The following is a 68,824-nucleotide window of genomic DNA, read 5'->3' on the forward strand; positions in this document are numbered from 1 at the left end:
TTTCCTGTCTCCCCCAGAGCTTGGCGAGGCCGTGTCCTGACACCTTCACTGTTCAACCCTGGCATGGGCTGGTTGATGGATGCACTTGAGGAGGCAGTTGTCAGTGGCCTTGAGCTGTTCGGCTTCCAGATCTCAAATACGGCGGTGACGTTGTCTTGTTGGCTCAGTTTGGGGAGCTGCAGCAGCTGACGGGCGATCTGGTCAGGCAAGAGGCCATGTGCATGGATTTGGCTATAATCCAGATAAAACTATGTCCCTGGCCATCCCGTCCAGCAGCCTCCAGCTCCAGATTACAACCAGATCAGTATTCACCTGTCCGCTGGGACACTGAGCAGGTGGCCACTGTCAATCCCTGGGCAGTGTCACAGACAAACCTGGAGGATGCCGAAAGATGAGGATGTGTGCGTAGCTGCAGCTGATGCTGTGTGTCGGGACCGTCCGTGGCCTCCGTGGGGATGTTGTCACATCAAGCCTGCCACGGAGCTGTGGCTCTACAGAACCACGATTATACCAACTCTTTTGTACGGAAGTGAGGCCTGGGTGCCAAGCGAGGCTGAAGAACACTCCTGGATTGATGTTTTTGAGTCTTGTCTTCATCAGCTGCTCCATATCAAGTGGCAGGACAAGATCAGAAATGAGGATATTCCAAGCCCAACCCAGCTCCTGCTGTGATCAGCGCTGGTTTGGATTTGATGGGTTTCGTGGTATTGTTAGAATGGAAGACCAACGAGTTCCAAAGCATGGCTACCAAGGAATGCTGCTACATGGTGGCAACCACATGGGCATCAAAAGCTTTGGGGAGCAACAAGATTGCCAATGACGGCTATAAACTGAAAATGGAACCAGACTACCTTCAGCACCTTGCTAGAAATCTGTCCAGGAGGTCTTCTGTTTCCCAGGAGGCCGTGTCCCCTGGGATTTGCCATCATCATGATGATGGTTTAAGTTCTTAGATGTGGGGGGTTGGATGACTCAGGAGAGTGATAATGGGATATAGTTTTTCACCTCCACTTCTATTGGAGCCAGGGACCTAAAGTCATGATCATCTGATAGCTTTTGGGAGATAAATGTCTTAGTCCAGCTTCTGCTGGGACAGGAGGTCACACAACTAAAGCCACCATGGCAGGTGTCACTAATTGGCCTTGGTTAGTGGCTTTGGGAAAGGACAAGGCTTGAAGGGGCTGCAGAGAGCAAATTCCCCTCTCATTTACCCTCTGTGCGATGCCCAAAGATGGGCAGGGTCATAGATTCCAAGGCCAGAATGGACCACTGTGATCGTCCAGTCTCACCTCTTGTAGAACACAGGCCAGAGACCTGCCCACAATAATTCCTAGAGCAGAGCTATTAGAAAAACATCCAATCTCAATTTAAAAATGGACAGCGATGGAGGATCCACCATGATCCTATGTAAGGTGCTCCAGCGGTTAATTACCCTCTTGGTTAAAAATTTACACTTTATTTCCAGTTTGAATTTCTCTAGCTTCAACTTCTAGTCGTTGGATCGTGTTAGACCTTCCTCTGCTAGATGGAAGAGCTCGTTATTAAATGTTTGTTCTTTGGGTAGATACTCGTAGACTGTGCTCAAGTCACCCTTTCCCTTGCTCTTTGTTCAGCTAAAGAGTTGGAGCTCCTGGAGTCTCTCACTCTAAGGCAGGTTTTCTAATCCTGTAATCATTCCTGTGGCTCTTTGTGGGACCCTCTTCAATTTATCACCATCCTTCTTGAACTGTGGGCACCAGAACTGGGCCCAGGATCCCGGCAGCGCTCGCACCAGGGCCACATATGAAGGTGACATAACCTCTCTGCTCCATCTTGCGAGTCCCTTGTTCACACATCCGAGGACTGAAATGGCTCTTCCCTGGAACAGAGATAAAATCCCTGCCCTGAAGATCGTCCGGGCTGGAGTGCAGCCAGGATTCAGCAAATGAGGATGAGACTAAGTAAGAGAGGATGGAGTGGATGGCCTGGTGGCTAAGCCATTAGACTAGGGCTTATAGAGACCTTGGTTCAAATTCCTGCTCTACCCAAGACTCCTTGGGTCACTGGCTTAATCTTAAAGCCCTCTGTTTCCCACCTGTCAAATGGAAATAACATTCCTTCCTTGGTCTGCCTGTATCAAAACGGGCAGCTTTCCAGTGCCTCCATCTGTCTGTACGCTGGGGCCCTGATCCAGGCTGTGTGGAGGCACTGCTAGACTATAACCACAATGGGGTGGAGTTGGATAGGGGCTGGCTGCCTGCAAGTGACTTTGTAAATGTATTATAATGTTGCCTCAGCTTGTTTGCAGGAAGCCTCTAGACCAAAGCTGAGGATCGTGATTGGCTGGGTATAGTCCCCCTGCTGCCGGGTATGCGGTGCTAGGGCGCTGGTGGGGTGACACACATGTGGTACCATATAAATAACACACCTGACCCCCAGCAGGGCAAGGGCACAAAACCTGCAGATGCATTTGTGGCCCAGAGAGGCTCAGTATGGCCAATGCCAGACATTACAGAATCCTGTCTCCCAAATCAGGGGATTAGCTTAAAAACCATGAGATCTTAAATATAAACTTTTTTTCTCTGCCTGCCGGGCATGAGCCCTTAGGGGTCATGGTTCCAAGTTTTTCTCCACAACGAGCAGGGCTAGAAACTGTTCTTTTTTAAAAATGAAAGCTGGGAGTCTCATGTAATCACATGACTCCAGGAGCTGGGGCTGCTGGAAAACACACTGAATCGTTTGAGCCTTGTGCTAACAGGATGAGAGTGGGCAGTACTTCAGGCACTGGGCCAGAATTGTTCAGATGTGCAGACGCCACAGAGGAACGTAGCAATGGCCAGATTAGAGCACGCCTGAGGTCCAGCTAGCCCAGTTTGCTGTCTCTGACAGGGCAGGGGCCAGCGCCCAACGCTGCGGCAGAAGGTGTAAGAAGCCTGCAGGAGCAGATGTGGACTGATCTGCCCCCTACATAACTCTCATCCTGGTCTCTGCTACCCAGAGACTGGTTTAAACCCTGAAGCAGGAGGTTGAAGAACTGCATGTTATGGATTTCTATAATTATAGGGGCCCTAAATCATTAAACCCAAACGTCAACCATAGGGAGCACCCCGAACAGACCCCCTCACCCATGAACCTGCCCCCTTCTTCTGCTCACTCACCCATGCCCCCACCCCATCTGTGCACCCTCTTCACCCCAGACCTTTTCACCACTCCACACACCTTCACCCCTGCAGACCCCCTCATGCCTGCAGACCACCTCACCTATGTACCCCCCACCCATGCATCCCCTCCCCTCATCCCCACACACGACCCCTCACCCCATGCCCCTCACCCCCACAGACCCCATCATCTGCACCATCACCCACGCAGGCCCCACCCTTAGCCTCGCAGACCCCCTCACCCATGCACCCCCCACCCTCATCCCCAGACACCCCACCCCTCCAGACCACCTTACACATGCACCTCCCACCCCTGCATCCCCCCCACCCCACACACCCTCCTCCCTGCACCCTCACCCTTGCATCCCCACCCTCACCCATGCAGACCCCCCCATGCCCATGCCCCCCACCCTTCTTTGACACAACCCAAGGCCCTCAGCTCCCCGTGAACTACATTTCCCAGCGCGCCTTGCGCCCCGCCTCCTCCCCCCACCCACTCCTGCGCCTGGAAATTGAGCGACGGCGATTCTGTCCAATGAGCAGCGGAGGCAGCGCCAATGGGGAGGTGGAAGCGGCGGGGGGGCGGGCTCTGTCGCCCGGCTGGGGGGGGCTGTGAGTTGGCTCCGCGGCGATGAGTGGCGGCGGCCCGAGGCAGCGGGGGGGCGGCTCGGCCGAGCGGCCCCCCCCGGGCCTGCGGCGGGGAGGTGAGCGGGGGGCCCCCGTGCTCGGGGCGGGGGGAGGTGCTGGGGGGCGCTGACCCCTGGGGGGCCCCCGTGATCTGGGGTGGGGGGAGGTGCTGGGGGGCACTGACCCCTGGGGGGCCCCCGTGCTCTGGGGCGGGGGGAGGTGCTGGGGGGCACTGACCCCTGGGGGGCCCCCGTGCTCTGGGGCGGGGGGAGGTGCTGGGGGGCACTGACCCCTGGGGGGCCCCCGTGCTCTGGGGCGGGTGGAGGTGCTGAGGGGCGCTGACCCCTGGGGGGCCCCGTGCTGTGGGGTGGGGGGAGGTGCTGGGGGGCACTGACCCCTGGGGGGCCCCGTGCTGTGGGGTGGGGGGAGGTGCTGGGGGGCACTGACCCCTGGGGGGCCCCCGTGCTCTGGGGCGGGGGGAGGTGCTGGGGGGCGCTGACCCCTGGGGGGCCCCTTGTGCTCTGGGGCGGGGGGAGGTGCTGGGGGGCGCAGACCCCTGGGGGGCCCCCGTGCTCTGGGGCGGGGGGAGGTGCTGGGGGGTGCAGACCCCTGGGGGGCCCCCGTGCTGTGGGGTGGGGGGAGGTGCTGGGGGGCACTGACCCCTGGGGGGCCCCCGTGCTCTGGGGCGGGGGGAGGTGCTGGGGGGCGCTGACCCCTGGGGGGCCCCTTGTGCTCTGGGGTGGGGGGAGGTGCTGGGGGGCACTGACCCCTGGGGGGCCCCCGTGCTCTGGGGTGGGGGGAGGTGCTGAGGGGCGCTGACCCCTGGGGGCCCCCGTGCTGTGGGGTGGGGGGAGGTGCTGGGGGGCACTGACCCCTGGGGGGCCCCCGTGCTCTGGGGCGGGGGGAGGTGCTGGGGGGCGCTGACCCCTGGGGGGCCCCTTGTGCTCTGGGGCGGGGGGAGGTGCTGGGGGGCACTGACCCCTGGGGGGCCCCCGTGCTCTGGGGCGGGGGGAGGTGCTGAGGGGCGCTGACCCCTGGGGGGCCCCGTGCTGTGGGGTGGGGGGAGGTGCTGGGGGGCGCTGACCCCTGGGGGGCCCCCGTGCTCTGGGGCGGGGGGAGGTGCTGGGGGGCGCTGACCCCTGGGGGGCCCCTTGTGCTCTGGGGCGGGGGGAGGTGCTGGGGGGCACTGACCCCTGGGGGGCCCCTTGTGCTCTGGGGTGGGGGGAGGTGCTGGGGGGCACAGACCCCTGAGGGCCCCTTGTGCTCAGGGGTGAGGGGAGGTGCTGGGGGGTGCTGACCCCTCAGGGCGCTCTGGGGTGGGGGGGAGTTGCTGGGGGGCACTGACCCTTGGGGACCCCCATGCTCTGGGGGGGGGAGGGCAGAAGGGGATGCTGCTCTTTGACATGCTGCAGTGGATATAAACTGACCATCGGGAAGTTTAGATTTGAAATTAGATGAAAGTTTCCAACCATCAGAGGAGTGAAGTCCTGGAACAGCCTTCCAAGGGGAGCAGTGGCGGGAAAAGACCTATCTGGCTTCAAGACAAAGCTTGATAAGTTTATGGAGGGGATGGTGGGATGGGATAGCTTAATTCTGGTAATTAATTGATCTTTGACTACTAGCGGTAGATTTGCCCAATGGCCTGACGTGGGATATTCGGTGGGGTGGGATCTGAGTTACTACAGAGAATTCTTTCCTGGGTGTCTGGCTGGTGAGTCTTGCCCACATGCTCGGGGTTTAGCTGATCGCCATATTTGGGGTCAGGAAGGAATTTTCCCCCAGGGCAGATTGGCAGAGGCCCTGAGGGTTTTTCGCCTTCCTCTGCAGCGTGGGGCATGGGTCACTTGCTGGAGGAGTCTCTGAACTTTGAAGTCTATAAACCACGATTTGAGGACTTCAGTAGCTCAGACATAGGTGAGGGTTTGTTACAGGAGCGGGTGGGTGAGATTCTGTGGCCTGCGTTGTGCAGGGGGTCAGACTAGATGATCATAATGGTCCCTTCTGACCTTAAAGTCTATGGGTGGGTGTCGTAGGTGCAGCTCCGGCAGTGGGGCTGGGATGGTCCTGGCTGGATGCCCCACCCGTCCCTCTCCAGTGGGTCTGTCAGGGCTGTAGGGAGCTATAGACCCCTTCCCCCACGACAAGGCATGATTCAGTGCTAACTGGTGGGGGCTAGGGAGGCACTTCCCCTGGGACAGGCTATCCCGTGAGTGCCCGCTACTGGCTTCTTGTGTCCTCCTTGAGAGCCACTGCTGGCCTTGCTTGGGGACAGGGGACAGCCCTTGGGCAGGCCCAGGCTGGGGTTTCTAGCTCTGGTGACTGAGTGCTGTGTTTAGAGCGCAGCCCAGTGCTGGGCTGTCTGGTGACTGGCTGCCCTGTGCCGATGGGAAGCAAGGTGGCCTAGTGGGTAGGGCACCGGGCAGGGACTCAGGAGACTGGTTCAGTTCCTGACTCTGCCCCTGGCCTGCTGGGTGACCTGGGACAAGTCACTTCCTTGCTCCGTGCCTCAGTTTCCCCATCTGTGTAAACTGGACCCGGTGAAGCGCTGTGAGATCTGTGGATGATAGCTCTAGGAACTGGCATTCTATTATCTGCGGCTTCCCAAAGCTGCTGCAGAGCTAGCGTGTTGTGTCTGACCCCCCTGCCCTTGGATTGGGAAATGTGCTGCCCCCCGGTTTCGCTTCACCCTTCTGGCCTTGAGGCCTCTTCAGGGCAACTGTGCAGAGTGGCAAAGGGAGTCGCGAGGTCGCATGTGCCCTGCTCCCAGCCTGGCTGGCAGTTCACGATGCAGCTCCCTGGGACGTTCCAGCCAGGCTCTTGGGCAAGGGTGGGTCCGCGCTCTCTGCGTGGAGAGGAGGAGGGTTTGGGTGCTTGGGAGTTTCGGCCTCGTTGCTATGTCTCCTGAGGGAGCAGCCTCGTTCCCTACGTGGCTGCTCTGTGATGGGGTGGAAAGGCTGTGGCCAGGCAGTGCTGGCAGGACCCCGCCTGTCTCCTTGGGGCTCAGGCAGGAGCTGCAGGAAGAAAGGTGGGGGGCCGTGGCTCATCGGGCCGACGTGCCTGAGGCCTGTCCGTTTCACAGCCAGCGGCACACGGAGGCAATTGTGCCAGCATCACGTCCACTGCCTTTGACTGCCCCAGCCCGATGGACCGGGTACCCACTTCGCAGCTGGGTGAGCTGGAGGTGACCTTTCAGTGCGGCATGGAGCCGAACCGGCGACCCTCAGGGTTGCAGTTGGGCGCATTAACCCCTCGGCGCCAGAGGGGCGCTGCCTGGAATACGGGCCAGGGTTGTAATTTCACTGCTGGAAAAGAAACTAAGGGAGGTGCTTTGTGGAACAGCTGGGAGAACCCGTGATGGGAGGGAAGGAGAGCCAGGGTGCACCCAACAGAACGGTGGAGTGTGCTGAATTGCTGGCTTCTCTTTATAGAGCATTTCTGCTTCCTGTCTCTGCATCCCGTCGCGCCAGAGGATGCTCCAGACCTGCGCTTAGCTGGGCAAACATGTTGCTGCATAAACTGGTCCCTGAGCACTCGACCTCTTGGGGCTCCCTGGGAAGTGTCTGATGCGCTGTGAAGCTCAGGGCCTGACCCATGCAGGTGCTGGTGACGTGCGACTGGTGTCATAGCCTTGACGCGCCAGCCCTGAACGTTCTGGTTTCTAGTGGTGATTTATGGGAGGCCGGTAATGGGGAAAACGGTGGGGAATGGCTTCCAAACCCGCTGCGCCTTTCTGCCACGTCTGTGTCTGAGTCTGCTCCCTCCCCTTGTCCCTGGAGCACTCAGTTGGAGGCGTCAGGGCTGAGGTGTGGGGTGACGTTCGCAATGATATCAGTGGTGATGCCATCGTGGGGAGAGGTCTCCAGCCTGGAGCAAGGAGGAGAGAGTCCCTGACGTGGCTTCTGGGGCTTCTGCTCCTGGAATAGTGCGTTCTGCGCTGGCCCCTAGAAAGCCAGCTGCGGGGAATTCGGAGAAGAGCTACAGAAATGCTCAGGGCCTGGAGAGCCAGAGCTGGATGGCCAGATTAAAAGCGCCCCATGCGTCTATCCCCACGAAGGCAGCCAACAAAGGGTGAAGGAGGGAGGGAGTGTGGGGAGGAGCAGGGTGGAGTCAGGAGGAAGGGGATGGAATGTAGGTAGGTGAGATGCATTGAGATGGGAAGTCCTTTCCCTGTGGGAAGGGCTGGGAGCCCCATCGCTGCCCTGCAGTGAGCTGGCTCAGGCTGTAGCGCCCCTCCCCACGCAGGGGAACCCCGTCACTTGGGGTGCCTCAGGCTAGAGGGGCTAAGAGTCTGGAAGGCATCCTCTAGGGAGCGATCCCTGAGCAGGGGATGGCATCCAGCTGCCCTGCTGGAGCCTTCCTGCTTGTGTTCACCCCCGTCCCGGCTTGTGGCCGCTGCCCGAGCGAGGGCTGCGCAGAAGGGCTGCTCCTGGGTCCTGTGGTGGGGTTAGTCGCGGGGCCAGGTGCACGGAGGGGAGGGTGACAGCTGCGGTGGGTGGATGTCCCAACATCTGCTTCTCCACCTCCCCCAGCCAGCCCATCCTGTGAGCTGCTGATGCTGCTGGAGCCTGCCGGGAAGTCAGCATGCTTGTGAAACCCGCCAAGCTGGCTGCATGTGGGTGAGACAGCAGGCTTCACGCCAGCCCTGGGACACTGAAGGGAGCCAACCTGCCCCTCGGTAATACCCGGCACTCCCCTGCACCCTCCCCCACCCCTCTTTCTGCTACATCTCTAACATGGCTGGAGCTGCTCCAGAATCCCAGCGCAGGTTGCCCCATTGATTCACGCAGTGGCAGGGGGGTAGCCTCTGTACGATTCTTCACCCTGACGTTTTGTTTGTCTCTGGATTGCTGCTGCCCGTTGAGCCGGACCTTTGTTTCCTGTCCTGCGTGCTGCCCAGGCCCCTTGCCTGAGCCGCTCTGGTTCTGTTAGAGCGGCCCGAGGAGCTCAGGCTAGTCACTTCAAAGGGGCATCACTGCGCTTTGGTTACAAGTGAATCTGCTGGCCACGGCACTGCTTGGGTCAGTCTCGGAAGCTCCTCAGCCGTCTCCACTCTCAACAAACTAAAATAATTGTGTCTTCTGCAGACTTCCCCTCTCCCTTTCCCACGTCGTTCTGGGCAGGGCTCGGAGCATCCGCCGTTATTATGGATGCCTGACATTTCCCATGATAACACCCTGTTTTCAATTGCTTATAACTTTCCCAGTCTTTAATTGGCTGGGATAAAGCTTTTCAAGCCAGGTGTCTGCCTCAGGCTAATTATTATTATTATTTTATTTTGAAAATTTCAGCTACAGTGGGTCAGCCCATGTTACAGTCCTGGCAACCGTGCCTTTGAGAAGCTCTGGCACCTCTATGCTTTGGAGCAGGGACTCGAAATTGGGCGTGGGCCTGGACTTTGCGTTAGGGTGGTGCCTTTTGCCATCCCTGTGTCAATCTGTCCACAGTTGGCCAAGTAACAAGCCTTTGAGAAATTGTAGTTCACACATGCTCCATAGATTCCATCAGCTCTGAGCATGCTCCAGCCCTGAGGCTGGAGAGACCACAACTGGGAACAGGGGGACTGTCTCCCCTGTGCTCTCAGTGCCCCTACCCCCCGATTCAGTAAACAGGAGGGACCTGCTTTGGGGATGCAGTCAGGGCTGTGTCTTGAAGGCAGCTGCCTCATCTGTTGCAGAAGTTGGAAGGTGTGTAGTGAAGGAGGCAGGGGAATGCAGGCGGAGAGGCTGGTCTCATGGTTAAGGTGGGTGAATGCTGCCTTGGAGAACTGGATTCTATCCCTCCCTCTGCCACAGAGTTCCTGTGTGCTGCTGGGCAAGTCACTTAAACCAGGCTCTTTACAGGTGGGTGCTAACTGTGTGTGCACCATTTTCTGGGTGCCCGACTTGAGACCTGGGGGCTGGTTTGCAGAAGCACTGAGCACTCAACGGGAGCTGTGCTTTGAACATACAAAGTGCTGTTGATGTTAAGTACTCTGAAGAATCAGGTCCTAGGTGTCTCAGATTGGCCACCCCAAAATGAATCCCTTTGTGCCTCAGGGCTCCATCTGTAAAATGGGGTGATAACCGGTTTCCCAGGGGTGTTGCAAAGATAAATTGTTTGTGAAGCACTCGGATGCTATAGTGCTGAGGGCCTTAGAAAAGCCCAAGAGGAAATGAACAATAGTGTTGAAGAGCAGGGTTCAGATGCTGTGGGTGAATAAGGCCTGGGGCTGCACAGTGGTGGATGAGGATAAATGAGCATCATCCATCCTGTGAACTGAATGAGGCAGGAATCCTGGGGAACAAATAGTATCTGATCACATAATTAAGGACTGCATTGTAATGCAGATGCACAAAGGGGGCCGAATTAAGGCTTTTTGTAATTTTTGAGTGCTTGATTTGGCAACCTTAATAATGTTCTTTTTAATGTCGTTTTTTTCCCTGTGTAATGAATAATTAAATGCTGGTCCCAGTACAGAACCCAGAATCACCATTCAGGACCAGAGCCTCATTGGCATGGGGCTGCACAGGTCATAGAATCATAGAAGATCAGGGTTGGAAGAGACCTCAGGAGGTCACCTAGTCCGACCCCCTGCTCAAAGCAGGACCAATCCCCAACTAAATCATCCCAGCCAGGGCTTTGTCAAGCTGGGCCTTAAAAACTTCTAAGGACGGAGATTCCATCACCTCCCTAGGGAACCCATTCCAGTGCTTCCCACTAGTGAACTAGTGTTTCCTAATATCCAACCTAGACCTCCCCCCCTGCAACTTGAGACCATTGCTTCTTTTTCTGTCATCACCCACTACTGAGAACAGCTGAGCTCCATCATCTTGGGTACCCCCCTTCAGGTAGTTCCGCTATCAAATCCCCCCTCACTCTTCTCTTCTGCAAACTAAACAAGCCCAGTTCCCTCAGCCTCTCCTCATAAGCCATGTGCTCCAGCCCCCAATCATTTTCCTCGGAGAGAGTCCAGCGGAGGGCAATATGTCCACATCCCTTCTGTAGTGGGGGACCAAAACTGGACACAGGACTCCAGATGTGACCTCACCGCTGCCGAATAGAGGGGAATACTCACGTCCCTTGATCTGCTGGCAATGCTCCTACTAATGCAGCCCAATATGCCGTTAGCCTTCTTGGCAACAAGAGCACGCTGCTGACTCATGTCCAGCTTTTTGTCCACTGTAATCCCCAGGTCCTTTTCTGCAGAAAAGGTCGTCCCTGCCCCAGAGAGCTCACGCACCCTTTGCCCACATACTCCTCCTCATCCTTGTTTTCAGCCTTGGCTAGTTTCTGATTCACCACAAGATTTTGTGTCTTCCCCTGTCTGCTTTGTTTTCATAACAACCTCCTGCGAGGGGCTTTGCCAAGGGCTCTCTGGTTCTCTGCTGTTGTGGCCATGCCTGGACAGCTCGATCAGAGGAGTGGGGCAGCTTTTCTCTTGCAGACCTGCTGGTGGGAACTTGTCCTGTCAGGATCACACAATGGGGTCACCTGCAATAGCAGGGGCTGGACTTGAGACCCCGGCGGTCCCATCTGGCCCATGTTCAGCTGGCACAGGGAGCAGGGCTGGCGAGCTTTGGGGTGACCCTTTGTCCCTGGGGCGGCCGTTGCATAGTCTGGATGGCCCCTGGGAAATCTCTGCCGCCTGATGGCAGAAAGGTCCCCTGGGGCCAGAGGACCGGCGCTATCCACGATGGACTCCATTCAGACTCCCCACTGCTAGGCTGTGCAGTACCTTGAGCTAGACTCTGTTCTCTGCGAGATCAGCGGAGGACGGGCCTGCTGCACTCGTGGTAGCCAGTGTCGCTGAGGAGACAAGCTGCAGCTTTCTGTGCTAGCTGGAGTGTCCCCTGGCCTTTTGGCCTCGCATCCACATCTCTGCCCCATGGCCCCACAGCTGTCGTTGAGCCAAGCCTTGCTCGTGTCAGACTCTCTCCAGTAAGGAGCCTCCAGTCACCCGTTTCTCTGAGTTCCTTCCAGTTTGTCGCTTTCTTTCTGGGCATGGGGTGGCTGGAACTGGGCGCAGTGCCCCAGGTGGGAGCTTCCCCTCCCTGCTCTGCGACTTGGTCCCTGTGCGTGCAGCGCCCACAGCTACGCTGGGCTGCTTGCTCTTGTGATGGGAGACGAAACCAAACTGGTACCTACTCGCTGCCTCTTCAGGAGCTCTGCCTACCTGCGCCCTTGGACTGTCTCCCCTTGAGCCGCTGGGAGTTCGCTTATTCGTTTGCCTTTATCCTCGTTGAATCTGGGGAAACTGGCTGCGCCGCTTTCTGTCTCTCCTCTCCCTGGGTGCATCCCACAGGTGGAGTCCCAGGCCCCTCCCTGAGGAGTCTGCAGGCCTAGGTAGGTGGCAGAGCTGAGCGTGTGCCCAGTGCCCCAAGCCCTGGGAGGATCACGCTGGGTGCTGCAGGGAGGGATTCGAGTGAAGGCTAAGCCAGGAGAAGGATACAGGTGGCGACGGCCAAGCGTGGGGAGCTGGGCAGGGCATAGACGGTGACCATCTCTCTCCTGTTGGCAGAGCTGCTCGGGTCGAAGAGGAAGCAGAAGCTGCTGTTAATCCACCAGGCCCTAATGAGTGACCCTGTGGCTGTGGAGACCCTCCGGGGGGCAGCTGTGAGCGAGGGGGGGCTGCTCACAGATGAGATCCGCAGGAAGGTCTGGCCGAAGCTGCTCAGCGTCAACGTGTACAACCTGCCTCCCAAGCCAGGTAGGGGGGCTCAGCTCCCTGGCGTACAGGGGCGTGTCTGTGCCCCAGGGCCTCGCTGCTGGGCTGGCCAGCACCTTAACGGGCTTCCGGACACCGGGGGAGAGTTCTGATTGACTGTCACATGAGCGGGAAGTGCTTGGGTCTCACTTGCATGGTTGGTTCTATGCAGGGACACTATAGGCTAGTGGTTAGAGCAGGGAACCTAGGAGCCAGGACTCCTGGGTTCTCTCTCTACCTCTGCTGCTGTCGCATCACTTTGCCCCTCTGTTCATCAGCATCCCCTGTGTAATGGGGATCGTATAGATCTCCGTGGGGTTAATTCATATTCGTAGCGTGCTTACATTTCATCCTGCTTGGATGCTGGGAGAGCAGTGCATGCTGGGGCTTGTAGTCCCCGTGGGTGGCACCTCATGATAGACATGGGAGGTTGTGGGCTGGTGTGTCCAGAAGGTGTTTAAATATGTGTGGCTGCCAAGGCTCCCCTCCCCGCCCCCCGCCCCCTCCCCAAGCAGGCTCCCTCCTGCAGCCTTTGTCCAGTTTCCTGGGCAGAGGTGTTACCTCCCCCTCCCGGCTCAGGTTACAGGCTCTCAGGTCTCCCATCCCCAGTGAAAAGAAAAGGAGCACTTGTGGCACCTTAGAGACTAACCAATTTATTTGAGCATGAGCTTTCGTGAGCTACAGCTCACTTCATCGGATGCATGCCGTGGAAACTGCAGCAGACTTTATTTATACACAGAGAACATGTTCTCTGTGTATAAATAAAGTCTGCTGCAGTTTCCACGGCATGCATCCGATGAAGCGAGCTGTAGCTCACGAAAGCTCATGCTCAAATAAATTGGTTAGTCTCTAAGGTGCCACAAGTACTCCTTTTCTTTTTGCGAATACAGACTGACACGGCTGTTACTCTGAAACCCATCCCCAGTGAAACTCCCCTGCCACATTCCCAGGTCAACACTTCCCCCTCCCTGCTGCCTCACAGTGGTTCATCGTCATTGTAGTGGGGATAGTGGACGAGAAGCTGCTGACTTCAGACACTGAGCCTGACTGGGGTGCTGACTAATTCTTGCCGCCCTAGGAGTGGAGCTGTGACCCCCTTCTGCATGCCCTGAGCCAGGAGATGGACTAATGCCTGAGGAACATGGGGACCGGGCCAGAGACTTGCCCAGGCTCCTGTTAGAGCTGGGGTTAATGTCTGCCTTGTTAGCTCCAGCTGTGTGCTCTGCCCACTAGCTGACTGCTCCTCATCTCCTTGGCATGCCCTGGGGCCAGGGTGATGGGCACAGAGCAGTCATTGCCACTGTGACACTGGAACTGCTGCCAGCTCCCTGCTCGCTAGCCCAGTGCTGTATGGGTACCAGCCCTCCAATGAGCTGTCAATCAGAGCTGTCTGGGGGGGCATTGAGCAGGGGCCATGTGACTGGCTGGACGTGCCTAACCCAGTGATCCTGTCCTAGAGGGCAAAGGCTCAGACGGGGTACCCAAGCTCTCACCTCTCCGATGCCAGGCTGAACCAGTCCTTCCAGCCAAGGAGGGATACAGGGCAGTGGGGAGGAGGGGCTGCCTCTGCTATTGTCCTGTTCTTGCAGCTCTTGGGTCTGAGTTGAGGTCCATGCTGCAGACCCCCATGTCAGCTGGGCAGCTCCTTGAGGAGGTATGTGGGACTGCCAGGATTGCTGCTAGCCCTGAGCATGCCCCTGACCCCACTGGTCTCTCCCCCCAGGCAGGGCTGTCCGCCGGAACCACAAGGACTACACCCAAGTGCAGCTAGACGTGAACCGCTCCACACGCCGCTTCCCCCAAGGTGAGACGTGCCCTGGTGCCGGGCGTGCCTGTGGGCAGCGAGGTTCCCGCAGGCCCTTCCTGGTTTGAAGTGGTGGCAGCTGGGGAGAGCTTTTCTGTCTGCTGGGATTGGGCATCGGTTAGTCCCAGGGGGCAGAGGCCTGATGGCCCCACCTCCCTCCCATGGGAGCTGTGGGGAAGGGTGGCTGGAGTTGCTGGGGGGCAGGAGGATTTGAGGGGAGAAGGGGTGTTTGTTTCCCCTCTCCCCAAAGGCTGCACTGCTGGGATGGAGACCCAAGGCCACCTCCTGCCCAGGGGTGTGTGAGGTGGGGCCAGGTAGCTTTGTAAGGGCGGGGTGGAGCGTTCCCAGAGGTCATGTCCTCATTCCTGCGTTGGGCTGTTGCTCTCAGCTCAGAGTGGCCAGGGAAGGGTTAAGTGCTTCCCCACTTCCCCATTGCAAGAGTCAGCGAGGGCCCAGGGCTCCCGACACCCCCGCAGATTCCTGAGGCTCGTCCCGTGCATCCGCACGCATGGCTAGGCTCCACGGCACGTGCCCCTCCTCACCGGCAGAGCCCAGCCTGGGTCCAGTGCAGCGGGGAACATGCTGCAGGGGGGTCTCCCTGGTAACTGTGTTTTCTTTCTGTCCTGCCTGTTCCTGGCTCTGCCCTGCAGAGCTGGTGCCGGAGGGGAGCCACCTGCCTCGGAAGGTACCTGTGCCCCTCGCTGGATCCTGTGGTCCTGCCTTAGAACATCCGCTAACCCAGCCCCGCACCCGAGCGTCTGGCTGTAGCAGCCCCCTGCCCACATCCCTTGCCTAGAGATTCATTCCCTCCTCTCCCTGTCGCTCCTCTGCTGTCTCTGAGGGTGAATCTGGCCAGCCAGGTGGTGGGATATTTGGGGGGGTTGGTGGGGCACCAGTCTCACCTGGCTTCATGGGGCCAGTGGGGGCCGCTCAGCTGAAAAAGGTGTGGTGAGGAAGCTCCGTGTGCGAGTCAGGCTGGAAGAGCGAAGGGTCCCTGTTCTTTGCTAACAGTTCTCTTCTCAGACCTGACCAACTCACAATACCAAACGCGGCGATCACGCTCCCGCCCCACGTGCGCCCTGCACTGGGGCTCGCTGGGCACTCCAGGCCTCTCTTCTTCTTCTCCATAAGCCCGGGCTTGGATGAGGGACTGGCTGGCTCAGCAGGATGGGGAGGGACGATACGGGGACCCCAGCTCCTAATTGCTGGTTCCAGTCTGCTGTGCTCCTGGCACTCTGGGGGCTGCTGGCTCATGGCCTTGGTGCTAATCCTCAAAGGAAGCAGGCCCAGCTGCAGCAGAGACCACATCTCCGCTTGGGACCCGCTGAGACAGCTGGGACAGGGCAGCTCGTGGAGCCCGGGTACCTGGGCCCGAGGCACAGCGCACTCGGTCAGGAGGACCTGGCTGGGACCAACGGCCAGAGGGGTTTAGAGGGGTCTGCAGTCAGCCCAAGGGCGACACCGCTGCAGGGGCCTCCTGTCTGACAGTCTTCCCACCACACCCCCTGCTCAAGCAGAGCCAGGGTGGGGGAGCTGGAGACTCCAGTGGGGGCCGGCTCTGAGGAGCTGGCAGGGTGGGAGGTGCTGGAGCAGGGTTTTTGCATTGCACGGTGCCCTGGGGCTCTGACCCTCCGTCTCTGCGCAGGCATGCGGCCCGAGCAGCGCCAGGTCCTGCAGGAGCAGCTCATCGACCTCATCCTGCACATCCTGAGGGCTCACCCCGAGCTGCACTACTACCAGGGTTACCATGACATCGCCGTCACGCTCCTGCTGGTGGCCGGCGAGCGCATGGGCAGCGCACTGCTGGAGAAACTCTCCACCCACCATCTCCGGTATCAGGCCAACAGGGCTGCCTTGGAGTGGGGTGGGACGTCCCCTCGGCCAGCCTGTGCCTTGGTCTGGGAGTCAGTGTGGCACTGCAGGGCACTGTGCCAGCCAGGGACCCCTGGGGCACCAGCCCTGTCCCCCGCGGTGTTCACTGCGGCCCTGGGGGGCTTTGAGCCTGAGTCTCCTGCATTGCAGTGCAGAGCATTAACCACTGGGGCATCAGTCTGGCTCTTGAGAGATCTGGACTGGAATCTCACAGGGTCTCCCTGGGACTAGCAGTGCCCCTTTCCCCACACCCGCCAGGCTGGGTTCCCAGAGACAGACTGCTCCAGCTCAGAAGGGGCATCCCCTGGGGATAGCTCATTGCAGGGAGGGGAGCTGCTGCCGCGGCGCTGGGTCCTCTGGCCCTTGTAGCCATGTCTGTCTAAGGGCTGTGAGGAAGTCTTGTCTGGGCCTGCTGGGGATCAGCTCCCCAAAACCACCAAGCACTGCCTGCCAGGCCTCCGCAGGCCCCGCTCCCTCCGCAGGGAGCGGTAGGCACACGCCCACCCCCGAGTCCTCAGAGCGTCCCTCTGGAGGGCCCAGCCCCGAGCCACTGGGCACTCACAGAGTGACCAGCCCTCCTGCGCACACAGAACTCACCAGCTGGTACGGCTCAGCTGAGGGCCAGCACTGTGCTTAGCCCGCAGCACCTGGGTGTATTTAGAGTGAAAACAAGAATAAGTTTATCATCAAAGACAGAGATTCAGGGGACAGCAAGTAAGAATATTGGAAACAAACGGTTGCATGAAAAACAGTATCACAGCACAGTTCCTAGAGACTGCACTTAGCGACCAGGTTACCCTGCGGTCTACAGCAGCTTATCTCGCCCAAGGTTCTCGCCAGCGTTTTCAGCCAGGCCTGGTTGAGACCCCACTGTCATGAAGCAAATCGCTGCCTGTTTACTTCCCAGGCAAAGGATGCCAGGATGTCGTCTTTGTCTCCCAAATGTCCTAGAGAGCAAAGCTTCGAGGTGCATTTTAAGATAAGAACAGCCAGACCGGGTCAGACCAAAGGTCCATAGACTCCTAGAATACCAGGGTTGGAAGGGACCTCAGGAGGTCAGCTAGTCCAACCCCCTGCTCAAAGCAGGACCGATCCCCAATTTTTGCCCCAGATCCCAAATGACCCCCTCAAGGATTGAACTCTCAACCCTGGGTTTAGCGGGCCAATGCTCAAACCACTGAGCTATCCCTTCCCCCAGCCATCTAGCCCTGTAGCTTGTCTTCCGACAGTGGCCAGTGCCAGGGGCTCCAGAGGGAATGAACATAGCTGCCACTTGCTTCCTCCTGTTACTTTTCTCTCTCTGACGGTTTCCCGATCCTGCATTAGCATTTGGCTCGGATCGATGAGGTTGTGAACCAGACGCTGCTTAAAGTACATGAAAACAGCCTGCTAGAGAAACATTCCTTGTCTGACCGAAAACCTGTTTTTCACCTCTGCCAGTGGCTCGTCTCTAGACACAGCCCTTAGGAGCGTACCCCGCACGCAGCATCTGTGCATGCGTTTTGCAAGGATATTGATATGAGTCAACAGTGTGCCCTTGTTGCCAAGAAGGCCAGTGGCATTTTGGGATGTATAAGTAGGAGCATTGCCAGCAGATCGAAGGACGTGATCGTTCCCCTCTATTCGACACTGGTGAGGCCTCATCTGGAGTACTGTGTTCAGTTTTGGGCCCCACGCTACAAGAACGATGTGAAAAAATTGGAAAGAGTCCAGCGGAGGGCAACAAAAATGATTAGGGGACTGGTACACATGACTTATGAGGAGAGGCTGAGGGAACTGGGATTGTTTAGTCTGCGGAAGAGAAGAATGAGGGGGGATTTGATAGCTGCTTTCAACTACCTAAAAGGGGGTTCCAAAGAGGATGGATGACAGAAGGAGGAGTAATGGTCTCAAGTTGCAGTGGGGGAGGTTTAGGTTGGATATTAGGAAAAACTTTTTCACTAGGAGGGTGGTGAAGCACTGGAATGCGTTACCTAGGGAGGTGGTGGAATCTCCTTCCTTAGAGGTTTTTAAAGGTCAGGCTTGACAAAGCCCTGGCTGGGATGATTTAGTTGGGGATTGGTCCTGCTTTGAGCAGGGGGTTGGACTAGATGACCTCCTGAGGTCCCTTCCAACCCTGATATTCTATGATTCTATGATGACTGGTGCAGCAGTGGCTTTTATTTGAGACCTCTGTGACCCGTAGCAAAGGGTCCCCTCTTCTTTCCAAAAAGTCTCTTCTCAGACCTGACAAACTTGCTATACCAAACACATGTCTTGCAGGGTATTTATCCGTGAGGGGTATATGGCAAGCTTGTAACTTACCACATCTCATAATCCTTGTGAGGTGTATATACGAGTAATACTTAGGGACTAATGTAACTCTATTGACTGTGTGCTTTATGGGCTTGGAGAAGAAGTTACTCACCAGGGGATAATGTGTCTTGGTGACGGCCCACTCAAGCAGGAGGGAGTTGTCATTGCTCCCTAGTTAGCTGGTGATGTACTGCAAGGCTCAGTTGTCAGCCTTGGAATGGAGCAAGGCTAATCGATGGAAACCATCAGAGACAACTGCAAACAATCAACCACTTGGAGGTAAAAAAGGAACAGGATCGCCCTGTGTGAGTAAAGACAATAGACTGTCACTGTAACACGTAGTGCGGGAAGGGCCTCTGGATTAATTCACTGAGGAAACATCTTGTGGAGGTGGGGTGTTTTTTGAATGTTTGGATGCTGGTTCCCAGGAAGCCAGCTGTCTCTGTGAGGAGACTGAACTTTGGAGCATGGGAGCAGCCTATTGTGTTAGGCAGGAAAGGTAACTGTAACTAAGTGCAGACCCACATGCGTTTTGTGGTTTGGTTTTGTACAGTCATTGTTTGTTTCCATCACTTTCTCCTGTTCTTAGTTGAATCTCTGTTCTTTCCTAAATAAACTTTCGTTTGTTTCATTATAAGCAGGGTGGATTTGATTTAAATCAAATTGATTTATATCAAAAGTCAGGAAGACTCGATTTAATCATGGATTTCTACATAAATGTCCATTCTTGTTGGTTGTTATAACCTTAATACATATTCTTCACAACTCAGAGAGAGAAGTAGGTTTCATTTTTAGAAGGTACACACTTTTAAAGTGATTTATTTTGAAAACTTTTCAGATGAGTTTTACAGCTATATCAGAAAATTAATAATTGTTTGGTTATTTCATTTACCAAAGGTAAATGAGGCTGATGTTTATGAAGTCATTGGGAGGTGAACTATCTCCAGTCCAACAGGTTAATCATTAATATTTGGAGGATTTTCTTGCCATGCTGTATTAGGAGGAGAACATCACCAGACAGACATTTAAATTGTTTTATTTCACTAAAACAACAGTGTTATGTATTCTGGATTTTTTTTCTTCAACCGCAAAGATATAATATTTTAACAAAACAAGTATATGAATTTTTGAATTTAGTTAAACCTTCACTTTTTTTTAAAATCAGGTTTGTTTTTAAGTAAAATAGTTCAATGAAATATTTAAAAAAAAAAAAACAACCCAAAAATTAACTCGACTGTGTCAGCCAGATCAACATGAGAAACTTAAAATATTGGCTTCGGCAGCTGACTCAGTCGTCTTCACCTTCATTTTCCTGTTTGTTCATAATCTGGAAAAGAAAACCAAGCTTTCCTGCTTCTTCAGGTCCCAAATAACTTCTCAATTTGGAATGAGTTAGTCCAAAGGAAGAAAAATATTCTTTCTACACCGGCAGAAGAAGCTACTGCTGGTAAAAGTGAGATGATCACTTCAACAGTCTCTGAATCCAAGTGCTTAAGTGACGTCTACCAGTTTCCTGCTGTGACTTTCTTTAAAACATCATCAGCAAACATATATTTCTTGAATGGTTCACCCTTAGCTCTGAAGTTTATTATAATTGGCATTATGGAGGGATGATTGCTGGATGTCCATGTCGTTGCCAACTCCTCTTCTTCAGCAGTTAAGGTTTGACTCTGGTACCCAGTATTGAGAATATTTGGAAGAAAATGAGCTGGAGATGGTGCTTGTCCCATCTGGTTTTTTTTAATGCTTGTAATTTAACTCTGTCATTGCATATTTCTGTATTTTAAGATCTTGCTCGGTTCCTTCCAGATTTCAACAGCGTCCGCAATAAAACAGCGATTTCCCTGCATTTTGTTCAAGGCCCCGGAAACAGGCTTCAGGGTGCTCAGCACGTGTTCAGCTTTTCTCTTAAGCCCAATGTTGAGAACTTAGGCTATGACAGGGCCATCTATTTTTTCACAATTTTTTTCACAAACTGTCATCCGATTAGGCCAGTTCTTGTTACAGTGCTCAGAACAGTCCACGACTGAGTTCCATCGCACGTCTTGTGGGAGAGTGAGCTTGGTTCCTCCCACTCTTTTCAGAGCAGCTGCTGCAAAGTGGTTGTTACGGAAGTATTTTGCAATTTCAACTTTTTATTTCTGGAACACTGACGTCTTTGGCTAGGAGGTGCATCAAACGAGCACTGCAGCCATATGCTATTAGCTTGGGACTCTCTCTTCTAAATAATTTCTTCTCATCTTGGATACATTTGCAGCATTGTCTGTGACCAAGCTGCGTAGTAGACATTTGAATGTTTTTTCATTTTGTTTTACTGCTACTTCTTGTAAGTATTCTGCTGTGTGAGCATTTCCTGATGGATCAATTGTTTCTGTAAGGAAGACATTCCCTTCTTCTGTTGTCACACAAGCACATACAACAGGATCGTTGTGGACATTGCTCCACCCATCAAGACTCATGTTAACAATTTCACCGTCTAGGTTTTTGGCACACTGCTCAGTTTCTCTTTCAGACACTTTGTCCAGCAATTTTCTTGCAACTTCTGCTGTGTTGGGTGGAGTGTACAGATGCTTCCCTACTTACGCAATCGTTCCGTTCCGAAAAGCCTTACGTAAAATTCGGGTTATGCAAGTTGGAAACGTATATTGTTCAAGCATAAAAAACAATTACAACAAAAATATTGCATTTACCTTAATCCTATTGTTATCCTGGCGCACTGAAGGCTGCGTTTTGGTGGTGAATGACAATGGGCTTAATTTGTAGATGAGGAAGGAGAGGAGGAGACAGGCATTACATCATTGGGGTCGTTAGAAGGGGCTTTGGAGGTGGAAGGCTGTGGAGATATGGACATTGCAGACCTTTCAACCTTCTTTACAAACTTATTGAGAGATGACTGGATAGTGGCCTTTTTCTTCTCTTCATATATCTGTCTGTAACAGGCCAGCGTTTCGTCAATGCCTCTGTTCGCTTTCAAGAATCGTGAGGAATTGGGGTCTATCTTCTCAAACCTTGCCATTGCAGACTCAATCTCACAAAATGCAAGTGCCATCTCCTGGGTGTTGAAGTGTCGTGGCTCTTCTACTTCTTCAACTTCTTCCTCCACTTCAAATTCCATGAGATCCTCATTGGATAATTCAGCTCCATGGGATTCAATAAGCTCATCCACACCCCCAACATCAGCCTCCAGCTCAAGTTGCTCAGCAAGCTTCACTATGTCATCTGCCACCTCCTCCAAGATTTCCTCTTTTTTGAACCCTTTAAAGCTGTGTACGAACTGTGGGCATGTTTTCTTCCATGCGGCATTCAAACAAACTTGGGTAACCCCTGCCCAGGCCTTAGCAATGTTTAGGATGGCTTGGTAAATGTTACACAATTCCCAAAAATCGCGTAAAGTCTTGCCAGTCTCTCTGTCAGTTGCTTCTACTGCTGGTGCAAATGTTCTTTATAGGTAATAATAGGCTTTAAAATTAGCAAGGACCCCCTGATCCATGGGCTGTAGGATCGAAGTCGTGTTAGGAGGCAGAAACACGACTTTTACATTAGGGTGAAAGTTGTCTAAATGTGCGGGATGTCCAGGAGCATTATCGACGATAAGCATAATCTTGAATGGGATGTCGTTTTCTCTGCAGAATTTTTCCACTTCGGGGATAAATATATGAACCAGTCTTCGAAAAGTGCCATTGTGATCCAAGCCTTTCGATTTGAATGGAAATGAACTGGAAGGGTAGCCTTACTTATGCCTTTAAACACATGGGGATTTTCTGAATGATAAACAAGCAATGGTTTCAATTTGCAATCTCCAGCAGCATTACCTCCAAGCAAAAGTGTTAGCCTATCTTTCACAGCCTTAAACCCTGGCATTGTCTTTTCCTCTTTTGAAATGTTTGCTCTGTCTGGCATTTTTTTTTTCCAAAACAATCCAGTTTCATCAACATTAAAGATTTGCTGGGCTGTATAACCACATTCTTCTATAAGTTTTTGTAACACTTTGGGATACTTTTCAGCTGCTTTTGTATAGCACTAGCAGCCTTACCACTCTCTTCTACATTGTGAAAATTTGCACGTTGTTTAAATCTATTAAACCACCCATGACTAGCCACAAACTTTGCATTAGGATCACTATATTTTCCCTTTATGACTTCAAACATACTCTTAGCCTTCGCTTGAATACCTATGAAGCTAAGCGACACACGTTTTTGAATCTGATCTTCCATCCACATTGTTAATAACTTTTCCATTTCGTAGATAGCTCCAGAACGCTGCTTCATTATGACGGTTGATTTTAAAGGAGCAGAGCCTTTCACATGCTCTTTTATATGTGCACTATCATTCAAAATACTTTTCACTGTTGAGGTAGCCAAATCGAGTTCACGAGCAATTGACGGCAGGCTTTGTCCGCCTTCATACTTTTTCACTATTTTCATTTTCTGCTCTAAATCAATCTTCTTTCGCTTACGAGTTGGTCCTGCACTCTTGCTATCATTTGGTCGCTTTCCAGGCATGATTTGAATGAAATAATAGGGTGAAATAACAGAAATACAGTATCACTGAAATAACACGAGGCTGTGAGAGCGCAAAGCCTTCCCTTGTAGGAGGTCCTGCTGCTGTATTCCTCCGCACTACAGTACTTTGCATTTCCATAAACTATGCAATATTTTCCGCAACTCGAAAACTTTATTTATGCCTTATGGGACTTTTTGCGTAAGGTCGAATTTGTGTAAGTCGGGTCTTGTGTAACCCAGGGAGCATCTGTATCCTGGTCTTAATGACTGAACCATGTTAATGAAGTGTGGATTCTCAATCATACGGAAAGGAGAGTTTGTTGTGTAAACAAATCGGGCAATTTTTTCATCAATTACCTCTTTTTGTAATCAGTTGGTTCTTATCACTAACTTTATCTATGGTTGTTTCTGGACGATGGAGTTTTTTTTTCTTTTTGCTACAGGTGCCATACTGTAGCTGTGCGACATGCATGATGTGACTGAAACACTGTCATTGGCAGAGAACTCTGAAACTATAGAAAATGATGGTGATCTTGAAGGTGGAGAGTCTTCAGAATCCTGTATGTTGAGGATGGATTCTCCTAAACAAAATAAGTCAATGCAGTTATTTAATTATTACCATACTGCTCATTTAGTGTTCGTTACTCATTGCATTCGCTGACACTCAGCACTACTGTAAAGGTGAAATTGTAAAAGGAAGATCTGCCTATTTCAGCTCTTTATTTATCACAGCTGCATCTAAAATGACAGTACCATAGAGTAACAACTGTATTTTTTGCTCAAATATGAGAATTCAATAATAGTCCAGAAGGAAGTCAGGCCGTCCTTAAGAGAGAAGTGTGAAATAAAAAAGTTTACCAACCTGAAGATCCTGCATGTTCAGACATGTTCCTTTCATCATCTTCAATGCAGCTTCCTCCTGAGAAGGAACACTTCTCCTGATGTTGTTTCATTCAGACAAGCCTAATCCCCTTCCATCTACGCACTGTTTGCATTTTGCACGCATGCCTGTCTTAGCCACAGGTAGAGGAACTTCATTCAAATATTCCCAAACTGGGTCTGTCTTACCTCCTGCTGCTATTATAGGTTTTCCCTTCTAGTGAGAGAATGGTCTGGTAGATCTCAAATCAATGAAGGCTACACTCAGAAAGACCTCGAAACTTCTGGAATATGCTGCTCAAATAGTTTTACTTTTGTTTCTACTGCCTGTCCCTCCCTTCTCCTATTTATCTCCAGACTTTTTCTCCTTATCCAGATCTATTCTGCCCCCAACAATCTTCTATTCATTGAACTTTTTGAAACATTGCCCTTTTAGAGAGAGGTAAGGGATTGACTCTGTGTACACACATTTCCTGATGGACAATAGGGTTGAGCTCTGTTATTTCTCACCTCTATATTTTATTTATTTATTTATTTAAAAACATTTTTGCTGTTAACAAGCATGTTATCTCTGGAGACACAAATCCACAGTTTGGGAACTGCTAAACTAAGCATCTCGGATGGTATCTTCCAGACTGAGCACTGCGTCCCATTGGGTAGATAGAAAGATTAACCCTAAATAATCTATACAGAAGCCCCTGGAACCGCATCAGATTGGGTCCCTAATCCATGAACTATTGGAACTCATTTACAAAACTTTTCTTAAACATTACCTAGAATCATAGAATCTCAGGGTTGGAAGGGACCTCAGGAGGTCATCTAGTCCAACCCCCTGCTCAAAGCAGGACCAATCCCCAGTTAAATCATCCCAGCCAGGGCTTTGTCAAGCCTGACCTTAAAAACCTCTAAGGAAGGAGATTCTACCACCTCCCTAGGTAACGCATTCCAGTGTTTCACCACCCTCTTAGTGAAAAAGTTTTTCCTAATATCCAATCTAAACCTCCCCCACTGCAACTTGAGACCATTACTCCTCGTTCTGTCATCTGCTACCATTGAGAACAGTCTAGAGCCATCCTCTTTGGAACCCCCTTTCAGGTAGTTGAAAGCAGCTATCAACATGAATATATTGTCTCAAACTATAGAATTAGAATTTATAATCCTATAATCCATGATATATTTGAGCTATAATGTATCTTAATTAAAACTATCTTTAGGTAGGTTTTTTCCTCAAAAAACATTTTATCAAAAAAATCTGATTTTTTTTTTTTTAAAATCCTTGATTTTTATCCACGCTGCCTGTACTACAGTGCGGGGAGGAGCGGGGAGGCTCCCGGTCGCAGCATGCACTGAGTGGGGGCGTGGTGATCACGCCCGTCCGCACTCCTGGTGCCTCACTGGGGACACCCTCTTCTAACCTCTCCCCGTCTGCAGGGACTTCATGGACCCCACCATGGACAGCACCAAGCACATCCTGAACTATCTCATGCCCATCCTCCAGCGGGAGAGCCTCTGCCTCCATGACTTCATGCTGAGGTACCGTCAGTCGTGGGGCTGGGCTGGGGGCGGGCAGGGGCTGTGCACCATGCAACTCTGCCTCCTTCCCAGGCCCAGCAGCAACGTGACTGATCTGCCCAGAGCCCACCCCTCTCCACCCCCACCCCCCAAGATGGGCCCAGGATGGAAATAATTGGGTTGGGTCCTGCAGGTTGGGAGGTATCAACTGGTTGGGTGTGGGGGAGGAGCTGGGGCTGCAGGGGCTGTGGGTCGGGATTGGAGGGTGGGGGCGGGGGACTGCAGGTAGGGGTTGGGATGGGGGGCTGCGGTTTGGGGCAGAGGGTTGGGATTGGGGGCTGGGGGTGGGGGACTGTGGGGCAGTGAGCTGCAGGTTGGGGTTGGGAGGGGGGATGTGGGGTGGGATTGGAGGCTGTGGGTAGGGTTGGGGGTAGGGGACTGTGGGTTGGGGGCAGGAAGCTGTGGGGCAGTGTTGGGGGGGCTGTGGGGTGGAGGTGAGGGACTGTGGGGCTGAGACCTGTGGGTTGGGGTTGGGATGTGAGGCTGTGGGTTGGGATTGGGGGCAGGGGGCTGTGGGGCAGGGTTGGGGGGTTCTGGGGCAGGATTGGAGGGCGGGGGGCTGTGGGGCCAGATTGGGGGACGGGGAACTGTGTGGTGGGATTGGGAGATGGGTTGAGGGGCTGTGGGTCAGGGTTGGGAGACGGGGAACTGTGTGGTGGGGTTGGGGGGGCTGCGGGTTGGGAGCGGGGGCTGCGGGTAGGGGTTGAGGTTGGGAGTGGGGGGCTGTGGGTCAGGGTTGGGGGTGGTGGGTTGGGAGATGGGGCGGGGGGCTGTGGGTCAGGGTTGGGGGGCAGCGGGTCGAGGTTGGGGAATGGGGCAGGAGGCTGCGGGTTGGGGGTGGGGGGCTGCGGGTCAGGGTTGGGGGCAGCGGGTCGAGGTTGGGGGATGGGGGCGGCACTGGGGGTGGGTATTGGCAGGAAGGAGACAGTCAGCGTCTGAGCAGGACCCTCTCTCCCGTGTCTGCAGAGCGGAGGTGGGGACGATCTTTGCCCTGAGCTGGCTTATCACGTGGTACGGCCACGTCCTCACCAGCTTCCCCCACGTCCTGCGCCTTTACGACTTCTTCCTGGCCTCACACCCGCTGCTGCCTGTCTACTTCGCTGCCGCGGTACGTCTGCCTGCAGTCCTCAGCCCTGGCTCCCCGCCCCAGGGAGCGGAATTGGGAGGGAGTCCTGTCCCCTGGCACCCCGCTTCCATGGGGGGCTTAGCAGGGGAAGGTGACCGGCTGCCAGCCTGCCTCCCCCGCTTCCAAAGCCAGAAGGGCCCATTGCGATCCCCCAGCCCGACGTCCCTCGAACGCAGGCCAGCGAGCGCAGCTCTGTCCCCTGGCCCTTCTCACAAGCTAAGCTGGCCAGGATGGTCCGTAGCTGGATGGGAGACCGCTGAGTTGCTGGAGGGAGGGGGTGAGTAACTCAGAGGGGGAGCCAGCGTTGAGCCCAGCGCCCCGGTGTGGTGCGAGGTCCCTGTGCCTTTGCTCCTGGCCACGGATGATCCTCTGGCTCTTTTAGCCAGCTGAGTTGCTTAACGTGGAGTCCCAGCCCAACTCCCAGGAGGGTGACTGTGTTCTGTGGCTCACAGCTCCCCCTGCAACTTCACTTGGTCACGGGGTTCTCTTTTACTTCCTGTCTCAAACTGGTGTGCACTGTCCTGTTCTCTGCGAAACAGCAGCTGTGTTCCACCCCAGAGGTGGCTGTTTTGTCAGAGGCGTGGTAAGGTGCTGGGCATGGTGTAAAACCTAGAACCGTCTGACCGGGGCGTGGCAGAGGCAGCCCACGGAGAGCCCTTGTCGGGGCTGGGGGTTATTGCAGGGGCACGTGTCCCATGTGACCATGGCGCGCTCTCCCGGCAGATCGTCCTGCACCGGGAAGAGGAGGTGCTGGCGTGTGACTGCGACATGCCCAGCGTCCACCAGCTTCTGTCCCAAATCCCCCAGAACCTCCCGTACGAGAGCCTCCTCTCCCGGGCCCTCCAGCTCTTCCAGCGCCACCCGCACACCGAGCTGGCCAAGCAGGCGGCTCTGCAGCACCACAAGAGGTGAGGGAGGACAGGGCTGCGGGGGGAGCGGGAGGCCAATTGCTGCTGGACCTGCACCCGGCCCCCAGTGGTCTCCTAGGTGTGGGGCTGCCCCGGGCCCTGGCAGGAGTGTCTGGTTAAAGGTGCAGCTCTTCTCTTTCCTTGTCATGTAGCTGGCTGCCCCACTCCCCGACCATCCCTGCTGCCAGGGGCCAGGGTTCCCAAACGCCTTGTCGATTTTCCCTCTGTCCTTGGAGCAGTGAGAAAACCAGGCGGTCTGGCCAAGCTCTCAGGCATGCTGGCGGCTGCAGTGGGGGGACTGGGCACCCCTCTTAGCTCATGGTGTCTGGCAGGCTGGCGGTGAGCTCGTCCCACTCCGCTGTCACACACGTCCGGCCAACCCCCCCCATGCAGCCCTGGGGCTGAGCGGCTCCAAGACTACGGCACAGGCTGGCGCTGCCGGAGCGGAAGGCCCCTGGCTGTGGGAGGACGAGCGTAAATGGCCTTTCTGTGGGTCTCCAGCCCCTGGGCAGCGCGGTAATGGCGGACATTGGAGCAGGTCTGATTCCCTCCCACCCAGGGCGGTAACCCAGGGTGTCCAGCTCGGCAGAGCCGAGGGCTGCACTGGGGGTTGTGCTCAGAGATGCCCCCCTGCCTTCTCTTAACATGGCAGTGCAGCCAAGGAGGACAGGTCCCCCCATGCAGCCTGGGAAGAGAGTTGCCCTCGCACCTCGGCATTAGGGAGCAGAGCCCCAGCCGGGCCCTGGCCAACCCTGCATGCCATTCATCCCCGTGCTAACAGGCTCCCTCCCTGTCTGTTCCCAGCATCTCCATAGGCACCTTCACCGCCTTCCAGCTGGCCGCCTCCCGCCAGCGCCCAGACTCCGTGCTGCGCAGCCAGAAGCAACAGGACAGCGCCCACCCCGAAGCTGCTGCTCTCCTGCCCACGGCTGGGCACAGCCCGCTGGTGAAAGCGGCCGTGTGGGGGATTTCGGCCACGCTGGGGGCAGCGGCTCTGGCCGTCACACAGACTGCCCTGGAGTGGGCACCGGAGTTCTTACTGCAGCTCTTCTAGTGCCCGGCGTGGACACCGGGCCCTGGAGCCACAGCCCTTTGGTGGGGGGGCGGCCCCCTTGGGCTGCCTCCGTCTTAATTTATTGGACTGTCTCAAACGCCAGGGCAGCCGAGCTCCGACAGGCTGCGCCCAGCTCAGAGCGGCCAGTAGCCAAAGCATTAGCCACAGCGGCACAGAACTGGGCCGGGCCTGTCCTGCTGCTGCCTGAGCCATTCGTGGCCTGCAGCAGGGAGGGCTGGGGTCACACCCTGGCCGAGAGCTGGGACTTGACCGCTGGGTCTCTCCTAGGGCTGTGGCAGGCCCAACGCCAGCTCTCTTGGGGAAGCGTAGAACGGTGACCTCGGGGCGCTTGCAGGGGAACAGAGCACTAATCCCCAGGCCCCCCCCATGGCCACCGAGAGTTTTCCTAGGTCCCTTTCCCAGCCTCTGCCCCATGGGGCTGTGCTGGTGCACGTGGGGTGGGAGTTTGCTAAGTACCAGCTGACTGTGTGTTTGTGCACAGGACACAAGGAGAGAGCCGTCCCCACCCGGAGGGGCCAGGCAGCCCCTCCTCCGCTAGCAGGAGGGTGCGAGCGGCTGGGGGCTCTGCGGGAAGCGCTGTCCCAGCAGAGCAGTTGGGGGGTGCTGCAGGCCGGGGCAGGGTGTGAGGAATGGTGGCAGGCAGGGATCCCTAGAGGAGGGAGGGCGCACAGGCCTGGGCAGAGCCTGGAAGGCAGCGAGGAAGGGCGCCCCGCACAGGCTGTGCCAGGGGAGAGGCCTCGCCTAAATTGCTGCTTCTCTCCTGCTGCTGGCGTTGCACCCAGGGTCCTCCTGGCATCTCCTCTGTACCCACCCTCTGCTCTCGCCTTGGCCCTGCCAGCCCGGCCCCTCCGCCCAGCATGGAGGGACACTGTGCCCAGAGTCTGGGGCAGGCCCTTTTCTCAGGGCTTCGACTTTAGTTCTTCCACATAAAGCCCCTGCAGCACATCAGCTGTCCCTTCCCCCAGCGCTGGGAAAGCAGCCCGTGGCACCCGCCTCCCCCTGCCAGTCCCCAGAGGTGGCAGCAGCAAGCGGGGCAGGCTGGGCTCCCCCCGCTGCAGGGTGCTGCCTGGGAAAGGCTCACCTGGGGCGCACTGGGTATGTGTGTGAATAAAGTGTGTGAGCCTGACCCCCTGTGTCTCATTGGCTGGGGTGGGGGCGGGTTTGGGGGAAGCAGTTCCAAGGGTTCGAGCTGGGGGTGCGGCTGCAGGAGGGCTGGGTTCTGCTCTCCCCTCACAGCCTCTGCGGCTGGGCAGAGCAAGAGGCCGCATGGCCGGCTTCCCTGGGTGCTTGGGTTAGGGGAGCTCAGTGTGAGCCCCCCAGGCTCTATTTCCTCGGGGCTAAGCAAACCCCCCTCCCCAGGTGCAGTCAATGGCAGCTTTGGGTGCCCAGCACTTCTGCCAGTTAGGCCCGAGTTGCCTGCCGCCCGAGAGCTGCCTCTGGGCAGGCAGGGAAGAGCTGGGCTGGGGGACGGTTGCCAAGCGGCTGGCTGGCCTGGGGTGGATACACTCCCTGCTGGCTGAAGCTCAGTGCTTCTCCCGTGGCGTTTTGGGGGGAGCTGTGAAGCCAGGCCCTGCATGGTGCTGGATCATTAGGGGGTTGTGGTGCCCGGTGCCACACGTGGGTGCTGGAGACCCTGTGCCACCGGTGTAGGGTACTTCACAGGCACCACTGGGGATCGGCACGAGGGGCAGGAGATACCATTCCACCACTGGCAGAGGGCTGGGGGGGCAGCAGCCCCTCCTGCACCGGGGTCACCAGGGAAATGAGGGGCTTCTGGGGCTGGACTGTTGGGGCCGCGCTGGAAGCTACCCCACCCCCGGCCAGTGCCACTTGGCCTTGGCGACACCAGCATTTGGCTGCACCCTGGGGAACGGTGCCTGGGAACTCTGGGAATCCCCAACAGCAGACCCCACCCCCGGCTCCAGGGCCCAGGCCATTAGTGGCTCCTCGTCCCCTCGACGTGGGACCCTCCGACAGGTCAGGCCTGCTCAGTGCAATGTGCTGGGGTGGCTCTCAGCCCCGCCACTGGGTGGCGCTGACCCAGCGGTGCTTCTACATGGGCTCCAGCCGTCTGGCAGCCCCGATCAAAGGCGAGTCCCCCTGGCCCTGGGGCGGCCGTGTCCGGCTGGGGTGAGTGGGGTTTAAACTTGGGAGGAGGACAGCGGCGTGAGCCCAGAGCCGGGTTGAGCAGAGCCAGGAGCAGCTGCCCAGAGCTGCGCTGGTGGATGGGTGCCCCAGGCAGCCTCTGCCCTGCTGGCTTGTCATGGGGGCCGTGCACCCATGGCTCAGAGGGTGAGGGTCTGGCTGGGCCAGTCTGACCCTGTGGCAGTCTCGGGCGCAGGGCGCCTCTGGGTGCAGTGGGGCTGCAGGGCAGCCTGTGAGCCGTGCCAGGAGGTGGAGGCTGCAGCTGCCTGGGGCCAGGTGGAGGAAGGGCCCTGAGCAGAGGCCCGGGGTCCAGGCGTGTGTTTACAGGACAGCCAGCTGGGCTCATGGCCTCTCCGAGCAGGGCTGGGGGTGGGGGGAGCTGGGGGTCTCAGCACCCCATGGGGCACAGCTGTGCCAGGGGAGCATTTGCCCTGGTCCTGGCAGGGGTCACTGTTTGTGCAGGTGGAAGGAGGAGGGTGGGGTCGGGGAGGGGCATTGGTTGCAGCCTGGGGCAGGGTTTGCATGGCTGGTGAGGGGTACGGACGAGGCTGTGGCTGTCTTGCAGTCCTGCCTCGAAGGGAGCTGTGGTGCACCGCCCTTTCCAGCCCCCAATTACCCCCCCCCACACAAACACCCCCGAGCCCTGCTCTCCTCCGCGGGTGCCAGCCAGGCTGGAGGGTTCGCTGGTGCTGCCTCCTTCTGCCAGCCGTCTGGCAAGAGCTGAAAGCCTCTGTCCTGCACCCGGCACCCAAAGCCCCATGGGCTCTCGGCCCCTGGCTTGCAAGGACCTGGCACAGAGAATGGCCACAGCCGTTACCTGTTGGCAGCCTGGCAGGGGAGGTTCCCATAGATACCGAGAGGCCAAGGCCAGAAGGGCCCGTGGGGCTCATCTCCTCTGACCTCCGGTGGCACACAGGCCAGAGCCCTGCCCCCAAATCATCCCTAGAGCGGAGCTCTTAGAAACAGCCCGTTTGCTCGACGATTGTCAGTGACGGAGAATCCACCAAGACCCTTGGGAAATTGTTCCAGTGGTGAGTTACTCTCCCTGTCAAAAACCTGCGACCTATTTCCAGCGTGAATCTGTCTCGCTTCAACGTCCAGCCTTTGGCTCGCCCGTCAGACCTCTCTCTGCTAGACTGACGGGCCCACGATCAAATGTGTGTTCCCCCCGCAGGCACCTAGACTGTGACCCAGTCGCCCCTTGACCAGCTCCTTGTTACGTTAAACAGACGGTGCTCCTGGAGTCTCTCGCTGTACGGCCGGTTTCTAACCCTGTAATTGTTCCCGTGACTCGTCTCTGACCCCTCCCCAAGTTATCAGCGTCCTTCTTGAACCGTGAACGCCAGAACTGGACCCAGGACCCCAGCAGCCCTCGCACCAGGGCCATATACAGAGGTGACATAACCGCTCTGCCCCTCCTGGAGATTCCCGTGTGTATCTCTGGGGCGATGTGACCCAGCAGGGAGGGGGAGTGTTGACCTGGGAATGTGCCCTGGGGATGGGAGACCTGAGAGCCTGTCACCTGAGCCAGGAGGGGGACGGGGAGGTAACACCTCTGCCCAGGAATGTGAACAGGGGCTGCAGCAGGGAACCTGCCGGGTGGGTTTAGTTTCAGTTTGGGGCTGGGTGGAGGAACACAGGGAACCCCAGGGCTGGGGTCTCAGCTCCCTGCTCCCCCAGAAGGACGTGATTGAGGGGTCCTGGTTGTACCCACAAGCTCTGTTTTGGACTGTGTTCCTGTTGTCCAATAAACCTTCTGTTTTACTGGCTGGCTGAGAGTCTCAGTGAATCCCAGGAAACGGGGTGCAGGGCCCGGACTCCCCCACACTCCGGGACAATCTCCCAGGATCGTATTCGCCCTTTTGGCCACAGCATCACTCTGGGAGCTCACATTCAGCTGGTTATCCACCACCACCCCACATCTTTTTCAGAGTCGCTCTTTCCAGGAAAGAGTCCCCTACCCTGTAAGTACGGCTGACAGCCTTTGGTCCCAGATGGATACATTTACATTTAACCATATTAAAACACACATTGTTTGCTTGTGCCTCGCTTACTAAGTGACCCAGATCACGCTGGGCCAATGACTTGTCCTCTTCATTATTTCCCACTCATCCAATTTGAGTCAGCTGCAAACTTTATCAGCAATGATTTTATGTTTTCTTCCAGCTCATTGATAATGTTACTGTGGGGCCAAGAACGGATCCCTGTGGGACCCCACTAGAAACCCACCGGCTCAAGGATGAGTCCACCTTTACAATTACCGGTTGGGACCTATCAGTTAGCCAGCTTTCCATCCATTCACTGTGTACCAAGTTACATTTCATATCATTCTAGTTTTTTAATCAAAATGTCAGGACGTATCAAGCAAATGCCCAAAAGTCTGCTTATGTTGCATCAACACTCTTATCTTCTTCAACCAAATTTATAATCTCATAAAAAAAAATCAAGTTAGTTTGACAGGATCTATTTTCCATAAACCCAGGTTGATTGGCATTAATTATAGCACGCTCCTTTAATTCTTTATTAAGCAAGTACTATATCAGCTGCTCCACTCTCTTCCTGGGATAGATGTCAGATTGACAGGCCTCTCGTTACCCTGGTCATCCCTTTTACCCTTTTTAAATATTGGCATACATCAGACTTCTTCTAGTCTTCTGGAACTTTTCTGGTGTTCTAAAACATTGACAATCAACATTAAGGTGCAGTGAGCACCTCAGCCAGCTCTTTTAAAACTCTTGTATGCACATTACCTGCTGGTTTTTAAATGCCTAACTTTAGTAGCTGCTGTTCAACATCCTCCTGAGAGACTAGTGGACTGGAAAGAGCATTATATGGGATGACTACATCTTTTTTTGACAGAACAAAAATATTTATTGAACACTTCTGCCTTTTCTGCATTATTCTTGATAAGTCTATAATTTCCATCTAGTAATGAATGGACAATTATTTTTGTTCCTAATATACTCTTTCTTATTGTCCTTAATTCTGCTGGCCATAGATTTCTTCTTGTGTCCTTGTGCTTCCCTTATAAATTTTCTAAAATTCCTAGTTTCTAATTTATATTCTTTATCAACTTCCCCTTTCTGCGCTTTGTCACATGTTTTCTAGCTGCTGTTACTTTCCCTCTCAACCAGGATTTTTTTAACCAATATGGCCTTCTTCTTTGAGACCCTTGTTGACGTTTCAGCTAAGAGGCCAAGGACTGAACGTCTACACAGGGACTGAGCCCGCCCCCCACCTCCTCTTATTGTTGTTGGAGAGTTCTGGAGCTGTGGATACCCTTAATGTGCCTTTACAGAGTGCTAGTTAATTTGTGCCTTTGCTGTGGCGTGAGCCTTTAGGAATTTCTGCTCCTTTTTGACTGCACTGAATCCACTTTACAAGAAACAAGTGCATTAAGAATGGAGAAAATAAAAACAAGGGGTTTTGTTTTGTTTTAAATAATTGATTTGAACTGGCCGCCCTTATGGTTCCCATTAAAATTCTACTAATGTTGACTAAGATATGTGATCGTTTTTGGAAACTTTAAAAGAATTTCCATCCCTTGCCTTGTGCTAGACACTTAGCAACTAGGTAATACACTGAGCACTACATGTAACCTGGGTCAGTGAGGGGACGTGAGAGCACACTGGGCTAGTAAAATATTTATTTATATGCCTATAATGCTCCAAATTCAGGGGGGACAGGCAGGTGACAGCGGCTTCCTAGATAAAAACACACACGCACACTTGAAAGACTTTCTGGCGCCAGTCTGAAGTGACACAGCTGTTTTGCCAGGCTGGGAGGCTAGCGACCAAAAGGGTTATTAAAGAATTGAAAGGTGACTGTAGTCCTTAGCAGGACATGAGTCACCAGGGGCTGCCCAGGGAGGAGCTCTGGGAGGGAGAAAAGCCAGCAGAGAAAGTCTCTAATGAAAAGTCGAGAGGGAGTTCATCTTTCCAAGGTCCCCGCGCATGGAAAAGAGGGAGACACCCAGGAAGCAGCTCTGTGCATACCCTGCATTATTGTGTGTAACTGTGACGTTATTGACATAATCTGGGACCCTATAGAACATGGTTGCAACCAAGGTCCTGTCGTGGCACCAAATCTTGTATAAAGGGGGTCAAATGAGGTATCTAAGACGAGGTGATGGTTTTCTGGTTAGGATTATGCTGTCTATATGTGTGTGTATCATTTTTGTAGTTGAAGTTATGAATATTGGCTCTATACTGTCTGTAGTTCAAACTTGTGCTATGCTTCTGGGGGACACCCCAGACAGTTTGGGGTCAGTTCTGCCTAGCCTGCTGGATGGCCCATTAAGGACCATCCGCTACACAACTGACCCATTGAGAGAAGGCAGACACCCCTTGGGACTCACCAAGGTAGGCAGGGACCTGCCTATGGACAGAACTCTGAGGCCATGTGGTGGGCAGCTTGTCTTTGGGACAAAGAAAGACAGACCACATGGCAAGAGACTATAAAAGGCTGCTGCAGCTCCTCCGTCTGGTCTTCAGTCCTGCTTCTTACCTCTGGAGGGACTTTGCTACACTGAAGCTTTGAACCAAGAACTGAAGGACACATCCCAGCTGTGGATGGACTCCAGAGACTTGATTTGAACCTGCAGTTTATTCTATCACTGCTGCAAGCCTGAACTAAGAACTTTGCCATCACTGTATGTCATTGATTCCATTGAACCCATTCTAGCTCTCATCTCTATCCTTTTCCTTTTATGAATAAACCTTTAGATTTTAGATTCTAAAGGATTGGCAAAAGCGTGATTTGTGGGTAAGATCTGATTTGTATATTGACCTGGGTCTGGGGCTTGATCCTTTGGGATCGAGGGAACCTTTTCTCTTTTACTGGGGTATTGGTTTTCATAACCATTCGTCCCCATAAATGGTGGGGATACTGGGAAACGAGTGTCTAAGGGAATTGCTTGTGTGACTTGTGTTTAGCCAGTGGGGTGAGACGAAAGTCTGCTCTGTCTGGCTGGTTTGGTTTGCCTTAGAGGTGGAAAAACGCCAGCCTTGGGCTGTAACTGCCCTGCTTGAAGCAATGTGTCCTGAATTGGCACTCTCCGTTGGGTCCCGCCAGAACCAGCATCGTTACAGTAACGTATATTTTCTCTGAAATACTTTTGTTCACAATAAATGATTCTTTTGCTTAAAGGAGGCCATTTGGTCACTGTAGCACCCACTGGCATTACCCTCTGAGGGAAGAGGCCTGCGTGGTCTACACCCAAGTCAGACCTGCTGAGGTAAAGCACACATGATACATAGGGCTGCCCCCCCAGGCTCTGGTTTGAGAATGGGAGAATTGCCCCAGTCTGTGCTGATGGCTTGAGGCCTGAAACCTGAGCAGGGGGGCCCTGAGTGAGACCAGGAGGGAGGCAGAGGTGGTTTCCCCAGGAACCGAGCCTTGAGACTGATCAGCATTTCTGGAAACTTGAAAAGGCCTCCAAGGAGCACCTTGCAATCATAGTCAGACTATTGGAAAGTTTTATCTTTCTTAAAGATATAAAATCCAAACCTTCCCTCCGGCCCAAAACTCCAGCCCACTCCAGAAAAGTGATGGTGGAGAATAAGCAGCTGGCGCGAGCAGAGGGAACCAGCAATCCCAGACAGGAGCTGCTTCGTCGCACCAGGAACCGAAGCAAAATGCTTGGAACTAATTAATGAGTGAAGCTGGTCAAGCAGTTCATTGTAAATGACATTTATTGAGGATATTTTGGTATTTTGTCTACCACTTATGTGTAAATTCGTTATTTTAGTTATTCATCCAGCTCTGTGCGTCAGTCCATCTCCACATTAGACACCCGAGGGCATGGCTACGCTACAAAATTAAGTTGCCCTCACTTAGGTTGGCGTACAGCTGCTGCACTAATTACATTGCTTGTGTGCCTGTCTACAGTTTGCTCCTTGTGTCAATGGTGTGTGAACTCACCAGGAGCACTTGCACTGATTGAACTGTGATTATTCCCCTGTATTCGGCACTGGCGAGGCCACATCTGGGGTATTGTGTCCAGTTTTGGTCCCCCCACTACAGAAGGGATGTGGAAAAATTGAAGAGAGTCCAGCGGAGGGCAACGGAAATGATTAGGGGGCTGGGGCACACGACTTACGAGGAGAGGCTGAGGGAACTGGGATTGTTTAGCCTGCAGAAGAGAAGAATGAGGGGGGATTTGATAGCAGCCTTCAAATACCTGAAAGGGGGTTCCAAAGAGGATGGAGCTCGGCTGTTCTCAAGTGGTGGCAGATGACAGAACAAGAAGCAATGGTCTCAAGTTGCAGCGGGGGAGGTCTAGGTTGGATATCAGGAAACACTATTTCCCTAGGAGGGTGGTGAAGCAGTGGAATGGGTTCCCTAGGAAGGTGGTGGAATCTCCATCCTTAGAAGTTTTTAAGGCCCGGCTTGACAAAGCCCTGGCTGGGATGATTTAGTTGGAGTGGGTCCTGCTTTGAGCAGGGGGTTGGACTAGGTGACCTCCTGAGGTCCCTTCCAACCCTGATCTTCTACAATTCTATGAACTGTCAGTGTGGGGCTTTGCAGGACGGTGTCTGAAAGCCAGCAACAGTCGATGTAAGCAAGGCAGCATCTTTACTGACGCTGCATCGACCTAACTATATTGACCTTGACTCTACGCCTCTCATGGAAGTGGGGTTATTATGTCGCTGTAGTGGGCACCTTACGTTGGCAGGAGTCAGATTTCAGAGTAACAGCCGTGTTAGTCTGTATTCGCAAAAAGAAAAGGAGGACTTGTGGCACCTTAGAGACTAACCAATTTATTAGAGCATAAGCTTTCGTGAGCTACAGCTCACTTCTTCAGATGCATATCGTGGAAACTGCAGCAGGCTTTATATATACACAGAGAATATGAAACAATACCTATTCCCACTCCACTGTCCTGCTGGTAATAGCTTATCTAAAGTGATTTCCAGCACAAATCCAGGTTTTCTCACCCTCCACCCCCCCACACAAATTCACTCTCCTGCTGGTGATAGCCCATCCAAAGTGATAACTCTTTACACAATGTGGAGTGAAATTTTAGTGTAGCCCTTTACAGAGTTAGGGTGATATCAGCTGCCTGGCATCGACCTGACCCAGGGCTCAGGCATTAGTCAGAGGACCAACTCGTTCACACACCAGTGTGTGGGCTTAACCCTAACTGCACATTAAACGCACTGTGGGTAGGCCGGCAGCAAGACCCTGTTTAGTAAAGGTCCAACCCAACTCCCACGGAGGTAAACAGCCTCACTGACCTCAACATCTTGTCGGAGCAGAGCTAAGGGCAGAGTTTTTTTGGGGGGAAGCTAGCTGGGGCATGCCGACTAGGAGGCGCAATAGGGGGTAGGCCATATACTAATAAACCTGGAACCCTGCTTTGGAACAGGTGCCAAACATTAGCAGAACAGCCAGTGATGTCTCTGCACCTGCCAGAAAGACCCCACAGACCTTTACAGGTGTATGTGTGATGGAGGAGAGTTAACATTTTTAAAGGACAGTTTTCCATTGTTCAAAATGGATACATACCAGCCAATTATATGCAGAGAGCAAGTTATCACTAAAATACCTTTTTTAAAATCAGCATTTTGCAGCACTGTCCTGCACGTCTGTCCCACTAAGGCCTGGTCTATATTACAAATGCTGTGCCGGGATTGGTCTGCTGAAGATTGGGTGCCAGCTCATGCCAAGGTCCCATGTGTCAACTCAACACTGATAAATATGTCTCTGGAACCAGGCTGGCCCACCTGCTTGTTAGAATTGTTCAAGTAGGTGTCAGGAGTCCAAGAATGTGCTTTGTGTTTAGCCTTTATGGAGTGATATGGTCGTGAAAAAAGCTAATGCGGTCTTGGGATGCATCGGGCGAGGTATTTCCTGTAAAGATAAGGCGGTGTTAGGACCGTTATACAAGGCACTGGTGAGCCTTCATCTGGAATACTGTGTGCAGTTCTGGTCTCCCATGTTTAAGAAGGATGAATTCAAACTGGAACAGGTACAGAGAAGGGCTACTAGGATGATCTGAGGAATGGCAAACCTGTCTTATGACAGGAGACTCAAGGAGCTTGGCTTGTTTAGCCTAATCAAAAGAAGGCGGAGAGGAGAGATGATTGCTCTCTATAAATATATTAGAGGGATAAATACCACGGAGGGAGAAGAATTATTTAAGCTCAGTATCAATGTGAACACAAAACAAATGGATATAAACTGGCCTTCAGGAAATTTAGACTTGAAATTAGACGAAGATTTCAAACCATCAGAGGAGTGAAGTTCTGGAACAGCCTTCTGTGACGAAGTGGGACTCTTCTTAATGTTTCCTCTGAATAGTATGGGGGTGCCTCAGTTTCCCCTAGGCAGTTCTTAAGTATCTAGGGGGTGGGGTAAGGGTGTATGATCATTGCAGAGCCCTAGAGGGCCGGTGTGTGCAGGAGTCTGGACACAGAGAATGGCCGACACCCTGTTTCCTGGCAACTGATGGCCTGGGCCCTTCCCCCCTGCGAGGTGAGAGCTAAAGGGTTGGAGAACAAAGGAATCAGGTGACCACCTGGCCCGGGAAAGGAACAAAGCCCAGAGGAGGAGGGGCTGGAGGGAGTTTCAGTTTGGGGCTGGCTGGGACATGGAGTGAAGTGCAGACGTGGTTGTCTGGCTCACTGCCCCCCAAAATGGACCCAGCTGAGGGGTCCCATTCTCTGCACCTGCAAGCTCTGTTTTAGACCATGTTCCTGTCGTCTAATAAACCTTCTGTTTTACTGGCTGGCTGAGAGTCACGTCTGACTGCGGAGTTGGGGTGCAGGACCCTCTGGCTTCCCCAGGAGCCCCACCTGAGTGGACTCGCTGGGGGGAAGCGCACGGAGGGGCAGAGGATGCTGAATGCTCCGAGGTCAGACCCAGGAAGGTGGAAGCTGTGTGAGCTGTGTGTCCTGAAGACAGGCTGCTCACAGAAAGGCGACTGCCCCAGAGTCCTGACTAGCTTCATGGGGAGCAGTTCCAGAGCATCGCCCAGGGACTCCGTGACACCTTCCAAGGGAAGCAGTGGGGGAAAAAGACCTATCTGGCTTCAAGACAAAGCTTGATAAGTTTATGGAGGGTATGGTGGGCTGGGATAGCTTAATTCTGGTAATTAATTGATCTTCAACTACTAGCGGTAGATATGCCCAATGGCCAGTGATGGGATGTTCGATGGGGTGGGATCTGAGTTACTACAGAGAATTCTTTCCTGGGCGTCTGGCTGGTGAGTCTTGCCCACATGCTCGGGGTTTAGCTGATCGCCATATTTGGGGTCAGGAAGGAATTTTCCCCCAGAGCAGATTGGCAGAGGCCCTGGGGGTTTTTGGCCTTCCTCTGCAGCGTGGGACATGGGTCACTTGCTGGAGGAGTCTCTGAACCTTGAAGTCTATAAACCACGATTTGAGGACTTCAGTAGCTCAGACATAGGTGAGGGGTTTGTTACAGGAGTGGGTGGGTGAGATTCCGTGGCCTGCGTTGTGCAGGGGCTCAGACTAGACGATCATAATAGTCCCTTCTGACCTTAAAGTCTATGAGTTGCTGCCGGCATTAATCTCACTTCTAACATCTGTATCCCCTAGTGCAAGGGAATGTTTGAGCGTCTGAGCCTCTGGACCGTGCAACTCACCAGGCAGGAGAGAGACATTAAGCAGTGTGAAGTGCTGGCTCCAGCAGAAGGTGTTACGTCCTGCCCCACAGGGAAGGCTCATTGACACCAGACAGACCGTTGTGGATCATTAGAGAGGACAAAAGCCTTTGCTGCTCTGCTCTTCCCCCACCCCCATGAAGCTGAGTCTTGCAAGTGGATTTCTCCCATCAGCTGACTTCACAGCTCAGAGGAAATGGTGGGTGGGGAATAAATACCCCTGACAGGGAGAAACGGGATCTCATTGCTGCTTGGAATCAGGCAGGGTGGGGGGCAGGTTTCTAGGCAGAAGCAAGAGATCCCCAGTGCTCAGCCTGGGTTAGACCTAAAGGACGTATGGAGCTTGCTTGTGATAGAAGCTTCTATTCCCTTTCGAAACCTACAGTTGTAGCTCATTTGTGTATGTATATTTGCCTGCCTTAACCTTGTCAATAACTCTCCTGTTTCCCTTGCCTACGGATAAATCTGTGTGTAGTTTATTATAGGACTGGCTACAAGCATTGGCTTTGGTGTGAGAGCTAAAGCGCAGGTGACCTGGGGTGAGTGACGGGTCCTTTGGGACAGGGAGTAACCTGACTATTGCCGTATCCTTGGGGTAAGGGCCCAGCTATCACACGGGCAGCTCCCCTGGGTGGCAGGACAGATGGGGGAGCCCACGGGGCCTGGCTGTGACTCCCAGGTTAGGCTGTTGTAGGGCCTGAGGAGCTCACACCTGGTAACTGGTTGGTGAAATCGAATACAGAGCTCACAGCCAATGGGGGGTTGGTGCCGGGTTCCCAGCACTCTGCCCTGAGGCTGGCATGCACGCCCTGGGGTCACGGCAGGCAGCCCCTGCCCGCCCGACGTTAGCTCTGTCGACAGATGCACTCTTCTGTTGGCATAGTTGTGTCTACACTGGGGGCTTTCCCAGCACGACTATGGCAGCCAGGGAGTGTGGTTATTCCCGCCCCCGCCGCCCAACCAGCCATGCTGACAACACATTGTAATGTAGCCCCAGCCCAAACACAGGGGAAGAACTATGCACTCTCACCTATCACTAGGTGGTAAGTGGTAGCCACAGGGAGGTAGCCATTCACTTATGCTGGAAGAGAAGCAAGAGCTGTAGGCAGGGGTCAGAGGGCTGGCGATGGTGAGTCCTCCGGGAGGATGTTTTGTTCTGTTTCTTACATTTGCTCAGGAAGTCGAGGTCGCTGGTAAGTTTTGCTTCCTTTTTCTTCACCTTGTGGCATTTCCATTCAGACGACAAAATCCAGGATCTCCCCTGGTTCTAGCATTGTACTTGTAGGTGTGTTGGGCCCAGGATGTTCATATGCTAATATCCTGGGACCGACAAAACTACAAAACCACTGCAATAAGCAAGAGTTCTAGTCTGAAAGCAGGGCCAGGAGAGAGTGGGAGCCCTGCTTGTCCAGCAGAAAACTGAACCAGCTGGGGAAAGTAGCATGTGAACACCACACGGTCATTAGGAAGCTCTATTTTCTAAGTCTTGCCTCAAGCAAGGGCAGGATTTTGCTCGATTCCTAAGCACGAGCCCTATTAACATAGCCCCCCGCTAGGCTAGTTTTAATTTATTTTTAATTTCAGGCTTGAATAAATGTTATATCGATACTGTATCTGCTTTGCCAGCTCAGGAAGCATCATTCGTAACATGGTAAAGGAAACCTGCCCTTCAGCACCCAGCGGCAGAAAAAGACCAAGAATTTAGGCTGCCCTGCAGCCTGGTGAACCTCCGTCTACCATGAGTCCCATTCAGCAAACCAGCTCAGCCAGCCAGGACCAGGACTGTGATCATCGTTAAAAAAGAGAAAAAGCCGCAGGGATGGGGAACCACAAGTGTCTGGAGAGTCACAAGCAGGGCCCTGATAAGGAAATTCAGAGCAACCCTGAAATATACACACTACTCTGAAAGAGGTTCTGGAAAGAAGAGATCTGACCACATCCAGCTGCCCAAAGTATTGTATTCTTTGGAGCTCACTACATGACTTCAGTGTTGGAAGCAGGGAAAGGGAACTCCTGGGTACATTCACTTTATTTTTAATGGCGTCCAAGACAGGCTGCTTAGAGCTGCACGGCCTGACGACGAAAGGAAACTCCAGTTGTGCAGTTGTATGTACCAGCTACAGTCTCGGAGCGCGTCCGAAGGAATCACATGCTTTCCTGTTATTGTTTCCCATGTGCAAACTCTACCTTAGGCAGGCCAAGCCAGTCAAGAGAGACTTTCAGATGATGAGCTCTGATCATAATGCACTAATTTCATCATGTCCTTTGGATATTGGAGGCTCAGCTGAGGTCACTTCTCCAAGTGTTAATCTTTAATCAGCAGAATATTGGCCACTCATCTTCAGACTTTATTACTTTGCATGCAAAATAGCCATTTAAAGGCCTTTGTTGTTTTACTCTGCAGTTCCAACAGGTTGTATAATAAAAATAGTTGCATTCCAAGTGATAACCTCAACGGTTCTCTGCAGACAGAAGCTCACTCAGTAGCTGGCCACGTCCAGCCGTGTCTCCCCGTGGCTGTCAGAAGATCTATGCACTGCAGCCCTGCACTATTGCTGACCAAACTAGCGGCATTGCATTGGGGTCACTATCCGCTGTGATCACAACAGCCTCCCTAGTTCATCTTCCGCCCCACACAGACGGAGCCAGCACCAACCCTGCCGAAGGTGGGAACTCGACCGATACAAAGGGATAACGGAGGACAAGATACAAGGTCAGTTGTCCATGTGCATTAAGTCACTGGCTTATGTAAACATCATTGCCTTCACGCAGTTCAAATATTTACCTAAAATACTGCTGGCACAACCCGGAGAACAGGTCAGATTATGAATTCTTTATAGATTTATGTAAAGCTACTGCCCTGAGTGATTTTGCCAAGTAGCATTTGCCAAGGACCAGTGATACTTACTAACCTTGCTGTCCAAAAAACCCAAACCCAAACCACACTTGTTTGTGCAGGCCAGGAGCTCCCGGTTTGACTTTGGGGGTTTATCTACACAGGGAGTTATTCAGGAACTGCTCTTCTCAAACCATGCCCTGTGCAGGCAGCTTTCCCAGGCCCTGTAATGCACTACACCGCACTAAGTCTTCCTATTCTTAAGGGCTTCCTTACCCGGGGAATAGGGACCTGGAAGCGTTCCACGTTCTATTGGGAGCATAGGCAAGGGCCGGCGTACCTATCTTGCTTTCGAAGTTTATTATTCAGCCTTAAGCAAAATAGCTAAGAAACAGCAACCTCCTGAATTCCAGGGCAGTATAGTGTCTACAGCAAATCACCTATCAACACATGCAAGAGGTACGATGAAATCTAACCCCTGGTGTAGAGTGTTCAGATAAGGGGCAATACATGTGGCAGAGTAAGGCCTGGTCTACACTAAGCACTTACCGCGGTATAGCTGTGCCTGTCCGGGGAGGGGGGAAATCCACACCCCAGAGAGATGTAGCTACACTGACCCAGCCCCTGGTGCAGACAGTGCTAGGTGGACGGAAAAATTCTTCCATCAACCTAGCTACCTCCGCTCAGGGAGGTGGATTAACTCCGCCAACGGGAGAATCCCCCCATCGGCCTAGGCAGCGTCTATGCTGAATTCCGAGAGAGGTGCAGCTCCCACATTACTCTACGCCAGCCACCTGCTTCTTACCAGAGTACCCTTCGCGGTCAAGTACTTTAGAAAAGATCGTTCAGTGAAGCCACTTGAAATCTGCCTTTACCAGGCCTTAGGTATTTGTACTTTTTCTTTTTACTGTTAACTCCTCCAGCCAGCCAGCCATTGGTGCATTGCGATTAATGCGAGGTGGAAGAACGAAGAATAGTTTCTAGTTAGACCATGTGTTAACCCCCACCCAGGAAGGGAGTGTATTGCAAGCGATCCTGTTTTAGTCTAATGACTCCGTCTCCCACTGCGTTTCGGTTTACTGGCATGGCACGGCCGAATCTCATTCTAACAAACACCAGCTCTTAAAAACCAGTTCTCTGGGGCCTCACGTCACTGGAGGTCACCTGTGTGCGGCTCGGTGAAAAGTAAAGCACCGTAGCTCTTTGCAGTTAGAAAAGAAACCCAAATGCAGAATAATTATTTCTATCCATCCGTTAAGCCACGGTTGCCAAATTCACACACCTCGGCCTTCGTCAAAATGGATGAACAGTTTAACAAAGGGAGAAGATACTTATTTATATTACAGCCTCATGATAGCAGACAACGGCCTGGGGCAGGCAGGAGAGGCCCAGGAGAGGAGGAGAGACGCTGCAGCCGAGCAGGGCGAGGGCTGGCAGCATTGGCCACCAGGGATCAGGCTACCACCTGTTCTACAGCAGAGGTCCCTAACCTGTGGGCAAGCCCCCGGGGGGGGTGCAGAGAAACGTTCGGGGGTGGGGGGTGCAGTGGGGCCTGGCCAGCCCCCATGGGGGATGGGGAGGGAGCACCACCCAGCCCCACTCCAGCGCCAACCCCAGCCACGGCTCCCGGCCGTGGCTCCCGGCCGTGGCTCCATTCCCGGCCCCAGCTGCAGCCCCAGCCTCGGTCCCCTTCCCCCCGTCCATGCCCTCCCTCCCCCCAGGAGCTGTGGCGACGGGGTGAGGGGCCCCCTGCTCTGCAGCCCAGAGTGTTCGCAATGAGATGGGGAAGCGGAAGCGGAGGCTGGGCCCTGCTCAGAGGCAGCTGCTATGCTCCTGTGTGGGGACCGCCAGCCTCCTGCGATCAAAAACCACGAGTCCAATCCACCAACGCCATGGAGATGGGCCCCAAAAAATCATGACTTATAAAAAATAACCCCGTGATGCTTTGGGTCCTGTCTTTTGCCTTTTTAACGCCCCTCCACTCCTCTGCTGGGCAGCGGGTGGGAATTCTGGGTTGAACTATCAAACGTCACTGCACACACTGCTCCAGCCGTCTCTCCCGGCTGGAGACTTCCTCACCCCTGAGCTGGGGGCAGCCAGCCACTTCCTAGCGCTGTCTTCGCTTCTCTGCCTCCTGCTGCCCTGGGGCTCCTCTGTGGGTGGGTCTCAGCAACCCCCCACCCACCCCTGCCAGGCCCCTCTCTCTGCTAGAGGGTCACACCACAGCAGGGCTCGTGGCAGGTCAGATCTGAGTCCTCAGCCCTGCTGTTCTCGCCCGGAGCTCTGCCCGCTTGCCTAGCCCTGAAAGTCCTGGGTGCGAATGAGCTTTTCGTGGCATCATGACAGCACCTCCTGCAGGCAGCAAAATCCCAGGACTCAAGATCAGTTATTGAGAGCCGCTGATGCTGTAACACGGTCTTCCCCTGGCTGCTCGGAGGGGACACCCCTTCCCCCCCACATGCAGGCTGGGGGAGCTGCTATCTGATCCCCTCCATCTCCCACCCCACCTCCCCTGCACCTCCCCCTGCCCCCCACCTCCCCTGCAGCCCCAAAACCTCCCACCCACTCCCCACCTCCCCCTGCTCCCCACCTCCCCTGCAGCCCCCAGCCTCCCACTTGCACCCAACATCTCCTGCACCCCGTAAATCCGCATCTTCCTCCCCTCACTTTCCCCATCCCCCTTTCCCAGGGTCTCTGCTGCTCCTCACAGTCTCTGTGTCCCGTTGCCAGTGGCACAGCTTCACCTCATACAGAAGCATGGGAGATGGCAGCCATCTTTATTAAGGGCAGCCTCCCTCCCACATCTCGCTGGGTTCAGACCCATTGACATGAAGTGGGAGATGGCCACTTATTTGAATAAGAGAAATTTGGGAGCTGGCACCTCTGCCCCCTCCTCTCCCAACAGAGCCTGCCTCCTTCTCCTGCCCCGTCCCATGGCTTTATGGTTCCACGCTGCTGGTGGGGTCTCCTGCGAGTGCTGTGTCTCTCCCAGGGAAGGAGACCCCTTTCCCCTGTCAGCAGATGGGCAAAGGGGGACTAGATGCCCTTAGGACAGAGGTGGCTGAACTGTGGCCCCTGGCCACCCTCCTCCCACACTATGTAGCCCATAGAGACTACAAATCCCCGCGTGTGGCCGAGATCCAGGGGCAGGCCCACAGGCTCTCTGGTCTGCACCTACTTCTCTGTTACAAGGTGGGGTGGCTGTTCTCTGTACCAGGCTGCCCCGGCACGTTTGGGAGGTGGGGGGCTGCCAGCTAGATGCCCTGCCTGGGAGAGGGGTCCTGCGTCCCCCCACTGCTGGATTCCTCCTTCCCTCCCCCACGCCCAGGGTGGGGAAGGAGCAGGCGGGGAGCCAGGGCGAGGGGCTCAGTCAATGGGCCGAAACGTGAGCAGAGGCGGCTTCTCCGGCATGAGGATGAAGCCGAAGACGGTTTTAATATCTGCCTTGGACACGGTGTCGATCCGGAAGTTCCGCAGGACCTGAAAGGAGACGGGCAGCTGGTGACACACCGGAGCAGCTTGGGCTGGGATCTGGCCGGCTAGCCTGAGCCACAGCCGGGGCGGGCTGGGCTGCTGTGCGTGGGGATGGGAGACCCAGACGCTGCAGGCCGTGGGCGTGCAGGGGCATTTACTGGCTTGTTTCTGCCGGTCTCTCCTGCCGGTGTCTGAAAAGGCCACGTGGCCGGCTCGGTCCCGGGCAGATGGAACGAGAAGAAGTCAAGCTCCTAAATAACCTGACTTCTGACGGAGGAGGAGCAGAGCAGAGCCCTGGAACAGGTAAGGGGGCTGGGAGTCAGGACTGAGGTACATAGTGCGGAGCTGAGGGGAGCCCAGGGCCGGGATAGCAGGGGACAGCAGGCTGGGGTTGAGGGACGGTGGCCGAGCTGTGTGGGAAGGTCACAGAGTCTTACAAAAACTCTCTCATTTTCTTGAAGTACCAACAAACAAGTTGAGTTGTGTGAAGTTTGGCCAACGTACAGTGAGAGGCCCCTGACCTCGGGCCAGCCCCAGGCCTGCCCCCAGGCCGCCCGGCTCTGCGGCTCTCAGCCCTGGCACCTCTCCCCACAGCTGCTCCCCGACTCACATGCATGAGGAACAGCATCATTTCGGTCTCTGCCAAGCGGCGGCCGATGCATTGCCGAGCCCCGAAGCCAAAGGCCAGGGCCTTGAAGCTGTTATCCTCCTTGCTCAGCCAGCGCAGGGGGTCGTAGCGCTCTGGGTTGCTGAACACCTCGGGGCTCCGGCCCATGGCATATAGCCCCACCTGGCACAGGGTCTGTGGGGCAGCAGAGGGGAGAGGAACGGACCTGGGTGGCCACTAGGCTCCACCAATCAGACGTAAGCTCACTTGCATCAGGAGAGCTGATTGGTTTACACCTCCATCATTGCAACAGCTGCTGCTTTGTCAAACAGAAGTCACGGGGTGACCTCGCCCCCCAGCCCACGGGCCCTTGAGGCCTTTGGGGTTGGAGTTCTTTCATTTCCCTGCCACGTAGCAGTAAAACCCCAAAATGAGGGCAGCGGGGAGAGGGGGAGGGTAACTCGCCATGTGGCTGTTGTGGGAGCTTCCCCCCCCGGCCGTCACTCCCCCACTGGGCAGGGAAGGTAGATGGGGCTGTACTGATGGGTGGGGGCCAGGAGGGTAACAGAAGGCTGCACCCCAAGGGTACTGGCTTCCCTGGCAGAGAGAGCCCCCCGCTGACCCTGCCAGCCCTTCAGCTTGGCTCCGTCCACTTCCCCTGTGAAATATTGCTCGAGTCCCGAAAAAGTCAAAATTTAGGTTAAAAAAATTGGCAAAACATGAATAGTGGTTTTATCAAAATCCAGGATTTTTTGTGGCAAATCAGGAAATGCTGATGCCGAAGGGCTCCGTCCCTGCCGTACCCCATCACGCGGCAGTTCTGGTGCCCTGCTTCCTGTAGCGGCTGGTACCTGCGGCATCAGGGGGCAGAGTGAGAAGCCCATCATGTGCTGGGGCAGTTGTGCAGTGCTGTGGATGGGGCATGGGGTGTGATGCTCCCTTCCAGACCCCCCAGCCCTCTTCTAAGCACGGAGTAGGAGTTCCAGCTTTGTGATCTGCACGGGCGTCCGAGCAGCCGGCCTGACCCCCGGGCCAGTGAGTGTCCCCCCTTCCTGAGGGAGGGGCCAGCAGTGATGGGAAGAGGGCACCTCCTGGCTGCAGAGAATGGGGGTGGGGGGCAGAGGAGCAGGGACTCACCCCAGCTGGCACGCAGTAGTTCTGGAGCACCACGTCTTTGGTTGGGTAGCGCTGCACCGTTATGCCCACAGGGTAAAGCCTGCCAACAGAGCCGCACCGTCAGCTGCCTGTCCCCTGCGCCTCCCTCGTCGCCATCTAGACAGCTGGCCCGACGCTGCTCAGGGCAAATGGCCCCTCGGGGGAGCCCCGTGTCACTTCCGCTGCCCTTCATTCACCCACTACTGCTGCTGAGCTTTGAACCCCACGGACCCAGCGTTCCCTGCTTCTGGCTGCCCTCCTCATCCTGGATCATCCCCCAGCCATCTGTGCCCGGCAGTGTCTGCCCCGACCTGCCCACGCCCTCTCCCCACCTCGTGCCTGGCCAGACCCCACTGCTGTAGGGACCGCTTGGCCGGGCTGGCCCCCCAAGTCCTGCGCCCGGAGAGTCACGTTCCCAGCACTCCCTGGGCGGGCGTTTCAGCCCCAGACCCAGTGCCTGGCATGATGGAGAAGTTGCCCTTGGAGTCCTGGGCAGCAGAGCCCACCCTCCTTTCCCCCACCCCTCCAGGGGCAGCTCCCCATGGGCCCCGGAGGCTGTGCCCTTGGCCCTCACCTCAGTGTCTCCTTGAGGGTGCTTTTGAGCAGGGGCATGGAGTTCAGCACCTTGGAGAGCTCCCTTGGGCCCTGCGACTCGGCCTCGGCGATCTCCTGGCGAATGGCCGTCTGGACGCTGGGGTTGCGGGCCAGCTCGAAGAGGGTGAAGAGCAGTGGCATGGCGGTCTGGGCCAGAGGGGACAGTCAGAGCCGGCTCACCCCCATGCCTCACCTGGGGGCACAGCAGGCTGGGCACAACCACAGGGGGGTCTCACTGGCCGGCCCCAGGGGCCCATGCGGGAGGGGCCCAGTTGCCTTGGCCAACCCCCTATTATCAGCCACTGAAATATCCCCAGCCTTGTCGGTCTCAGTTGTGTTCTCTGAGATGCAGCCTCAACCTTCCTCGGCTCTGTCCCCCTGCCCCATTCTCGGCACCCTAGGCCTGCTCCCCCCTGAATCACCCCGCTCCCTCCATGGGGTTCAACCCCCTTGGTCACAACAGACCCATTCACGTAGGTGCTTCCCCCTGGCCCCTCCAGCTCTCCCCTGAGCATTCTCCAGCGTGGCTACCTCCTTGCAGGATCCAGGTGCCCTGAGTCGGGGGGGGACCTCGCAGAGCCCCACCAAGGGGAGCTCTCTGCCTATGCAACCCCACAACATGCTGTGCCACTTTGCTGAATCAGGGTCTGTTTGCTGCCCCCTTGGTCCCTCAGCTGTTCCTGCTCCCTCGCACTGGGGGTCTGGTTCACCCCCCGCCCATAAGTATTAGCTGCAGGTCTCTGGCCTGAGCCTAGTATTGTTCCCCAAGTCGGTCTCCGGTTTCTCCAGGGCCCCCAGGAGCATTTCTTGGTCCTGTGGATTTAGTCACTGAGGGGCTGCTTAGCAGGCTGCTCGGGAGGGTCTTGAGCAGGCCCAACCCAGGGCTGAGCCCTGCCATGCCCACCTCAATGCAGCCCTGGCAGCGCCCTCGCCAAGCTGATTGGGAAGGACGTCAGTGCCATTCTCTCCCATGAGGAGAGCTCCCATACCTGAGTGGGGGTGAAGCCAACAGGGCCCCATGGGGATTGAACTGGGAGCTACAGGGAGCACTAGAGACCCAGAGGAGTCAATAAGGAACAAGTTCCTGTCCACAGCAGGTCAGGAACCCCATAGAGTCCTGTGGCAGGGAGAGAATTCCCCACTCGGTTCCACAGGGACCTTTCCCATCAGGATCCCAGGCTGGCCCCTGGCTGGCCCAAGTGGGTGCCCCGTAGCTCAGGGGCAGCTGGCTGCAGCTGTGAGCACAGACACCCCAGGAGCTCTGAGCCGCGGCCCAGGCCAGCGAAGGCCCAGCGCTCTGGGAGGATGGGCTGGGCTGCCCGCGATCCCGAACCACGTCGCTGCCAGGGAGCTGGCCTGGGGCTGCAGCCAGCCTGCCGGAGGGGAGGATGCCAGGTACTCACCGTGTCCACGCCACCTGCTGTGAACTCAGTGATGTTGGCCTTGATGGAGTCCAGCGGCAGCTCCGCCTGCATGAGCAGCTCCGCCATGATCCCCGAGTACTTCCGGGGCTGCCCCAGGCAGAACTCCTGGTAGATGTTCTGGATACACTTATCAGCTGGGGGATGAGCACGGGTCAGTGAGCGACTCCTCCCAGCTGGGGACGCACAGTCAGGGTCACAATCCCCCCTCATCCCCAGGGCAGGAAACAAACCAGAGCCCCAGGTGCCAGGGGAGCAGAGCAGGCAGGGACCATCCTCCGGAGCCTCAGAAACCCTGAGGAAAATGAGGCCTTCCCCACTTTAGAGAAGAGGAACTGAGAGGGCAAGTGTCCAGAATCCCACAACTGCAAAGCTCCAGACAGAACCCAGGAGTCCTGGCTCCCAGCGCCCCCCTAACTATCTCCCAGAACCAGGAATGGAACCCAGGAGTCCTGGCTCCCAGCTCCCCCAGCCATCTCCCAGAGCCAGGAATGGAACCCAGGAGTCCTGGCTCCCAGCGCCCCCCAAACCATCTCCCAGAACCAGGAATGGAATCCAGGAGTCCTGGCTCCCAGCGCCCCCCTAACTATCTCCCAGAACCAGGAATGGAACCCAGGAGTCCTGGCTCCCAGCGCCCCCCTAACTATCTCCCAGAACCAGGAATGGAACCCAGGAGTCCTGGCTCCCAGCTCCCCCCAGCCATCTCCCAGAGCCAGGAATGGAACCCAGGAGTCCTGGCTCCCAGCGCCCCCCAAACCATCTCCCAGAACCGGGAATGGAACCCAGGAGTCCTGGCTCAAACTCTGTGGCTCTCCCCACTGGCCGTTTCTGCCACAGGAAGGGGGAGGAAGAGTGTGGGGGAGCAAGGGGCCATGGGGAGTTTGCTAGAGGCAGTGACAGGCAAGCCCCACGGTGCTCCTGCAGGTGTGGGTCAGCCCGACTCAGGGGCGTGCTTGGACACGATCTTGCAGTTGTTTTACTGCTGGGAGCTGGTTATGTCTCAGGTGGGCAGACCCCAGGCAGACCCGCAAGGAAAATCCTGCATGCTGCAGGGAGCGCTGCGTGGGATTCTTTCATTGCCCCAGCATTGGGCACAGTGCCCCAGCCTGGCCCTGCGGGGGGACGGGGCTGTGTGGCCGGGGTGTGAGCTCATTGCTAAGAGGCGACCCTCCGACCTGTACCGCGTGTGGCTCTCAGGGAGGGGCCGGGCGTCCCTAGGAGAGCAGCCCCTGCTGCGGGGCCCGAGGCCTCTTGCAGGAGACCCCGCAGGGATGCCCCACTCCTTCGTACAGTGATGCCCCCCGCCCCCGACTCACCATGCTTGAAGATGGTGTCCCAGGCCTCGATGTGGTCCCTCCATAGCTTGGTGTTAACCCAACGCATGAGGCCCGGCGGGATGAAGAGCAGCGGCAAGGTGGTCCGCAGCATGGTCTCCACGGCGCTGATGAACCTCTGCGACTCCGCGTTGGGGCTTTCCTCCAGGAGCCCCAGCCGCTCCCCGTACAGGGCGTAGCTGCTTGCTGGCCGGAGGAGAGGGGAACCGTGAATGGATCTAATTGCAGCTCCCACTCAATCAGCATCTCCATGTACAGATCGGGAGCCGGGCGCAGCCTGCCCCCACGCACACAGCATGGCAGAGCCAGGAATTGAACCCAGGTGTCCTGGATCGGTGGTTAAGCACAAGGCCACCCCCACCTTCCCCTGATTGTCCCTCGGCTCCCTGCTACCGTGTTCAGGGCCCCTCCACACCAAAACCACATCTGAGAGCTGCGACCACAATGCTCCAGGGGGGCCGACCTGCCCTGGGTCACAAGGGGGCCGTGGACAGTTGTGTCCATCCGGCTGGGCTATGGGAGGCAGGCAGGAGGCCACCCTGCACAGATCTGCAGGCCCATGGCTGGGGCAGAGGAGAACTCAGCCCGACCTTTGCCGGGTGCGGGGCAGTTTGCTAGGAGTCCCTGGGCCTGGCTTGTCTAGATGGAGTAGGGTATGCAGAGCTCCTGAATGTGGTGCACTGGACCCAGCTTCGTCCTCACCAGCGAGCCTGGACCCCGGGACAAGCCAGGCAGAGCCTGGCAGGGGGCACCAGGGGCAACCCCACAGGGGCAGGGCTTTGCATGTCCCCCGTTGGCCACAGGGCCTTCCTCTGATGCCGTGACGACCAGGGCCGTGGGGCGAGGGCCTGGAGCCCCTCCTGCACCTACCCTCCAGGGTGAAGCGGAACAGGTCGCTGTAGAGGTCGATGGTGAGCGAGCGGCGCGTGTTCTTGCTGATGCGCCGGTGCATGAGGGTGACAAAGTCCTGGGCCACAGCGTTGAGGAAGGGCAGGAATTTCCGGGTGCCCGCAGGGCTTATCACCTCCTTGTTCAGGATCAGGCGGTCCGAGCGCCACTCCTCCCCATTCCTGGGGGCGGGAGAGCTGGTGAGCGACACTGCCCTCGCATCAGAACTGCCTGGGGTGTGTATCATCAACCCTGCACTGCCCTCAGCCTCAGGAGATTCCCCTTCAGTTCTAGGGGCAGGAAGGGCTGGGTGTGAGCGCTGAGCGCCTGGCCCCCACCATCTGCAGCAAAGGGGCACCTGTGGGAGCACAGTTAGACATGCCACCTGGCTCCAGGGAGCGGAGCGTCCCTGCGTGGCTGTGGCCAGTCACTGGCTCAGTTCTCACCTTAGCAGATCCTAGCTACCAGGCGATGCCCAGGGGGATGAAAGCTCCCCTGGGCCCAGCCTCCCCCTCCCCTCCCGCTGTCCCCCAGGCCTCTCACCCCCTCTCGTCTCTCCCTGCCCCAGACGATGCCCAGGGGGATGAAAGCTCCCCTGGGCCCAGCCTCCCCCTCCCCTCCTGCTGTCCCCCAGGCCTCTCACCCCCTCTCATCTCTCCCTGCCCCAGGCCTTGCCCCTGCCCTCCTCCCTGTCCTGCATTTCACGCCCTGCCCACCCCCCTCCCCAACTCCCTTCCCTCTGCCTTGCCTCCCATTCCCGCCTCCCGCCCAGCCGGGTGGCTGCCCTTACAGCAGGAAGATGCCGCACTTGTGGTTGCGGAGCCGGCGGTGGGCGACCCAGGACTCGATGCCCATGCGCCGCGGGAAGATCCCCTCCGACTGGAAGAGCTGGGCCGCGTCTCGGGGCAGCAGCACATTGACGCAGTTGTAGGTGCCCACGGTCTCCCTGTGCGAAAGAGCCCAGGCCTCAGCTCGGCGCCCGCTGCCCGGCCTGGCGAGCCCAGCCTCAGCCCTGGCAGCGGGTGCTCCAAGGTCGCACCAGCCTGGGCCCCAGCTGCCCCACCCCCGCGAGCAGGGCCTTGGGGAGAAGAGAGGGTCACGCAGCCTCTCCCGGGGACCGAGGGGCCGGGGGCTGGGTACAGAGTCCTGGGCAGCTCTTCCCAGAGCCAGCCAGGGAGGGTTCAGGGCAGGAGGCCTTCGGGATTAAAAATCCAGCCATCAGGGATTCCCACCCCTCTCCCAGCTGCTGGTCCTGCCCCAGCCCCCGTGGGCACCAGCGGGGTTCACTCCCCAAGAGCTGGCACCTGCAGCTAACCCCGTTGCCAGGCTCAGCGCCAGTCGCAGCCTGAGACCCAGTGTGGGTTCCCCTGTGCTCCGGATCCATCGCTCCAGATGCAGCCCTGTTCCAGGGAGTCCCTCTCCCCTCAGGGGCCCATCACACTCCCCCATGGCCAGGCACTGGCTGGGCACCCGGCTGTGCTGGGATATGGCCTGGGTGGGGGGCCTCCCAAAGGGTAACCGAGTGGAGCAAGTCACTGTGACAGATTCCCCAAGGCTCCCTGCTGCCAGCAGCTGCTGAGCTGGGCTTGGTCCTGCTGCTTCTCCTGGAAATGTAGCTTCTACATGCAGACGGAGCCGGTGCCACCCAGAGACCGTGGGCAAGTGCCATAGAGACAATCCTCTGCCAGCCCCTAGCACTTCCCATCCCATCACCCACCCTCTCCTTGCCTCTTCCCAAGCTACGGGCGTATCGCACAGGGCAAAGGATTCCCAGCACTGCTGGGTGCTCTGGTGTGGAAGCTGGGGCCAGTGCTCTCAGTCTCCTGACCGCAGCTGTGGCCAGCTCAGGCCCTGAAGCATGAGAGCTGATTGTCCCCCCTCTGGCCAGAGAGGGATGGTTGTGGAATTATCCTTTACAAAATATCCAGCCTGGGTGTCTGACTCTGATCTCCTGCTGCAGGGAGTTCCAGGGGTTGGCCCTGTCATGCCAGTGGCTCTGAACGGAACAGGGGCTGGCCCCTCTGGAGGGAAGTGCTGGGAGCCCCCCATCCCTGGGAACACCTCAGCCCGAGGGGGGTGGGCAACCCAGGAAAGCAGCTGTAGGCAAATGCAGCCCTGAACCCGGGGCACAGGTCGGCGGATGGAGCTTCGCCATCCCCAGTACCACGGAGCTGTCAGGCGCCACCCACCCCAGAGCGAGCCGGGCTCCCCCGGCTCGGCTCTGTCCCCTGCAGCGGGGCCCGGTTCAGCAGCGGCCGGGTCGGATCCCTTGGCTCTGGGAGCAGCTCGGCCCGGGCAGGGCACCCTAGAGACCCCAGCAATGGGCTGATCCACCGTCTGGCCGCTCCCCACGGTGGGGGCTCACCCCCACACTCGCCTGACCAGCCCGCCTGGGGGCCCTGCCGGGCGGGCCCAGCTCCCCCTTCAAGGCGGGGAGGCGGCTGCTTGGTGCGGGACAAACCCGCGATCGGAGCCCAGCCCCGGGGCGCCGCGGAACCCAGGAGTCCGGCTGCCCGCCGGGCGGGGGCCGCACCTGTAGATGGGCCCGTAGCGCTGGAAGTTGCGCTGCATGACCAGGTGGAAGCGCTGGAAGCTGTTACTCCGCCAGAAGCGGAGGAGGTTGAGCCAGGCGTTGCGGCCGCTGCGCGGGATGGCTTCGTAGGGCAGCGGCCGGGCCGGGGCCGGGGCCCGGGCCGGGGCCGTGGAGCTGCGGGCGGCCCCCGACGGGAGGCAGCGGGAGAGGCGGCGCTGGGCGGGCGGCTTCCAGAGCGGGCTCGGCGGGCCCATGGCCGAGCGCACGGAGCGGTCCGCGGGGTCGCTGCGCAGCCGGCGCCGGGCTCGCCCCTTAAATGCCCCGCGACGGGCCCGCCCCGCCCCGCAAGGACACGGCGGCGCCGAGCGCCAGGAACAGGCTGTGCCCGGCCCTGCCCGTCCCCCCCCGGCGCCCCTCCCCGGGCATCCCCCGGCCCTGCCCGGCCCCCCCCCCGGCGCCCCTCGCCTGGCATCCCCCGGCCCTGCCCGGCCCCCCCCGGCGCCCCTCGCCTGGCATCCCCCGGCCCTGCCCGGCCCCCCCCGGCGCCCCTCCCCGGGCATCCCCCGGCCCTGCCCGGCCCCCCCCCCGGCGCCCCTCGCCTGGCATCCCCCGGCCCTGCCCGGCCCCCCCCCGGCGCCCCTCGCCTGGCATCCCCCGGCCCTCCCGTCCCCCCCCGGCGCCCCTCCCCCCCCGGCGCCCCTCGCCTGGCATCCCCCGGCCCTGCCCCTCCCCCCCCGGCGCCCCTCGCCTGGCATCCCCCGGCCCTGCCCGTCCCCCCCCGGCGCCCCTCCCCGGGCATCCCCCGGCCCTGCCCGGCCCCCCCCCCGGCGCCCCTCGCCTGGCATCCCCCGGCCCGGCCCCCCCCGGCGCCCCTCGCCTGGCATCCCCCGGCCCTGCCCGTCCCCCCCCGGCGCCCCTCGCCTGGCATCCCCCGGCCCTGCCCGGCCCCCCCCGGCGCCCCTCGCCTGGCATCCCCCGGCCCTGCCCGGCCCCCCCCGGCGCCCCTCGCCTGGCATCCCCCGGCCCTCCCCGGCTCCCCCCCCGGCGCCCCTCCCCGGGCATCCCCCGGCCCTGCCCGGCCCCCCCCCGGCGCCCCTCCCCGGGCATCCCCCGGCCCTCCCCGGCTCCCCCCCCGGCGCCCCTCGCCTGGCATCCCCCGTCCCTGCCCGGCCCCCCCCCGGCGCCCCTCGCCTGGCATCCCCCGGCCCTCCCCGGCTCCCCCCCCGGCGCCCCTCCCCGGGCATCCCCCGGCCCTGCCCGCCCCCCCCCCGGCGTCCCTCGCCTGGCATCCCCCGGCCCTGCCCGGCCCCCCCCGGCGCCCCTCGCCTGGCATCCCCCGGCCCTCCCCGGCTCCCCCCCCGGCGCCCCTCCCCGGGCATCCCCCGGCCCTGCCCGGCCCCCCCCCCGGCGCCCCTCCCCGGGCATCCCCCGGCCCTCCCCGGCTCCCCCCCCGGCGCCCCTCCCCGGGCATCCCCCGGCCCTGCCCGGCCCCCCCCCCGGCGCCCCACCCCGGGCATCGCCCGGCCCTGCCCGGCCCCCCCCCCGGCGCCCCTCCCCGGGCATCCCCCGGCCCTGCCCGGCCCCCCCCGGCGCCCCTCCCCGGGCATCCCCCGGCCCTGCCCGGCCCCCCCCCCGGCGCCCCTCGCCTGGCATCCCCCGGCCCTGCCCGGCCCCCCCCGGCGCCCCTCCCCGGGCATCCCCCGGCCCTGCCCGGCCCCCCCCGGCGCCCCTCGCCTGGCATCCCCCGGCCCGGCCCGACCCCCCCCTGCGCCCCTCGCCTGGCATTCCCCGGCCCTGCCCGTCCCCCCCCGGCGCCCCTCGCCTGGCATCCCCCGGCCCTGCCCGGCCCCCCCCGTCCCTCCTCGCCTGGCATCCCCCGGCCCTCCCCGGCTCCCCCCCCGGCGCCCCTCCCCGGGCATCCCCCGGCCCTGCCCGGCCCCCCCCGGCGCCCCTCCCCGGGCATCCCCCGGCCCTGCCCGGCCCCCCCCCCGGCGCCCCTCGCCTGGCATCCCCCGGCCCTGCCCGGCCCCCCCCGGCGCCCCTCCCCGGGCATCCCCCGGCCCTGCCCGGCCCCCCCCCGGCGCCCCTCCCCGGGCATCCCCCGTCCCTGCCCGTCCCCCCCCGTCCCTCCTCCCCGGGCATCCCCCGTCCCTGCCCGGCCGCCCCCTGGCGCCCCTCCCCGGGCATCCCCCGTCCCTGCCTGGCCCCCCCCCGTCCCTCCTCCCCGGGCATCCCCCGGCCCTGCCCGGCCCCCCCCGTCCCTCCTCATTTATCTTCATAAATGATCTGGAGGATGGTGTGGATTGCACTCTCAGCAAATTTGCGGATGATACTAAACTGGGAGGAGTGGTAGATACGCTGGAGGGGAGGGATAGGATACAGAAGGACCTAGACCAATTGGAAGATTGGGCCAAAAGGAATCTGATGAGGTTCAATAAGGATAAGTGCAGGGTCCTGCACTTAGGACGGAAGAACCCAATGCACAGCTACAGACTAGGGACCGAATGGCTAGGCAGCAGTTCTGCAGAAAAGGACCTAGGGGTGACAGTGGACGAGAAGCTGGATATGAGTCAGCAGTGTGCCCTTGTTGCCAAGAAGGCCAATGGCATTTTGGGATGTATAAGTAGGGGCATAGCGAGCAGATCGAGGGACGTGATCGTTCCCCTCTATTCGACATTGGTGAGGCCTCATCTGGAGTACTGTGTCCAGTTTTGGGCCCCACACTTCAAGAAGGATGTGGATAAATTGGAGAGAGTCCGGCGGAGGGCAACAAAAATGATTAGGGGACTGGAACACATGAGTTATGAGGAGAGGCTGAGGGAGCTGGGATTGTTTAGCCTGCAGAAGAGAAGACTGAGGGGGGATTTGATAGCTGCTTTCAACTACCTGAAAGGGGGTTCCAAAGAGGATGGCTCTAGACTGTTCTCAATGGTAGCAGATGACAGAACGAGGAGTAATGGTCTCAAGTTGCAGTGGGGGAGGTTTAGATTGGATATTAGGAAAAACTTTTTCACTAGGAGGGTGGTGAAACACTGGAATGCGTTACCTAGGGAGGTGGTATAATCTCCTTCCTTAGAGGTTTTTAAGGTCAGGCTTGACAAAGCCCTGGCTGGGATGATTTAACTGGGAATTGGTCCTGCTTTGAGCAGGGGGTTGGACTAGATGACCTTCTGGGGTCCCTTCCAACCCTGATATTCTATGATTCTATGATTCTATTCCTCCCCGGGCATCCCCCGGCCCTGCCCGGCCCCCCCCATCCCTCCTCCCCGGGCATCCCCCGGCCCTGCCCGGCCCCCCCCGTCCCTCCTCCCCGGGCATCCGCCGGCCCTGCCCGGCCCCCCTCCCCGGGCATCCCCCGGCCCTGCCCGGCCCCCCCCATCCCTCCTCCCCGGGCATCCCCCGGCCCTGCCCGGCCCCCCCCCGGCACCCCTCCCCGGGCATCCCCCGGCCCTGCCCGGCCCCCCCCCGGCGCCCCTCGCCTGGCATCCCCCGGCCCTGCCCTGCCCCCCCCATCCCTCCTCCCCGGGCATCCCCCGGCCCTGCCCGGCCCCCCTCGTCCCTCCTCCCCGGGCATCCCCCGGCCCTGCCCGGCCCCCCTCATCCCTCCTCCCCGGGCATCCCCCGGCCCTGCCCGTCCCCCCTCGTTCCTCCTCCCCGGGCATCCCCTGGCCCTGCCCGTCCCCCCTCGTTCCTCCTCTCCGGGCATCCCCCGGCCCTGCCCGTTCCCCGCCCCAGCATCCCCCGTCCCTGCCCATCCCCTCCCCATCTCTCCTCCCCTGGGATCCCCCGGACCCTGCCCGTCCCCCCCCCCGTCCCTCCTCCCTGGGCATCCCCCGTCCCTGCCCGTCCCTCCTCCCCGGGCATCCCCCAGACCCTGCCCGTCCCCTGCCCCATCCCTCCTCGCCCAGCATCCCCCGGCCCTGCCCGTCCCCCTCCATCCCTCCTCCCCGGGCATCCCCTGGCCCTGCCCATCCCCCGCCCCAGCATCCCCCATCCCTGCCCGTCCCCCCCCGTCCCTCCTCCCCGGGCATCCCCCGGCCCTGCCTGTCCCCTGCCCCGGCATCCCCCAGACCCTGCCCGTCCCCTGCCCCAGCATCCCCTGGACCCTGCACATCCCCCCACCCCGTCCCACCTCCCCGGGCATCCCCGGACCCTGTCCATCCCCCCTCGCCTGGCATCCCCCAGCCCTGCCTGTCCCGTGCCCCATCCCTCCTCGCCCGGCATCCCCCGGCCCTGCCCGTCCCCCCCCCATCCCTCCTCCCTGGGCATCCCCCGGCCCTGCCTGTCCCCCACCCCATCCCCCCTCGCCTGGCATCCCCCAGCCCTGCCCGTCCCCCGCCCCATCCCTCCTCGCCCAGCATTCCCCAGCCCTGCCTGTCCCCCACCCCATCCCCTCTTCCCGGGCATCCCCCGCCCTGCCCGTCCCCCCACATCCCTCCTCACCCAGCATCCCCTGGCCCTGCCCATCCCCCCTCATCCGGTATCCCCTGGACCCTGCCCGTCCCCCTGTCCCTCCTCACCTGGCATTCCCCGGCCCTGCCCGTCCCCCCCACATCCCTCCTCGCCTGGCATCCCCCGGCCCTGCCCGTCCCCCCACATCCCTCCTCCCTGGGCATCCTCCGGCCCTGCCCGTTCCCCCATGTCCCTCCTCACCCGGCATCCCCTGGACCCTGACCGTCCCGTCCCCCCCTCCTCGCCTGGCATTCCCCGGCCCTGCCTATCCCCCCCCCACGTCCCTCCTCGCCCGGCATCCCCCGGCCCTGCCTGTCCCCCACACCACATCCTCTGTGACCCCAGGGACATCTAGCCAGGGTTAGGTGACACAGGGTGAAAACCGCTGTGCCTTATTTCTACTCACACTCCACCCCAGCTGGAGCACCCCCTCCTTCTCTGGCACGGCATGCCCCTTGTTCTGTGTGTGGCCCTGGGGGTGAGCCTCCTCTGCTGTCCCCCCCCCATGGATTTGGCCACCCGTCTCCTCAGGGTCCAGCTTTTGGTTCAGTGTCTCAGGGACTGGTCAGGCTGGGCTGCGTCCCCCTTTGGGCCTCAGGGCCTGGCTCATAGTGGGCCACGAAATGGGCTTTCCCAGAGTTCAGTTATCAGAGGAAGGTTAGAAACTTGAGTCAGAGACTTCCCTCCTTAGCCCTGATCTGCTCTCCTCTGCTCCCAGCCCCTGCTGCAGGCTTTTCCCTGCCTTTGCAATGTGTGTGGGCCGCATTCACACTGGGTTCCCAGGAGCAATACTCGAGTAGCAGGGGGACTCCGCTGGGAGAGGGGAGGCCAGGGGCGGGTTAGTAGGGGACTGCAGGTCAGGTTAAGGGGCACCGGCGGGGGGGGACGGGGGACAGAGGTGTCAGGCTGCCTACAGTGACTCAAAAGCATGGGTACCAGCCTCAGGGCAGGCTGTTAGGAGCCAGGGAGCAAACCCCACATTGGCTGTGAGTTCTGCATTCAATTTCACCAACCAGCTATCGGGTGAACTCCTCAGGCCCTACAACAGCCTAACCCAGGAGTCACAGCCAGGCCCCGTGGGCTCCCCCGTCTGACCTGCCACCCAGGGGAGCTGCCTGTGTGATAGCTGGGCCCTTACCCCAAGGATACGGCAATAGTCAGGTTACTCCCTGACCCAAAGGACCCGTCACTCACCCCAGGTCAGTTGCACCTTAGCTCTCACACCAAAGCCCACGCTTGTAGCCAGTCCTATAATAAACTGTCTAAAGCTTTATTAACCAGGAAAAGGAAACAGGAGAGTTATTGACAAGGTTAAGCAGGGAACCATAGATACACACCTGAGTTACAGTCACAAGTTTCAAAAGGGAATAGAAGCATCTGTCACACGCAAGCTCCATACGTCCTTTAGGGCTGACCCACGCTGAGCACTGGGGATCTCTTGCTTCTGCCTAGAAACCTGCCCCTCCAGAGTCCAAGCGGAGTATAATCATTTCCTTCTGTCTGAGGATTTTATCCCCCTCCTGCCATGTGCTCTGAGCCACAAACTCAGCTGATGGGAGGAAACCACGTGCATGACTCAGCGGGGGTGGGAGGCACAGCAGGTGTCGATGGGCCTTCCCTGTGGGGCAGGACGTAATGCTTCCACTGGAGCCAGCTGTGACGAAGTGGGACTGTTCTTAATATTTCCTCTGAATAGTGTGGGGGTGCCTCAGTTTCCCCTGTGCAGTTCTTAATATCTAGGGGGTGGGCTAAGGGTGTATGATCATTGCATAGGGGTCTAGACACAGAGAATGGCTGACACCCTGTTTCCTGGCAAATGATGGACTGGGCCCTTCCCCCCTGCAAGGTGTCACGGAGTCCCTGGGCGATGCTCTGGAACTGCTCCCCATGAAGCCAGTCAGGACTCTGGGGCAGTCGCCTTTCTGTGAGCAGCCTGTCTTCAGGACACACAGCTCACACAGCTTCCACCTTCCTGGGTCTGACCTCGGAGCATTCAGCATCCTCTGCCCCTCCGTGTGCTTCCCCCCAGCGAGTCCGCTCAGGCAGGGCTCCTGGGGAAGCCAGAGGGTCCTGCACCCCCAACTTCGCAGTCAGACGTGACTCTCAGCCAGCCAGTAAAACAGAAGGTTTATTAGACGACAGGAACATGGTCTAACACAGAGCTTGCAGGTGCAGAGAACGGGACCCCTCAGCTGGGTCCATTTTGGGGGGCCGTGAGCCAGACAACCACGTCTGCCCTTCACTCCATGTCCCAGCCAGCCCCAAACTGACACTCCCTCCAGCCCCTCCTCCTCTGGGCTTTGTTCCTTTCCCGGGCCAGGTGGTCACCTGATTCCTTTGTTCTCCAACCCTTTAGCTCTCACCTCCCAGGGGGGAAGGGCCCAGGCCATCAGTTGCCAGGAAACAGGGTGTCGGCCATTCTCTGTGTCCAGAGTCCTGCACACACCGGCCCTCTAGGGCTCTGCAATGATCATACACCCTTACCCCACCCCCTAGATACTTAAGAACTGCATAGGGGAAACTGAGGCACCCCCACAATATTCGGAGGAAACATTAAGAACAGGCCCACTTCGTCACATCTCTCCCCCCTTCGAGATCAAACTGAGCGGGGTCACTTTACCCGGTGACCTGGGGAAGTTCGAAGCCACCAACGTTCCCATGGATGCCCCAGCATCTCTCCCATTCCTTGGTAGGAGTTACACCAGGCCCTTCCAGTTTCACGCCCTCCCTTAGGTCGGGGGTGGTCGACAGCACTAGCAGGCTGCATGTGGTAAGGTTTCTGCAGCCCATGCCCTTTGGCCACCCCAAAACCCCAGGGGGTCAAACTGGGATTGGGTTTTCTCCGAGTGCTCCAGTCTGGAGGGCTGCAATTCGGGCTCTCTTGGTTAAGGGCCCCCATCTTGACCTGGGCCACATACTGTTCACTTACAGAACTAGCATGGAGACATCCCTTTCTCCACAACCTTGTCTCCCCAACAAGCTGGCCAAACACAGCCACTTGGTTAGAGGACGGTGTACCTTTCTTAACAGCTTTCACTCCATCTGAGACCTTCTCAAAGCTATCCACACTGGATCTTTCAACAGGAAAGTCAGTGGATCCATTCACAACAGAAAATTTCTGGCTGTTAGGAACTGAAACTTTCTTGATTAAATCATTTTCACACCCTTCAGTTGCAGTAAACTGCTTGCAAAGACTCCATGAGGATTCCTTTCCCTAGGGCTTCTCTATGCAACAATTCACCCCTCCCAGAAATTCTGCTCTTACCCTCTTTACCTAGGGCTTGCTCTAGGGGAACACTTTCCTGAGCAACAACAGACTCTTTCTGGGTCTCCCTTACATCCAGAATCACCTCTGGCCCATCAGGCGGATTCCTACACAATCCCCTTTGAGGCAAACTTACAGACTTCCTAGATAAAAGGTCAGAAGCATTCTCCTTCCCTTTGCCACACACAAGTTCAGGAATCTTTTCCTTCTTGCTACAGGTTTCCACACCCTCAGTAGGTAACACAATCACACACCTTCATGCTCTCCTTGTGCCCTGGCTAGGATCTCACCCTGATTAGACAGAGTTGCTCCACCCTTTCCAACAACACACTAGCAACAGGCAAAATACAAGCACCAGAATTGTCTGGTCTCTGGGATTTTACATAGACCCTAACTGGATGCGACCTAGTTACAGGGCCATTCTCCCGAGCAGACAGAAACTTAGGACCCTTCCTTCCTGGGCTTTAGCTGAATCCAGAACCAGCTCTGAGACAACTGCACGACCCTCAACCATCACAGGCTGAAAGGCCCCTTCTGTCTGCTCCACAGACAAAGAAGAGCCGGACACACTTTCTCCTTTACCAGACACACAGGTTGGGATCTCTTTCCCTTTGTCCCAGCACACAAGGCTGGTCACAGACAACTGCTTGGAGATCAGGGTAGCTCCCTCCATAGGCAAGTCAATACCCCTGACAGACAGAGACCCATTTCCTTCACTGTCCCAATTCTCCACCCAGCTAACAGGTAAGGACCAGGGACTCTCATCTTCCACTCTCCTCGCCTTCCCACCCTGCTGACTGGACACAGCCATCAGCTCACAAGGCTGCCTAGGCTCATCCAAACTTTCCTTACCAAGCACCTTACCACTCCCCACAGATCCCCTGCCCTGCCTGTGTCTCCCCCCACTCTGCTGGGGTCTCAGCTCCCACTGTGCACAGCGCTGCCCTTGCTGTCCCAGTGGGGGCAGGCCACTGCTTTCCTCAATGCATCAGAGCCAGCCTGAGCCCCCTCTCTGGTGTGCAAGGGGGCAGGGAGCATCTCTCTGTCTCACCCAGCCCCAGGGGTCTGGTTACAGGCAGGCAGGTATCCTGAGCCTAGCAGCTCCTCCCTGCTGCCAGCCAGGTCATCTGCATTTTCACTGACCATTTCCCTCTCCGCCGATTGGTTCCCTGGATTCAAATTCAAACCCTCGGCAGTTACAGGAACAGGGCCTGGATCCTGTCCCAAAGAGACACAGTCACCCCACAACAGGGTCTCGCAGCTGGTGTCCTGGGGAACCCCAACGACCAGCCAGCCCCACCCCTCCTGGGTCTGCACAGGGATCTGGAACCATAGGGAAGGCGAGGGGCTTCGTCCCTGGGACCCTCACACAGCTCACGCAGCCCCTCAGCATCTGAGGCTGCACCACCCAGGGTCTGACACCAGTTCTCTCTGTCCCAGGATCTCGCCACCCCAGGAATGTCTCCCCATTGACCATCACCTTCTGCTCCCACTGGGGGTCCGAGGGGCCTGGCCCCAGGAAACTCCACACAGACATATAGGTTGGGGTCAGGAGTGGGAGCCTGTCCACCTCCCCACCCATCTGGCTGACGGAGTCTATGGCCTTGGGACCCAGCAAGGGAGCTAGACACCGGGGCTTTTCCGCAGGGTCCCCTTGGTTCAAATCGCCAGCCTGCTCAAAGGCAGTGAGGTGGGCATCCACACCCCCCGCTCCTTAACCAGGGGCAGCAATTTAGTCTCGAGGTTCCCTGCGGAACTGGCCCCCCGGGGTCTATCCCCACTCACCCCGGGGAGGTCCCCTAGGCCTCTCCACCCCACCACCGCCAGTTCATGCTGCTGCTGCTTCTGCAGCTCTTTCTCGGGCTCTCGCTGTCTCCCACAGTCCTCTTGCTCTCTCGGATTCAGCTCCAAACCATCCATCTCCGATCCCCCGATGTGGAACCCGGTCGTGAAGACCCCCGTCTGGTTGGGGACAGGAGTCTTGGTGATGCCTGGCTACCACTCCAGCTGCTCCCAGATCCTGCTATAGCCCCATTGGGGGTCAGGAATCTGTTCCTTAGAGCGGTCATCCTCCTCCAGCTGCACGATTAACTCTGCTTTGGTGAACTTTCCAACGCTCAACCCTCTCTTTTTGCACAGGGTTACAATGTCCTTCTTAAGGAGACGGGGACAGACCATCACTCCGCTCCTCCCAAGGTGTTGTGGACTCACAGGCCCGTGTGTTCTCAGCTCCCCACGGTTTCCAGGGAGAACCCCTAGTGTGCCAGCCCTTCTCGAGGTCACCACCTCTTTGCCAGGGTCGAGCTGCAGACTCCTCCGCCCCTTGGACTGCTCGCTGCAATCCCCAGGGGAACCCTGTTACTGCACAGTCCTTCTCGCTGGTCACACACTCCCAGGGGTTAACCGCCCCCCGAAACCGCTCCTCTCCGAGCCTTCAGCAGGCCTGGTCCTCGGCAATCCCCCTTCGTGTTACTGCTCCCCAGTCACTTACTGCAGGAAGTGCCATCCACGGGGTGCAGTACATCCCACTGCTGCCACCAGTTGTCACGGAGTCCCCGGGCGATGCTCTGGAACTGCTCCCCATGAAGCCAGTCAGGACTCTGGGGTAGTCGCCTTTCTGTGAGCAGCCTGTCTTCAGGACACACAGCTCACACAGCTTCCACCTTCCTGGGTCTGACCTCGGAGCATTCAGCATCCTCTGCCCCTCCGTGTGCTTCCCCCCAGCGAGTCCGCTCAGGCAGGGCTCCTGGGGAAGCCAGAGGGTCCTGCACCCCAACTTCGCAGTCAGACGTGACTCTCAGCCAGCCAGTAAAATAGAAGGTTTATTAGACGACAGGAACATGGTCTAACACAGAGCTTGCAGGTGCAGAGAACGGGACCCCTCAGCTGGGTCCATTTTGGGGGGGCCGTGAGCCAGACAACCACGTCTGCCCTTCACTCCATGTCCCAGCCAGCCCCAAACTGACACTCCCTCCAGCCCCTCCTCCTCTGGGCTTTGTTCCTTTCCCGGGCCAGGTGGTCACCTGATTCCTTTGTTCTCCAACCCTTTAGCTCTCACCTCCCAGGGGGAAGGGCCCAGGCCATCAGTTGCCAGGAAACAGGGTGTCGGCCATTCTCTGTGTCCAGAGTCCTGCACACACCGGCCCTCTAGGGCTCTGCAATGATCATACACCCTTACCCCACCCCCTAGATACTTAAGAACTGCCTAGGGGAAACTGAGGCACCCCCATACTATTCAGAGGAAACATTAAGAAGAGTCCCACTTCGTCACATCTCTCCCCCCTTCGAGATCGAACTGAGCGGGGTCACTTTAGCCGGTGACCTGGGGAAGTTCGAAGCCACCAACGTTCCCATGGATGCCCCAGCCTTCCTTGGTAGGAGTTACACCAGGCCCTTCCAGTTTCACGCCCTCCCTTAGGTCAGGGGTGGTCGATAGCACTCGCAGGCCGCATGTGGGAAGGTTTATGCAGCCCATGCCCTTTGGCCACCCCAAGAATGTCTCCCCATTGACCATCACCTTCTGCTCCCACTGGAGATCCGAGGGGCCTGGCCCCAGGAAACTCCACACAGACATATAGGTTGGGACCAGGAGTGGGAGCCTGTCCACATCCCCAACCATCTGGATGACGGAGTCTATGGCCTTGGGACCCAGCAAGGGAGCTAGACACCGGGGCTTTTCCGCAGGGTCCCCTTGGTTCAAATTGCCAGCCTGCTCAAAGGCAGTGAGGTGGCATCCACACCCCCCCCCTCCTTAACCAGGGGCAGCAATTTAGTCTCGAGGTTCCCTGCGGAACTGGCCCCCCGGGGTCTATCCCCACTCACCCCGGGAGGTCCCCTAGGCCTCTCCGCTCCCCCACCGCCAGTTCATGCTGCTGCTGCTTCTGCAGCTCTTTCTCGGGCTCTCGCTGTCTCTCACAGTCCTCTTGCTCTCTCAGACTCAGCTCCAATCCCGTCCGTCTCCGATCCCCCGATGGGGAACCCGATCGTGAAGACCCCCGTCTGGTTGGGGACAGGAGTCTTGGTGATGCCTGGCTACCGCTCCAGCTGCTCCCAGATCCTGCTATAGCCCCATTGGGGGTCAGGAATCTGTTCCTTAGAGCGGTCATCCTCCTCCAGCTGCACGGTTAACTCTGCTTTGGTGAACTTTCCAACGCTCAACCCTCTCTTTTTGCACAGGGTTACAATGTCCTTCTTAAGGAGACGGGGACAGACCATCACTCCGCTCCTCCCAAGTTGTTGTGGACTCACAGGCCCGTGTGTTCTCAGCTCCCCACGGTTTCCAGGGAGAACCCCTAGTGTGCCAGCCCTTCTCGAGGTCACCACCTCTTTGCCAGGGTCGAGCTGCAGACTCCTCCGCCCCTTGGACTGCTCGCTGCAATCCCCAGGGGAACCCTGTTACTGCACAGTCCTTCTCGCTGGTCACACACTCCCAGGGGTTAACCGCCCCCCGAAACCTCTCCTCTCCGAGCCTTCAGCAGGCCTGGTCCTCGGCAATCCCCCTTCGTGTTACTGCTCCCCAGTCACTTACTGCAGGAAGTGCCATCCACGGGGTGCAGTACATCCCACCGCTGCCACCAGTTGTCACGGAGTCCCTGGGCGATGCTCTGGAACTGCTCCCCATGAAGCTAGTCAGGACTCTGGGGGCAGTCGCCTTTCTGTGAGCAGCCTGTCTTCAGGACACACAGCTCACACAGCTTCCACCTTCCTGGGTCTGACCTCAGAGCATTCAGCATCCTCTGCCCCTCCGTGCGCTTCCCCACAGCGAGTCCACTCAGGCGGGGCTCCTGGGGAAGCCAGAGGGTCCTGCACCCCAACTTCGCAGTCAGACGGGACTCTCAGCCAGCCAGTAAAACAGAAGGTTTATTAGACGGCAGGAACATGGTCTGACACAGAGCTTGCAGGTGCAGAGAACGGGACCCCTCAGCTGGGTCCATTTTGGGGGGCAGTGAGCCAGACAACCACGTCTGCACTTCACTCCATGTCCCAGCCAGCCCCAAACTGAAACTCCCTCCAGCCCCTCCTCCTCTGGGCTTTGTTCCTTTCCCGGGCCAGGTGGTCACCTGATTCCTTTGTTCTCCAACCCTTTAGCTCTCACCTTGCAGGGGGGAAGGGCCCAGGCCATCAGTTGCCGGGAAACAGGGTGTCGGCCATTCTCTGTGTCCAGACTCCTGCACACACCGGCCCTCTAGGGCTCTGCAATGATCATACACCCTTACCCCACCCCCTAGATACTTAAGAACTGCCTAGGGGAAACTGAGGCACCCCCATACTATTCAGAGGAAACATTAAGAAGAGTCCCACTTCGTCACACAAGGTGAGAGCTAAAAGGTTGGAGAACAAAGGAATCCAGTGACCTCCTGGCCCCGGAAAGGGACAAAGCCCAGAGGAGGGGGGGCTGGAGGGGGAATCAGTTTGGGGCTGGCTGGGGACATGGAGTGAAGGGCAGACGGGGTTGTCTGGCTCACTGCCCCCCAAAATGGACCCGGCTGAGGGGTCCTGTTCTCTGCACCTGCAAGCTCTGTGTTAGACCATGTTCCTGTCGTCTAATAAACCTCTGTTTTACTGGCTGGCTGAGAGTCCCGTCTGACTGCGGAGTTGGGGGGCAGGATCCTCTGGCTTCCCCAGGACTCCACCTGAGCGGACTTGCTGGGGGAAGCGCACGGAGGGGGCAGAGGATGCTGAATGCTCCGAGGTCAGACCCAGGAAGGTGGAAGCCGGGTGAGCTGTGGCGACTGCCCCAGAGTCCTGCCTGGCTTCATGGGGAGCAGTTCCAGAGCATCGCCCGGGGACGCCGGGACACCAGCACTTCACACTGGTTAATAGAAAAGGATGACTTGTGGCACCTTAGAGACTAACCAATTTATTTGAGCATGAGCTTTCGTGAGCTACAGCTCACTTCATCAGATGCATTCAGTGGAAAATACAGTGGGGAGATTTATATACACAGAGAACATGAAACAATGGGTGTTACCATATGAAGTGAGCTGCAGCTCGCGAAAGCTCATGCTCACA

The 68,824-nt window shown here is 57.3% G+C and overlaps 2 protein-coding genes across 3 annotated transcripts; one reads left to right on the forward strand and one right to left on the reverse strand.

Moving 5' to 3' along the window:
• Positions 1 to 3,745: 3,745 nt before the first annotated feature.
• On the forward strand, positions 3,746 to 29,606 carry LOC140906253 (TBC1 domain family member 20-like). 2 transcript variants are annotated; one of them, XM_073329859.1, is made up of 9 exons: positions 3,775 to 3,841; positions 8,294 to 8,439; positions 12,262 to 12,450; positions 14,171 to 14,251; positions 15,897 to 16,083; positions 25,231 to 25,332; positions 26,338 to 26,479; positions 27,221 to 27,405; positions 28,210 to 29,606. In XM_073329859.1, the coding sequence occupies exons 3-9, from the start codon at positions 12,315 to 12,317 to the stop codon at positions 28,457 to 28,459; spliced, it is 1,083 nt and encodes a 360-aa protein (XP_073185960.1). In that variant the 5' UTR covers positions 3,775 to 3,841; positions 8,294 to 8,439; positions 12,262 to 12,314; the 3' UTR covers positions 28,460 to 29,606. The 2 variants fall into 2 exon arrangements, with proteins under 2 accessions (XP_073185959.1, XP_073185960.1); XM_073329858.1 differs by lacking the exon at positions 8,294 to 8,439 and having other exon boundaries at positions 3,746 to 3,841.
• A 16,174-nt stretch (positions 29,607 to 45,780) lies between these two features.
• On the reverse strand, positions 45,781 to 55,388 carry LOC140905827 (cytochrome P450 11B, mitochondrial-like). Its single transcript, XM_073329324.1, has 9 exons — positions 55,096 to 55,388; positions 53,353 to 53,508; positions 52,545 to 52,744; positions 51,657 to 51,860; positions 50,323 to 50,477; positions 48,900 to 49,066; positions 48,308 to 48,386; positions 47,174 to 47,365; positions 45,781 to 46,569 (listed from the first exon to the last, which is right to left on the reverse strand). The coding sequence occupies exons 1-9, from the start codon at positions 55,347 to 55,349 to the stop codon at positions 46,456 to 46,458; spliced, it is 1,521 nt and encodes a 506-aa protein (XP_073185425.1). The 5' UTR covers positions 55,350 to 55,388; the 3' UTR covers positions 45,781 to 46,455.
• Between the last annotated feature and the right edge of the window lie 13,436 nt (positions 55,389 to 68,824).

This window comes from Lepidochelys kempii, chromosome 2 (genome assembly GCF_965140265.1).
Source record: "Lepidochelys kempii isolate rLepKem1 chromosome 2, rLepKem1.hap2, whole genome shotgun sequence".
Lineage (NCBI taxonomy): Eukaryota > Metazoa > Chordata > Testudines > Cheloniidae > Lepidochelys > Lepidochelys kempii.

Coding starts and splice junctions, on each gene's coding strand:
- LOC140906253 (XM_073329858.1), top strand. CDS start 3,769: ATGAGTGGCGGCGGCCCGAGGCAGCGGGGGGGCGGCTCGGCCGAGCGG. Junction 3,842..12,261: donor CCCGGGCCTGCGGCGGGGAG/GTGAGCGGGGGG, acceptor TCCTGTTGGCAG/AGCTGCTCGGGTCGAAGAGG. Junction 27,406..28,209: donor GCTCTGCAGCACCACAAGAG/GTGAGGGAGGAC, acceptor GTCTGTTCCCAG/CATCTCCATAGGCACCTTCA.
- LOC140905827 (XM_073329324.1), bottom strand. CDS start 55,349: ATGGGCCCGCCGAGCCCGCTCTGGAAGCCGCCCGCCCAGCGCCGCCTC. Junction 50,478..51,656: donor GGACACCATCTTCAAGCATG/GTGAGTCGGGGG, acceptor CTCATCCCCCAG/CTGATAAGTGTATCCAGAAC. Junction 47,366..48,307: donor ACTACTGCGTGCCAGCTGGG/GTGAGTCCCTGC, acceptor GCTGCCCCACAG/ACCCTGTGCCAGGTGGGGCT.